General features: G+C 42.4%; 1 protein-coding gene across 3 annotated transcripts; it reads left to right on the forward strand.

Moving 5' to 3' along the window:
* The first annotated feature begins 12,700 nt into the window (after positions 1–12,700).
* KDR (kinase insert domain receptor) lies at positions 12,701–55,133 on the forward strand. 3 transcript variants are annotated; one of them, XM_073342013.2, is made up of 30 exons: positions 12,701–12,936; positions 16,209–16,299; positions 16,928–17,124; positions 19,185–19,309; positions 19,624–19,792; positions 21,463–21,602; positions 22,439–22,610; positions 24,497–24,608; positions 24,704–24,867; positions 26,132–26,288; positions 27,882–28,005; positions 28,509–28,617; positions 30,404–30,748; positions 31,670–31,816; positions 32,262–32,393; positions 35,103–35,209; positions 35,605–35,740; positions 36,133–36,237; positions 37,604–37,717; positions 39,272–39,360; positions 44,010–44,166; positions 45,108–45,205; positions 46,725–46,847; positions 46,984–47,095; positions 47,333–47,432; positions 47,534–47,639; positions 49,631–49,782; positions 51,969–52,065; positions 52,172–52,260; positions 53,189–55,133. In XM_073342013.2, the coding sequence occupies exons 1-30, from the start codon at positions 12,879–12,881 to the stop codon at positions 53,406–53,408; spliced, it is 4,047 nt and encodes a 1,348-aa protein (XP_073198114.1). In that variant the 5' UTR covers positions 12,701–12,878; the 3' UTR covers positions 53,409–55,133. The 3 variants fall into 3 exon arrangements, with proteins under 3 accessions (XP_073198114.1, XP_073198113.1, XP_073198115.1); XM_073342012.2 differs by having other exon boundaries at positions 45,105–45,205; positions 53,189–55,132; XM_073342014.2 differs by lacking the exon at positions 52,172–52,260 and having other exon boundaries at positions 45,105–45,205; positions 53,189–53,302.
* The last annotated feature ends 16,956 nt before the right edge of the window (positions 55,134–72,089 follow it).

The following is a 72,089-nucleotide window of genomic DNA, read 5'->3' on the forward strand; positions in this document are numbered from 1 at the left end:
AACATGCCTTGTAATGATAGACTCAAAGATCTCAATCTAGTTAGTTTAACAAAGAGAAGGTTAAGGGGTGACTTGATTACAGTCTATAAGTACCAATATTTAATAATGGGCTCTTCAATCTAGCAGGGAAAGGTATAACATGATCCAATGTCTGGAAGTTGAAGCTAGACAAATTCAGACTGAAAATAAGGCATTTTTAACGGTGAGAGTAATTAACCATTGAAATTTACCAAGGGTCATAGTGAATTTTCCATCATTGACAATTTTTAAATCAAGATCCGATGTTTTTCTAAAATATATTCTCTAGGAATTATTTTGGGGGAGTTCTATAGCCTGTTTTATAAAGGAGTTCAGACTAGATGATCGCAATGGTCCTTTCTGGCCTTGGAATCTATGAATCTATGAAGAGAGCAATTCTTACTTCCTAAGAGAAGTCCATCCACCCATCTGTCCATTTGTCTGTCCTTCTATTCGTTGTTTGCAGAATGCCAGTCACCATAGTATCTAGGCTCTGAATGAGCAGATATTATGAATCCTAGAACTGGAGCACAGAATATTACTTTTTTAAACCATACTTTTTGCAGCTATATTTTCTGGATAAAAAATATGTTGTGGTCATCAACAGACTTAATACTTAGTAAGTGCAGTGTCTTGTTACTACGCTTTCACTCCTCTCCCCTCAAAATCAGTCTTCCTGCAATACAGTATGGCTTGTTGGCAGGTACAATGACCATGAACTCAGTGTCTTCTTTCCTTGAATGGTTCACGTGTCTTTTTGGCACATAAGAGTCAACAGATTTCAAAGTGGAAGGAGGCCTGTGATGCCAGTGCCTCAGTGCTGGCATAATACTTTCTGCAGTAAAGATGCAAACTTTCGGTTTATGCAGAATATCCAGTGAAAGCTTTTCGTCTATTATTCTGGGAACAAATGGAGGAAATCAGAAAGGATGGCAAACCTGGAGGGTGTACAGCACACATTCCATTTACTCTGTTTGGTGATCAGAAAGAGTGTTGAAGTGTATAAGAATCCTACAATTTGAAAGCAAGATGCTTCTTCACACATCTTGGCTTCCATTGTTTACTTTTATGTGGCTATGGCTGTGGGAGGGTTTCTTTCCAACCCATTTACACCCACTTGTTTGGTGTTCCCATCCTCTTTTGTACCTATGTAGTTTACACACTACATGTTTCCATATTCAGTATTGGTCTTCCCTTCAGATATGGATATGAAATCATTATTTCACCGGTTTCCCGCCTCCCCCCACCCCACAAGCTACTTTGCAAATGTGAACTGAAAATAGCATCACTGAAGCACAATTATTGCAGAAAAACAGCACCCCAATGGTTAATCTGGCAATACTCGATCAGGTAGCCTCCTGGATATCAGTTTTCCCAGTCTGTTGGATTTTGCTTCCAGAATGCCCTGGGGACTTCAGAGTCTGGAAAATTTGAAATACATGATAGAATTGAAAGGTGGCAGCAGGTGCATTCCTAGGCTGCTCCCTAAGATATACAGTAGATTTCCAGGAAACCCTTTGGCCCTCTCTCCTGTGACTGGGGAGTTGCTTCCTTGGCCTGCTGGGTTCCTAGTCGGTCTCTGCTGACTCTGGGTAGGAAGGAGTGTCCATTCTTCTGATGGGCCCTTTCCAGCCCAACAGGGAGGGGTCATCTTGTCTAGTCTCCCACTGAGATCATGGGACTGGTGCATTTCTTGCAAACACTACACCAGGCTACTGTGAAGTGGACACTTTTTGACATGTGTATCTGTAATATCAATAGCATAGTTAATAGGGGCACGTTTCTCAGGAGTTTTGATGTGGTACAAGAAATATTCCTGTGCCTCCAAAAAGTATGCATTTGTGTGTGTGTGTGAGTGAGTGAGTGAGTGTGTGTGTAGGGGGTGGGGAGAGAAGAGGGAATGGTATTTTAAAAAACTATTTTAATACAATGTTAAGATTGCATAGTTATCATTTTGGAGGACCCTAGGATTCCAGTGAAGAATGTTAGCTCTTCAAATATACAGATTATCCAATTTCTCAGTGATTTGCATGTATATCCTGAAAGCAGGATCAAGCCACTAGTAAATATACCATCCCCTCCAATCTTCCCTCCTCTTTTTTTTTTACAGAGTTTCTAGTCAAAAGATTATCACTGGTGTTCCAAATGGAATTCCCCACATGGATTCCCATGCTGTCTATGGCTTATGTTATACAGGAGATCAGACTGATCTAATGGGCCCTTCTGGTCTTAAAAATCTACGAATCTATGACTCTCATGTACTGCTTGCTCTTAGACCTACGTCCCCCTCCAATGAACAAAGTGGAACATATTTTTAACCTTTGAATGGCCTCACAAGCTACAAAAACGCAGTGGGGAATTCAGTAACTGTACTGTCACTTCCTTTCCTGCTGAATCTGCAACCCTGGCAGCACCACTATCTTGTGTCAGTTACTGAGTGTCCAGGGGAGATAATTCAACTCTGGCAATAGCAGGAAGCAGTGAAAGGGTAATATTAGCAATGATGTTCCTGCTTGGCTAGGGGATGGAGAATGGTCACATGTGAAAAAAAGGTGGTCATAAATAGATTGACTAATTGATTTACAAAAGAAAAAATGTGTAGAAAACGCAGTATTTCTTTCTAGTTAGGTTTCTGATTGCACAAGCTCAGTGAGTCCACTTTAATGGACTGAAAAATGACTCCACACACCACAGTAAATCAAGGACTGTCTCTTCAATCTGATAAACTAATTAGATAATCCATCCTTCCTGAAATCCAGCTCTGTTCTTTTCCAAACCTCATCCATTTACCATCCCAAATGGGGTTTGAACAGAAGCAGAACCTGTCTCTAGTGGGACAATTCTTTCTTTAGGAAGAAAAAGTGGTCACCACATGGTTAAGTGAGGGGTGAAGGAAGAGGAAAGAAATTAACAGGCAAATAAGCCATTATTTAAGATAAACTTGTACATTTATTAAGAAAAAGGCTTCTTGTTTTTCAGTAAAGGATATCATTAGCAGTTGACTTCTTGCTCGGCAGATCAATAGCCATAAATCATGCATTTAGGGAATTTTTAACTCCTTGAAATGTATTGCTTCTCAGTGGATTTGAGGTTTGTAAGTTAAAAGAGGTCCATCATATTTACAGTGTTAGCAGTGTAAATGGATTTTGAGTACACTACACTTGTAGCAAGCCTTCAGCTCCCAACCAAGATACATACATTTGCAATAACTGCCAAAGATCATGCAAATCTCAGATTGGACTATTCAGTCACATGAGACATTGCAAACCATCTACATCATAGGTTGCAACTCCCACCGTCTCTTGCAGATGAAAGGATGTCAACAATATTCACCATTGGGATGACCTGTGTCAGGGTTCCCTCCTCACTCTGAACTCTAGGGTACAGATGTGGGGACTCACATGAAAGACCCCCTAAGCTTATTTCTACCAGCTTAGGTTAAAAACTTCCAAAAGCACAAATCCTTCCTTGTCCTTGGAACGGTATTGCTGCAACCACCAAGTGAGTTAGACAAAGATTTAGGAAAAGCACCACTTGGAGTTCCTGTTTCCCCAAAATATCCCCCCAAGCCCTTTTACCCCCTTTCCTGGGGAGTCTTGAGAGTAAACAAGGTGAGCACAGACCAGACCCTTGGGTTTTTAGGACACTAAAAACCCCAATCAGATTCTTAAAAAACAGAACTTTTATTATAAAGAAAAAAAGTTAAAGAAACACCTCTGTAAAATCAGGATGGAAGATAATTTTACAGGGTAATAAGATTTAAAACACAGAGGATTCCCCTCTAGGCAAAACTTTAAAGTTACAAAAAACAAAACAAAACCAGGAATGAACCTTCCTCTTAGCATAGGGAAAATTCACAAGCTAAAACAAAAGATACTCATTTTCTTGGTATTACTTACTATTTCTGTAATTTTAGATGTACCATTCAGTAGGAGCTGGATTACTTATTTGGTCTCTCTCTTTGTCTCTGGAGAGAACACCAAAAGCACAAACAAAAATATCCCCCGTCCCCAATATTTGAAAGTATCTTCTTTCCCCATTGGTCCTTCTGGTCAGGTGCCAACTATGGAACTGATTAACCCTTTACAGATAAAGGAGGGATTTTATGCTACCCTTAGCTGTATGTTTATGACAACCTGTGACATTCAGTCAGATCTAGTCTAGTATCCAAGAAAATTCAAGAGGTTTCAATCTTTAAAATAATGATTGGTATTTCTGGACCTTAAAGTTCCCCAACTTCTTCTTGCTCTACATATTTTAGGGTCATGTCATATAAGTCTGGTGGTTCAGAAACACTGGACAGGAGTTCTGTCAAGATCTCCTAGCACCACTGATTACTTGGCTGTAAAAATCATTGTAAAGGAAATTGTTTGAACATTTCCCAAAGAGTTATGTAAATAGAATATTTTCCCCTACTGGCAAAGGTTGACTGAAAAGAATACAAGTGCTACTCACAGCCAATCAGCAGGCTGAGTTACTTGCTGACAGAATAGAGTTGTGTTGTTTGCAAATGACATTTTATATAATTTTGAAGTGTAGTACTAACAGGGCGCTTAACACATTTCAAGTCTCTGGAAGCTGTAGGCCTATGGGATGTAGGCAGTTACAGGGCACCCTACTATGCTAGGGGCACCATATATATGTATAGGACTCAGCAGCCACAGTGCTACCCCAGATTCCTCATCCACCTTGCTGTCTGACTCCAGTTCCAGTGAGCCGCAACAGAGACAGTTGCATCCCATGAAGAGAGCTGTAGCTCACGAAAGCTTATGCTCAAATAAATTTGTTAGTCTCTAAGGTGCCACAAGTACTCCTTTTCTTTTTGCAGATACAGACTAACACGGCTGTTCCTCTGAAACAGAGACTGAATTACCTAATTGCCTTCCCTGTGCTTACTGCCCTGAAAGTTGTGCTTCAGCTCCACCTCCTGACTTCCCGTTCCAAACAGGAAGGAGATGACCGGAGGTCACAGCCTCATCAAGTAGTACTAGATAAACAAGTGAGGGCTTTTTGTTGTTGTTGTTTTTTTTGCCACAGGCTGAAAGGGATTGCAGACACATACTGCAGGATGAGTGAAGGGCGTGTTGCTGTTAAAACTGCAGGGTGGAGGGGGGAAGAATGGGACAGGAGCAACAGTCCCAGGAGGGAAGGACACTGGATGGAGCCCTGCATGTGTTGCTTGGCATAGGGCTTTGAAAAACCGAAGCCTAAATGTACTACCAAGACTCACAGCCTCTAGGCAAGTGTTTAGGACATGAAGAGAATGGGCTTAACAGCTCAAGACCAGAAGCCAAACTTTTCAAATTTGGGTGCCTAAAGTTAGAAGCGCCTAAATCCATACTTGGCAACTAAATGAAATTGGCCAAGGCGTTGAGCATTCACACATCCCAGTCAAGTCAATGGGAAGTTTTGATGCTCAGCACCTCTGAAAATCAGACCAGTTTTAATTAGGTAAAATGTGCGTGCCTAACCTTTGGCACCCCAATTTGAAAAGGGGTGGCCTAGGCTCAGATCCTCAAAATCTGGGCTTTAGGTGTCTAAATACCACTGAGGATCTGGGCCCTAGTGCTTAGCCATAGTTGTGTTCATGCACCGTCTGCTTTGTGCTACAGTGCTTTAGCCTTACATTCCCTGCTGAGCAAGGTGCTGAGCAAGGTACTGCTGGATTGAAGTGGCCCATTGGGAAGATATACACAGAGGCCATTTATAAAGCTCCTAGGTTAAAGCAGCAAAGGCTACGAACCTCAGCGCCAGCCCATATCTCCCCCAGGATGTTGTTTGGAATAATTAAGGAAACAAAAGGCTGCCTGTCTGCCCTGCTGCTGCTGGTTGTCCTGGCCAGGCTCCTAAAGCCAGGGTCCTGGCTGCCTGGGAGGTGCTGATGGCAGCTCTGGGGAGAGGAGTCGTGACTGAGTCAGAGGGGAGAGGGAAGGGGGAGAGGCTGGGAGCTGACAGCCTCTTGCCCGATCCCTTTCCAAGAGGCTTTGCTGTTTCTTTGTGTCTTGTATTTAATGAGATTTTGGCCACCAAAGTAGCAGATGTATAAACAAAAGCGTGTTGGCCCCCTGTTTAGCTAAGGGGAGACATTTAGCCCCCCCTTTATACAGATCTTGCCCACTGATTAATTTCATAAAACAGGATTTTCCTAGTTCAGAGGCTGAGGGAGCGAGAAGTAGTTTTATTAGATAAACTACTGCAGAGAAACAAGATGATTCTCCCGGGAATAAAAACAAAACAGAGATGATTTGTTGGGAGTCTCCAGTGCTTCCCATCAAGGTGTGGACAATGAGTTTAAAGCTCAGATCTCATCTGTGCCATTCTCTAAAGAGCCTTCTAGCTCCTCTGCTCAGGGGAAACTGAATCAGGAATCAGGCAATCTGCGTCTATAGGATCCCTCAGTTATGAACTCTCACATGAAGGGCCAGATCCTCTGCTGTGGCCAAGATCCATTCAGTGTAGCAGTGGGGAGGGCACTCAGGGAGCCAGTTATAGCCCCGGATTCTCTGGCAGTTTTGCCTGAGACAAAGCCATGGCAGGCTGTTCTGGTCCATGCTAAGAATTGAGTCCCTGAGGGACTGTCCACCAGTTGAGCACAGTTGGGGATGCAGGAAGAAGGCTTTAGGAGTTATCTATGCTGGCTCTGTGATTGCTAGGACTCTTCTCATGTTGAAATAATATTCCCCAACTGGGGGAAATCCCACTCCCTTTGTATCACTTGAGTGGCTTCATTAGGGGTTAGAGCAATATGCACAGTATAATTTTATGCAAGTGAATCCAAAATGTGTCCTGGCCATATAAACCAAATCTATGCAAATTTAGATTTGGGATTTTATTCTGCATGTTGTTTTAATTTCATTTTAACTCCCCCCTCCCCTCTCTTCCCCATATGTCAGGCTGCTGTCAAATCTCAGTTCTTCCTTTACAACATCTTTAAAATTATTCTTTTCCTCTCCATTCTTCCTGCTAAGACCATATCCAGGCCTTCATCATCCTTGGCCATGACTACTGCAACTTCCTCCTCACTTCTCATAAGAACATAAGAATGGCCATACTGGGTCAGACCAAAGGCCCATCTAGCCTAGTGTCCTGTCTTCTGACAGTGGCCGGTGCCAGATGCTTCAGAGGGAATGAACAGGGCAATTTATTCAGTGATCCATCCCCTGTGATCCAGTCCCAGCTTCTGTCAGTCAGAGGTTTAGGGACACCCAGAGCACGGGGTTGTGTCCCTGACCATGTTGGGTAATAGCCATTGAGGGACCTATCCTCCATGAACGTATCTAATTCTTTTTTGAACCCCGTTATACTTTTGGCATTCACAACATCCCCTGGCAACAAGTTTCACAGGTTGACTGTGCGCTGTGTGAAGAAGTATTTCCTTATGTTTGTTTTAAATTTACTGCCTATTAATTTCATTAAGTAACCCCCTAGTTCTTGTGTTGTATGAAGGGATAAATAATACTTCCTTAATTTGTTCCCTTCCAGGACATCTGAAAAGCTGTGGCAAAAGTCACCTTCCTTTCGTGCTATTCAGGCCACATCACTACCCTGCTTGGATCCCTTCACTGGCTTCTACATTCTTATCATTGGCTTATTGTTATTATTTGCTTCTGGTGATGGCCACCGTGTGCTAGACTCTGTACAAACATAAAGGAAGGCACAGCTACTGCCCTCACTACAAAGATTTTACAATCTAAAAAGAGAGCCAGACAGACAAAGGCTAAGGGAAAGTGGCACGACACACAAGCAAAGTGCCCAAGGTGATGATTGGCCTTGTCTTGAGTTGCTTGGCTTTTTTTGTTTCACAAACATGTACTCTGTCTCCAATTGCCTCTCAGCCTTGTCCGGCAAGAAGGAGCCTGTGAGAAGGTGAGAAGGAACCATATGCAGAACCACGTGTGGAACAGGCTGTGACTGCCAGACATTACAGGTCTATGTGGGACTTGTGGGGGAGCAGCAGTGGCTGGGCAGGGAGTCAGTGCAGAGGGGCCCAATGGGAGACACTAACTGAATCTGGCCTGGAAACCCACAAAATCCTATGTGCTTTGAATAGAAACTGGACTGGAGAGAGCACCCCAGAGGCTAGGTCTGAAGAGCCCTGACTCTTGACTGGACTGCCTCCAGGGTCCAAACACTTAACATTATTGCTCACTTAGAATTGTAACTTTTTAAGCCTAGACTTGTACCTAGGATATTTGCAAGCTTTCCGTTTCCTTCCAGCCCAAGTAAAATACCCTTTCCATTAGCTGTGTGTCTGAGTGGTTTTGGGGACCCACGAGGGCTAGTGCATACAAAGCCTTGCTGCTGAGACCCCTACAGTGCTTGCCTCCGAGTCCTGGTACATCTGGCATGCTACTGGCACTCTAGAGATTTGGTGTATTCGGGCAAAAGGAGCAGCAATAATTTAACAGTGATAGCCCACCAAGTAAAGACATGCTAAACTAAAGAAAAGTGTAAAATGAGAAAAGCTAGCTAGCAGGAAATATTTGAAACAGCAAAACTGATACAATCTGCTCTGTGAGAAAAAATTACACGTCTCACATTATTTTGAGTTGTCACCACACATACACTCATAAGAACATAAGAACAGCCATATTGGGTCAGATCAAAGGTCCACCTAGTCCAGTATCCTGTCTTCCAACAGTGATCAATGCCAGGTGCTTCAGAAGGAATGAACAGAACAGGTAATCATCAAGTGATCCATCCCCTGTCGTCCACTCCCAGCTCCTGGCAAACAGAAGCTAGGGCCACTTCAGAGCATGAATTTATATCCCTGCTCATCCTGGCTAATAGCCATCGAGGGACCTATTTTCTAGGAACTTATCTAGCTCTTTTTTGAACCCTGTTATAGTCTTGACCTTCACAACATCCTCTGGCAAAGAGTTCCACAGGTTGACTGTGCATTGTGTGAAGAAATACTTCCTTTTGTTTGTTTTAAACCTTCTGCCTATTAATTTCATTTCATGACCCCTGGTTCTTGTGTTATGAGGAGTAAATAACACTTATTTACTTTCTCCACACCCCTCATGATTTTATAGACCTCGATTATATCCCCCCTTAGTCGTCTCTTTTCCAAACTGAAAAGTCTCAGTCTTATTAATCTCTCCTCATACGGAAGCTGTTCCATAGCCCTAATAATTTTTGTTGCCCTTTCCTGTACCTTTTCACCAAACCAATGACTGGTTTCAGAGTAACAGCTGTGTTAGTCTGTATTCGCAAAAAGAAAAGGAGTACTTGTGGCACCTTAGAGACTAACCAATTTATTTGAGCATAAGCTTTCGTGAGCTACAGCTCACTTAGCTCACGAAAGCTTATGCTCAAATAAATTGGTTAGTCTCTAAGGTGCCACAAGTACTCCTTTTCTTGAAACCAGTGACTGTGGTCCATTGAGTAAAAAACAATACAAGAAAAATGACAGCCTCACTAAGGGCTCAATCCTGCAAACATTTATGCACATAAATAGCCCTATCGAATGAAACTACCAACGTGAGTAAAGTTACTCATCTACATAAATATTTGCACAATTGGGGCCTTGTATTCTAAACTCCATAGTAGGGAGTTTTTCTTATTTACCTTTTAGTGCTATGAACATCCCTGGAGCACTGTAGCAATAATAATAAACAATATGATGATTTGTCAGTTCCTATTGAATAATTCTGTTTAACAAGGTTATATCAACATCACTGATTGTTGCTTAGTTGCCTGAGTAAGGACTGCATGATTGGGCCTCTGGTAAATACATTTGTGGTAGACCCGAGGCTAGATTCCTCTAGCCTTTTACCTTAAGAAACCAAAAGCCAAACCATTACTCACAGTGAGATGTCAATGGGACTATTTAAGGAGTAAGATACTACTCCATGTAAGGATGGCAGGATCTGGCCCATGGTCTAGAGCAACTTTTTGAGTCTCCTCCTGGTCCCCATTTGTGCACTTTATAAAAGCAGCACACAATCTGCGGTCTTTGCTTAAGAGATGCCAATACTGAAATAATAGATGTATTGTAGGGCAGAGTTGAGATGCTTGGGCATGGCAGTGTAGAGCAGCTTACAAGAATGCTTTCTCAGACACGCTTAGGCCGAAACAGTGGTATTTGGTCCCCACCATTCTCAAGCACCAAAATCACTGAAAAACCAACCAACCAAACAAACCTAAACCCACAACCTTGACATAATACCAATATTATGGTTCAAAAGTCATATTCTGCATAGACTGACAGTCACAAACAATTATAACTGCACATCATCTCATTAAATTAAATAATTCAGTGTAGTGGTATTTTTTGTACAAACAATATTTTAGGAAGCTTGTTCTAATGTATTTGCATGCATATAGGAGCAGTAAAGTGAGTTACAAGTGATTACAATAAAATACAATAATTGGATCTTGTAATATTTTCATGTTAGTGATTCTCATTTTCTCCCTTTATTTTGATTTGCTTTGTTAACTGGCTAAGCTGTTTTTAGGACAAATGCTTTTTATGGGTTATCATCTCCAATCAAAATCTAAGCAATCTTGTTTTAGGTGTCACTTCAGTAACAGAAACAAGAAAGAAAATGCAACATTTACTTACAGCATTGGTTAGTTCTAATTAAAATTAATTTTCACTTTCAGAATTATCATTTGGCTGAAGCTCAATTAGCAATGTGCCATGGCTGATCTATTTACAATTTCCTTGAGAACTTAAATGGAATTGAAAGCTCATGAGACATGTGCTCTCAAGTCACTTAAGCATTTAAGCATCACCACTGTATCATTGGTCTATTATTTATGCAGAAAATATTATTTCGGATAAATATGAACTGCTACACGTGACTTGTGTCAGAATTCAAATATTTAAAGGCTAGACTGCACCTGAAGGGGCAGCCCTGAGCAAGGGGTGGTATGTGAGTTGCAGCATTCCAGGGGTAGACATGGAAGTCATTGTGCTTTTAGAGACAACTCTGAGGCACGATTTTTTGCTTCCCTTTGCTCCAGGGAGAGATTGGTAGGAATTGTCACTGATCTGTAGCAAATTATGTCCCCCCCTCCTTATGTGGGTTCAGCTGTGCAGCTCAGAAGAAGACATGGCTGTTCCCTTCCCCATCCATCTTCTCTGACTAAGGATGTGCCTTTTTACTCCTTTATGCCTGGCCTCAATGTCCATGTCTTAGCCCAGGTAGGAGTTAAGGGTTGGGTGGTTTTTTTACTCCTCCTTTGTCTTCTGTGTATGTGTGTAGTACAAGTCACAATCTAGCCCAAAGTCACCACAGCTGAATCTTCATTAGACAGATATCTATGGTTCCCTCGAGGTATTTATTCATCACTAATATGTAAATATACATCTCATTTGACAACCAACCACAGCAGTGGCCCGATATTTAGCAGTCACACCCAGAGCTCTCACAGTCACTTTTGGAAGTGCCTCTAACCCCACCTATGGGATAATGAAGACGTCTTTAAAAAGGCTGCAGATTTCCTGGCCTAACATAATAAAGTGCTGTCAGGAGAATAACAACAGTACATTTTGTTTGTGTGTTGCTCACTTCACTCTTTTTGATTCATATGTTTCTTCTTTTACTTGTAATGTGTTTCATTGGACCTGTGTGCAGAAATCAATATAGAAATTTAGCTGCTCTCACTCTGTCTTTCAGTGAGCTGCAGGGGAGCAATCTCAATGGAAATTGTATTGAACTCCAACTACAGTAAAACAGCTAGAATTGCGCAGCGCTCAAAGTAAAATTAGTGGCTTATTCACTAATTCATTTGCTCTGAGTATTACATTCAGATTTGTTGGTAAATAGACTAATGCAAAAGGTATATGGCTAAAAATTTTTCATAAACATGCATTTGTTTCCCCAAAAGAGGACCTTTCATAAAAGAATTGCCAACACTTACTATATTTAACGCAAGTGTACCAATAATCTCTTAAAAATGCTTTTGCTAACACTCCCATTTTATATTTTATTTATGCAGAAAAACATATTTTAACAGCTTGGAGATGCTTTTCATCACCTGAATATCACTATATCGATAGTCAAGAGTGGACCAAAACCTGCAAGGCTTATTAAAGACAACCATCCCATTCCTGTCAATGGTATGGTTGTCTGAGTAAAAAGAACTTGATTTGGTCAATAGTGAGAATGGGAAATAGTTTCATCTGGCTGGAAATATCACAGTCCTGGTACAGTTAATTAAAACATCAGGGATGTACTAGACACACCAAGGAAATACTGAAATTATACCAGATCCAAGAGCATACATACTGCCATGTACAGTCAGTAGTGAAATAGCGGGACACCTGAACCATAAGAATACACATACATCTAACTATACATATATTGGGGCCACCCGCTAAATGTGCTGGATCTCCTTTGTGAAGTTTTTGATTTAAAGAATCTGCAGGATCAGCCAAGTGCTTTAAGAGGCCAGTGTATCACTCCCAGTTTGAAGGCAGAGGAGGTGAGACTGGGAGGTGAGGTCACCCATATAAAAGGCCATCTGAGTGTTACAAGCGGGGAGCGAAGGGCAGGACAGGGGTGCTGCCTTGGGCTTGTCACAAGCGGAAAGGACTGCATGGGACTGAGCGGACACGTGGGCCACAGGTCCCCTGCGGAGGCGGAGCCGGGGAACGGGAGGGGTGGCACCGCAGGAGTCTGACTCCTCCCCCGGCACAAAGTAGAGGCGCTGCGGGCGGGCGGCTGCGATGCTTGGCAAAGCCCCCAGGTCGCACGGAGCGCTCGTTCCCGCACCCAGGGCGCAGCGGAGGCTCGTCCCAGCCGCAGCCCCGCCTGCGGGGCCAGGATTACCGCCCGCCCGCCGCTTGGCGGAGAAGGCAGCAGCCGGAGCCCGTGTGCGGGCGTGGGGACCCCCCTCCCAGAGCTGCGATGGAGCGCAGGGTGGTGTTGGCGCTGCTGCTGTGGCTGGGGACCCGGCCGGCTCCAGGTAAGGGGCGCTGGGCTGCAGCAGCCGGGGCGCACGGGGAGCTCCCGTGGCGGCTCGGGGCACCTCCCCCTGGGGCTAGTGGAGCGCAGATGCTGGGACACGAGGCTGAGCAGCCGCGCCTGGAACTACCTGAGCCCCGGGGCAGCTGCTCTGATGGGGGCAGGGCGAGGGCCATCCCCGGAGCCCCCCAGGGTGCGATGGGAGGTTTGTCCCTGCCCCCAAAGCGAGCAGGCTGGGACGAGCCATACGCCTTACTGTCCGGACATAGGGGCCGGGGCAGAGGAGAATAAACCCACGGCGAAATCCTGCCCCTCTTGAAGTCAATGGGAGTTTTGCCCTTGACTTCAGTAAGGCAAAGATTTCACCGTGTGTCCATGGACTGTGTTTGCCGGTGGCCTGGGGACGATCCTCAGCTGGGGTGAATTGTGATAGGCAAGTCAAGGAAGCTATCACCATTTACAGCTCCAGGTGAGGATCTGCCCCAGAGCTATTTTTGTTGTTAAAGGTGTTAGCCTTGGCCATGCCCTCCTCCTTCCCCTGAGGTCTCCAGAGGAAGGCTGTTCCTTATCACAGTTCAGGTGCTGCAAAGGCCAGGACATCCTGACTGGTCCCTCCTCGCACCAGAGAGTAGGCAGGTGCACAGGCTGTTGCTTTACAAGGAGAATTTGGAGAGACCACGGAGTCTGATTAGCATGTCCTGCGTGGGAGCCATAATATGACCCCTGAATCTTTTCCAGAAGATACACGAAGGGAGGGACAGTTCTGCCAAACTTTCCCATGCCCAAAGCAAATCTTAATGAAAGGAAAGAAACAAGAGAGAAAAAAAGGAGTTTCCTTCTATCTGCAGAGAGTTAACAATAATCTGTGCAAGACACAATGCAACCTACCCCTGCCTCTACAGCCTCAACAAGGCTAACTCCAGTGGCTGGAAACATCACCTGTTCACTGTACCACTGGATGGGGAATAAGTGATACTAAATCCTTTAAATTCAGCATGATACGCTAGTGCTATTCTCTGTCCTGTTAGTGAGGTTACAGAAACTGAGAATAAGCCAAATAAAAACAATCATACTGAGGTTAATATATTAGCAGAAATTGCATCTTAAATATATAGGGATGACTTTAACAGTTATTATAATAATGCCTATGTTTGGAGCAAAAATAAATATTTTGACTATTATAGTATGGATATGAATTTCATATTAGACACTTGGATGTTTAGACAATAAATAATGCTATTTTATTGATCCTAGTGTTTGTACATCATGGGTTTTTAAAATGCATTCATAAGTTATCAATGCATTTTCTTTTGGAATAGCCTCCTTAGAGATATGCATAAGAGCAATTGTATTCAATAGCATAATGTTACACATGGAAGAAAATAATCTAGCCAGAGGTTGGTCACAGTTTGATTGAAGCGGAACATTCTTGACTAAAAGGAACTTATCTTTGGCTTAGTTTTTAGGTCTAACTAAGAAACACTTAATGAGGAAAAAACATCTCAATTGTAGTGCAGACCATATTCTGCTCATTTAATTGTACCCAAGTCTCGTTGAAGGCACTGGGAGCTATAGGCATGCAGATGGGAGCAGGATTTGGTCCAGGGATAATTTAATTCTGTTTACTTGATAGTTAGATTAGATAAATCATGATTTGCAATGCCTATGATCGAGGGTAAGCTGTATAGTAGACGTTGATTTGATTTTCCGTCCTAATTCAAGTTTTTACATTAGTGATGGCTTTCTAGAGTAAAGTGCAACAGAAATCAATTATCGGATTTCTAACCTACTTTTTTTAACCTACTGCCAATAAAGAATCTCCCTAGGAAGGGTTTGATAAAAATATAATGAAATCCTGACAAAATATTGAAGCCCCTAGCTCTAGGGTGACTTTACTGTCATTGATAACAGCTCTATTACCATTCATCTGAGCTGTCTCTCAAGATAATTCACTTGGGTCCTTCCCATACCTGGCGTCATGCTGCTTTATAATCATGGACTTGAATGGTATCAGAAGCGTTGAAATGAGGAAAGAAGGGTATAGAAGAAATTCCTGTTTGTAATGAAGAAATAATTCTTGCATTTTAAAACATGTTCCTCTTGTTAGATGGGCCTGTCTGCTAGGTATAGAAACATTTGTTTAATTTTAGCACTGAGAGATTGCACTATTCATAGCTGTTGTGATGGCTGGCAAACGTAAAGGGGCCTAATTCTTTACTGCATTACACTTATGTAACTTCACTAAAGATATTGCACTTACACTGGCATAAAACTGGTGTAACACAATGGAGAATCAGACTCAGTATCACATCCTCAGACTTTACAATTACTGTATTAGCTACATTTAGTTATGAAGACTAGTCAGTTTCTTCCAGACAGTTAAAAGATTAAAGAGATGTGTCCGGTATGCTCGTACCATCGCTGTTCATTTTCTTGTGTAAGTTCACTCACTGACTCCTTGTACATACGTATTTGCATCAGTTCTTCTGTTGTACAAGTGCTCCGCATTGTCTGGCCAAGGTAATGTTTCAGAACTTACTCAGATCTCTGTACTCATCCTTTACTGATGCAGAACTCCCAAAGGGGGTGAGTATAGTAAGAAATGCTGAAAACATCTCTGTGTTCTTTGAAAGATTGTGCAGACTGCCTTACTGGACAGTTACGTCAGAACAAATATTGGAAACGATCTTGCAAGCTTTAACTGACATGAGTATTCTCACTGAATGCAATGGAACCAATCACACAAGTAAGGTTTGATAGGAACAGGTTTTCTTAGGGTTTCAGGCAACGAAGGAACCACATTAGAAAATATGATAAAGGAAAATAAGATTGGGTCAGATGACCTTGAGTTTATGATGCAAAATATGCAAAATAACTCTTAGCAGAATTCGTTAATCAGCAGCCTTGGCAAATTTATTATTCAATTTATTATAAGACCTTTCCCAAGGGAGTGAGATCATCAGATGAAGGTTCACTTTATTTCAATGTCCCATATCCTCTTGTTAGACCTTGAAGTTGGTAATGCAAAACAACAGGAACTCCACCCGAGCTTTATGAATTGCAGAACTATTCTGCTAGCTCATGACCATCTGCCCATTCTTCCTGTTATGACAGAGCTCTTGAACTTCTGGGATGTGTGGAAAGCAGTAGAACAGCTTAAACATGAAGCAAATAGGTCAACTTAAAAGATGCTATATATACATTTAGACAGTGCTTTTCTGATTGAATCTGATATGTTTTTGGCACATTAATTTATTGATTTTATTTTTGCAGGCTTGTTTATTTCTCTGGATCAACCAAGTCTTAGCATCCAAAAAGATATCCTAACAATAACTGCAAATGATACTCTAAATATTACTTGCAGGTAAGGGCAACTTTGGCCTGCATTATGACGATGACAATGATTTATTAGTTTAATTTTGATATAGAGGTGGACCCTTCCTTCTACTTCCTCTTTTCTTGTCCCCCTATCCCCTTCTCCACTGCAGGCCTTGGGCTGAGTATTAGAGGGTTACATCATGAGGAGATTAAAGAACAAAACAAAAGCTATTGGCTAATCAGGGGATGTTCTCAAGAGTCAAGTGTGTTAAGTTAGCCCCTGGGTAGCCCTAGCCACTCCCTTCTGTGGGAAAGATGGCGTGCAAGCAGCAGGGATTGGGGAGAGTACTCTGGACCACAGTGGAGTTTGCTGGGGGCAAAGCAGAGCCCTTGTCACCTCGATTGCCCCCTTTTTGGAGTCTTTATGTGGCTTAGATTCATCACCTCTTAATACTCAAATGAAGAAACTTTCTCGTAGCCGTGCGGAATTGAGCATCTCACACTCATTTATCAGATTTTGCATGTTTCTTAATGTTAAATAATTAAGTTTGTCTAATAGCTATTTGTCCTGAAGTTAAAATGGACCATTTGAGAACAAGTAGGACTGAGTTTTCCTGACATGGCAATAGCAAGCCCCATTTGCTCTAATACCTCTCCCTCCTTTGTTTTGCTAGTGGTCAAAGAGCATTGGAGTGGCTGTTGCCTAACAATCAGAGCAGTTCTGAGAAACATGTTGCAGTGACGGACTGCAGGCATGGCCCCTATTGTAAGATGCTCACTCTTACAAAAGTAATAGGGAATGACACTGGGGACTACAAGTGCTTTTACAGAGACACCCAGGCAACTACAAGCATTTATGTCTATGTTCAAGGTAGGTGGTTACAAGATTCATATGCGATTCATACCTATCAATAAGATTAAAAAGAAACAATGGTGTAACAGGCATTTCAAAAAGCTTTGTTCTGAAGTAATGTTCATTGGATTGCCCACAGAAAAACCTATTTGACAAAGCATAAGCCTCAAGATCAACAGTTGTAAACTGGAGACTGTCAGCTTAAGAGGAAAGCAGTTACCAGTCCACTTTTCCCCAAGGTTTTAAGGAAAACAAGAAGATAAATATACATCCATTCTATAGGTGCTAGATACTGCAGTCTCTCCTTTCATTGAACTCCAACTGAAGTTTATGGCCATTCCATGTTAGTAAAAAACTGGGGAAATTGTCCCTTTAAGTACTGATAAGTGGTTAAAGTAGATTGAAACGAGAGGGAACGTTCCTCTCATCATAACAGTCAAGGAAGTGGGGGAGATCAGACTTCTTTCATGAGACTTCTAGCATTTCCCATTTGATCAAGCTACAAATTTTACATAGCATAATGGCATCTCATGGTTTTTCAATCCTTCCATTTCCAGCCAAAATGTGGAAACACAATGTGTGTGCAAAAATATATACAAAAAGCCAGCCAAACGTATTTGACTCTCAAAAAACGTATTTGACTCTTTTGGTTTTGAGTGAAGGTGCAGCTCCGTTTGTACTTTACATTATCCTTATTAGTTCTATGCAGGTCATATCACACAGATACATCTGCCTACACCATATAAATTTGTGTGGGTGGAGCAGTAAACAGAACAATGCAGCAGCAGAAACTTAGCATATATTTTAGCTGTGATGGTAGGAACATTTTTCGAAAGTAAACTATGAGATCTTTGATCACAGCTTTTCTTCTCAGTGGCAGCTTTTGGAGATATTTTTCAGGTACAGTACAGATGATCACCTTAAGTTGTAAGTGAGGCATTTGCACCACATAAAAGATTACTTCATGCTGAGCTTGGCCTCCTGTCTTTTAGCTTCCAAAGGTTTACATGCCTGCAGCACTTCCTCCTGTCCTGCTGACCAGGCTGGCTTTACAATTAAAATTGGGACCAATTTCCTGATATTGGAATTCTTGGCCTTGTGAAATTGACATTCTGAATGCAAATTTTTGTGTGGAATTACTACATGTCAATATGCTAGTTACCATAAATAGAAAAGTCTCTGTTCCCATAATTAAAAAAATCTATATGTGCAGCAATTATCCTAATTTACTTCCCCAGATCCTAGCCCACACATCAGTACTGGGATCTGATCTGTTTGAATGGAGAACTACTGTAGACTTCAGTAGGAGTTTCACACATGGGAGGATTACAGGGTATCTTTACATAGCACTCACATTTGTATTATCTAACAGGACAATGTTCAGATCAAGTCTGAAATTTGGTCTACCTTACAGCTGTTGAACTCTGATGGGGAAATCCAGATAGACTTCAAGAACTAAGTTTTCAGAACTCATTCTTTGAGTTGCACCCATTTAGATAGCTGCACACACAGAACGGCATTAGACTAAGCCCCTGACTATTTTCACTGTTGATTATCTGGCATCAATTATCTGTGCACGCTTGCATGCACAGGTTTGTTACTACAATTTATGGTCAGATTTCTGAAAAGTTGGTTGTGAATATATAGGTTTGTTTATAAAGCCATTTATTTATTGTTGAGAATTTTAAAAAGAATAGCTATTATTTTAGGGGTTATGAAGCACTTAGCTACTTATAACTAATATTGGGATCCGTTTCTATAGTCCTTACGCAGGCATTAGTCACCTTGACTTAAATTGGAGTTTTGACTGAGTAAAGATGTCAGGGTCAGGCTCCCAGAATGGTGTTGACACCATTAATGTGTATTTGGGCATGATGGTACTGTAAAAAGAGGAGGAGTTAAACTTAATAGTGATGTCAATTTCATCTCCATTCACAAACAAGAAAAGTACAAATGTTTGCCAACTAGAAAAGGACACCATAGATAGGAAATGAAAGAAAAATAAGAGGGAAAAAATAGCATGTTGTGTCCTTTCAAACAAAGAGATTATAACAAATGCAAATCAAATATTCTTTTAGATTACAGATCTCCATTTGTGACTTCAGTTAGTGACCAACTTGATGTTATATACATTACTGGGAACAAAACAGTGGTGATTCCATGTCTTGGATCCATATCAAATCTCAATGTATCACTTTATGCGGTAAGAAAAAAGCCAAATATTTCATTTCTTATCTCTAGAATTAGCAAAATGTCATAAATACAGTGGATTAAAATAAATATCTTAAAAAGAGCTTCTTATCTTTGGAAATTACAAAACTTACAAACAGAATGGGAATGCTACAACTATACTAACAAATTATACTTCTTGTGTAAAGATCAGTTGATTGCAGTGAGAATGTGGCCTGAGTCAGGATGCCAAGTCTGGATCCATAATGTTGTAGTAAATATTAGACTTACAATATGAATTTGTTTAGTTTTGGAATTTTACTGCATGTTTTATTGATCTTTTAACAGAGGTATCCAGAAAAGTTATTTGTTCCTGATGGTAAATCAATCTCATGGGATAATAAAAAAGGCTTCACTATTCCCAGTAACCTGATCAGCTATGCAGGCATGGTCTTCTGCGAAGCTAAAATAGATGATGAAAGTTACCAGTCTGTGATGTACATAGTTGTGGTTGTAGGTAAGCCAAAGATTACTCTCCATGGTCATTGTTTTAGGCAGTGCTATTTTGCTTAGTGTAACATATTGAGCAATTACATTTGATTGGACTGTAGATCAGGAATACTGAAAATGCAATTAACACAAAATGCGTGTTTTAATATGTATTGCTTTGAAAAAAAACACCACCTGAATTTAAAGGGAAAATGTTATTGTATTCTGTTTTGGGTAGATCACCAACATCTGTGGGGAAGGGGGGATAGTCCAGAGGTTTGAGCATTGGCCTGCTAAACCCAAAGTTGTGTGTTCACTCCTTGAGGGGGCCATTTAGGGATCTGGGGCAAAAATTGGGAATGGTCCTGCTTTAAGCAGGGGGTTGGACTAGGTGACCTCTTGAGGTCCTTTCGAACCCTGATATTCTATGTGCTTGGGATTTTATCTGCCCCGCCTTGATGCTACTTTTTTCAGCCATGCAGGGTTTTATTTTTCCTAAACTCCCTCTCTTTTGTAATGAATGTCAGCATAGAGTGAAGGACCTTGAAAACAGGCACCCCAAAGTATCATTAGCAGCTCAGGGAAGAAGAGAGGGTTCCAGCTTGCTGTGAGGAGAAACAGGGAACCACGTCACACTAGAAATGCAAAACCTGGCCTGCCCCCAAGAAATTCTTGTTTCCCTGCACGCTAATGCCCTGGGCTTACCTGGGATGAATACAGCTCTGACACATTGAAGTTACCTGCTCCTCCAAGGGCAACATGAGGACTCCTCGTAGGCCCCCACCCATGACCTCCTCTTGGACTGTTGAGCACACTCCTACCTCCAGGGTTGGAAGAGGCCAATCCCACACCTCCTGAGCCTCATTGTGACACTGTGGCCTTGGCGAGGTAGGATCAGCACATTCTCATCTAGACTCAGAGATTCCCAAAGAGAGGAAGAGGAAAAATAGGGATAATTCACCACCCCATCTCACCACCCCAGCAGTTTCCCCACAATTCATCATCCTCTGCCTGGTTTTGAGTCATTTGGGATTTTTGGATATGTTTTGCCATATTTTACATTTTTTATTACAGGCTTTATGCCTTGGACAGTTTTGCTAATGTCAAATTGTTGGTGGTAAAGTTCCAAGCACATCACCAGACGCCCACTTTTGGTCTATCATAATATTTGGGGAGTGGGGTTTGTTTCCATGCTGTTGTGAATTTTGTGGTTCACCATTGAGATTCTCCTCTGTGTGCTCTCTAACATTGTAAGGGACCAAGAAACCCTTTCATAAGAGTTGAGGATGCTTAGCAGGTCCCAGGATCTGGTCCAACATCTCTCTCTGAGTCCATCTTAGAAGTATTGATGTCTCACCCTGTCAGCTTCTTTTATCTTACTGTGTCTGACCATAAGGAAGCTTCTGGCAAATGGCCTCACAGTAGCCCGCTCACTCTGCATGTGCTAAAATCTGAAAGTAGACTGTACGTGCCTGAGCCCCATTGTTTGTCAGTACAACTTTTGGACATCCTCACCCTTTTCATTTCCACTTTTTGAATTTGGGTGTATGCCCATCTTCCCAGTGCACTTAAGCTTCTGGGATTTCTGCTGTGTGGGTGTAACTCCTAAGGGAGTCAGTAAATGCCATTGGGAAAGCGGCATCCTTACGTCACTCCACAGAATGTTTTTTCAAACTCTGTTCCTTTTGCTTCTTCCAGGATACAGAATTTATGACTTAACTATGAACCCTCATCACCAAATAGAGCTGGCAGCAGGGGAGAAACTGGTTCTAAACTGTACTGTGAGGACGGAGCCGAATGTTGGAATTGATTTCAAATGGGACTACCCTTCTGTTAAGGTAAAACAATCATTTCCTAATACTGTGCCCTAGAGCCCTGAAAGAAGCAGCCTCTTGCTAGAAACACAAAAGGATGCGTCTGTGTTTTAGCTTCCATGGTTATTTTAGCTTCCAAAGACACAATAAAAGTTTGGCTTAACCACTTACCCACTCCTCTGTAAATATTAACAAACCAGCTGATGATATATGCTCTGGTGGGTGGCACCGAGTGGCACGGCTGCAGCCTGCCAGCCCCAGAGCTGCAGCTGCTTCGGAGGCTGGGGGGGGAAGCAGCGTGGCCAGAAGCGGAGAGACTCTGGCCCCGCCTCTTCCCTTCTGGCTCTGCTGGCTGTGCTGCCTCTCCTTGCCCCCTCTGTTGCGGGGAGGGGCTGTGTCCCACCTCTCCCCCTCTCTATACCCGTTCATAAGCCGACCCCCTTCTCTGATACTTCCCTTCTTTACTAAAAAAATTCAGCTTATGAACGAGTATATATGGTATATAGCATGGATTACAGTTCTGGGGGGCCCTGGGCCAGAGCAAGTAGGGGACCCTCCCCACCCCTTCCACCTGCACCCCAACCCTCACTGCTCCTGTAAGGGAGCAGGGTTGGGGCACAGGGGCTTCCCCGCTCTGCCTGAGGAGTGGGATTGAGCTGTGGGGGCTTCTCCCACTCCCCAGAAGGCATGCCAGGCGGAGCGGGTTGGGGTATAGGGGTGTCCATTTTTCCGGGGCCCCCCAGTTGGCCAGGGCCCTTGGGCATGGACCCCATTGGCCCAGTGACTTATCTGGCACTGGTGTGGAGGGTCGGGGGAAGAGCTGGAATGAACTGCTTCTGAGAGCTTTTACTCTGTTACAGGGAAAACGTGCTTCAGTCAGAGACTTAAAAACATCATCAGGGAATGAGCCGAAGAAGTTCGTAAGCACTCTTACCATAGACCATGTGTCCTTAAATGATAGAGGCCGATACAACTGCACAGCATTCAGTGGCCTTATGACTAAGAAAAACAGCACGTATGTCATTGTCCATGGTATGGAATTCTCTGATTTAATTCTGGATATTTATAGGCGGGGATTGTTGGGATGCAAAATGCATAAGTTGAAAGCAATTAGCTGCACAGTATGTCAATCAAAACGTTTGCCATATAAACACTCTGCTCTGAACTGTCAGCCCCAGTGTTTCCATTGCTTCTAGTTGTTTTCAGTAGCATTGTTATAGCTCAGAGTTTTTCTATTTTCATGTTAAAGGGTTTCTCTTAGGACCTGATATGTGAGTGTCACTGAAAGCTGTTACGTAGTCTAGAAAAAACTCAGAATGGCTGGCGGTCCCTCTATTTAGTCTCTTCCTATGTGGTACTGTGACGTTGAAACTGTATATTTCAGGTCAGATTCTGCCACTCTTCCTCATACTGAATAGCACCTGACTCCACAGGTAGTTCCACTGAGTCCATTGTGGCTACCTGCAGAGAAAGGTGTTACTTGCATGAGTAAGGGTGACAAAATCCAGCCCTGGGCTTTTTGCATTCCGAAAATTGGATTCAGCTTTACTTTTGGTCATAAGGAAATGACTCAGAGGAAATGACTCTGGCCAAATCCTATCCTTCCTCAGTCCTCAATCAGGCAAAACTCCATTGACTGCAAAAAGCTGAGTTTGTGGAATGAGTGAGAAAGAACTGCAGGATTTGGTCCAATATTAACTCGTGCAGTAGCACGGCTAGTTACGGATGTACTATATGTCTTACACTGGAGCAGTAAGGCTGACTTGAAGTTGTGATTAAGTCTGATTCTCACCTTCAGCATTTTGATTTTTTCAATTCAAACTGACCATAGTCCATTCTTCTGCCAGGACAAGAAACAGTCCTCCTTTCTCTATCACAGCTGTATCAGATATTAAACAGATTCTCTCTTTGATCTTAGCCAAAAGGCCAATTATGCTGTTGGGCTGATTACAGTTTTGCTTTCTGTGGTTGCAGAAAAGTAGTGTAAATCCTTTCAGAGTTGTGGGATTTTTTGGGTTGCAGATAGCTAGCTTCAATCTCTGCCCCATTATGTAACTGTATCATGTGCCGTTTTGAATACGGTTGTGTGCTGAAATGGAAAAATTGAGCCCTTTTTGTCTGATTGTGTAAGTGGAAACCTTGGAGAGGTTTAAATGCGATATTGTGTTACCCAACACATACATTACAGGGCTTAGTTTGCATTGCTTGTTTTGTTCCACAGCAACAGCGGCTAGGGAGGGCAGAGCATTGGGACTGAGAGTTGCTGTGTGGGTCTGAGAGCAGACTCTTGCCTCTATTGCTGTCGAGAGTCCCCTGGTAGCTGAATTATTCCACTTTTCTGTGCAAAGGGTGAAGAAGAAGGCATGGCCTAGGGAGAGGGGCTGCATACCCCTGTGTGGCACACAGGCAGGTTGGGGCTGGAGGATCCACTGCTATGTACGTTGTCCTGTCCTGCCCTTCCCACACAGGAGTGCTCTATTGCTTCACTGCCTCAGAACCCCTCTGAAGCCTTGGGAGGATTCCCTCCTCCCCTTTGCCCTGAAGGATCTCCCTAGTGCTCAACCCCAGTAGTTATGCTGGGCCCTGGGCAGAGGATTTACCTCATGGATTGTAATACTGCAAGAGCCTGTGCTGGTATATGTTTCAGAGTAGCAGCCGTGTTAGTCTGTATTCACAATTTATTTGAGCATAAGCTTTCGTAAGTTACAGCTCACTTCATCAGATGCAAATAAATTGGTTAGTCTCTAAGGTGCCACAAGTACTCCTTTTCTTTTTGCTGGTACATGGACCACTTTGTCATTTACATCTGCTGTCTTTCATCTCCAATTAAACACTAAACCAAATGGGAGACAGTTTACATTTCTGGCAATATGGAAAGGAAATGTGTTGTTTCAAGCCCATCAATTAATTTCTTGCAGAAAAACCTTTTATCCTTTTGGACAGAATGGGGTCTGTGGTGGAGACAAGGGTAGGAGACCAAGTCAAAATCCCTGTGAGATTTACAGGCTATCCTCCACCAGAAGCAAAATGGTAAGAGTCAGAATATGATGCCTTTAAAACAGATTGTGGCATTATATGTCAAGCTGACTCGCTGAAGTATTCAAGTTACCATGTATTTTCTTTAGGTATAAAAATGGAAAAGCCATCAGCACAAATCATACCATTAAACTTGGTTACACATTAACAATTACTGAGGCAAGTGAAAAGGATGCTGGGAATTATACCATTGTACTTACAAACCCCATTAACAAGGAGCAACAGAGACACACATTTGACCTGGTTGTGAATGGTAAGTGAGGTATAAACAGTGCCTTTTCCTTTTTTGGTGTATATGTGTGTGTATAGAGTACTAACCCTTCCTGAATTAAAATTCCCTGACAGAAAGAGCTGTTAGGTGTCCTGTCTCTTAGAGCCCTATGTTTCCCTTGATCTGTGTACTATCCAGATTTAAATTGGCAAAAAAATACTAAGGAGGTGATACAAAACCACCAAGTAAGGGCATGCAGAAAAGAAGTTCCACCTCAAACCTTGCCCAGATGTTGCTTCAACAGGATAGGGATAGCTCAGTGATTTGAGCATTGGCCTGCTAAACCCAGGGTTGAGAGCTCAATCCTCGAGGGGGCCATTTAGGGATCTGGGGCAAAAATTGGGGATTGGTCCTGCTTTGAGCAGTGGGTTGGACTAGATGACCTCCTGAGGTGCCTTCCAACCCTGATATTCTATGATTCACTGAATCTGTCTCCAGCTGGATCCTCATGCTGTATTTTACAATTCAGGAGGTTTCAGGTTTTCCTTGTTATTGGATAAAAGGATTTTTGTTTTTTATTTTCTGTGTATTCTTTCTTTGCCTCTGTGTCTTGCTCTTTTCCTGTCCTCTGTGCTCTCTCCTGCTGCTTTTGTATCATGAGTCTTCCCCATCATCCTCATCTGCCTCGCCCATCCTTCCTGCTACTGTCAGCTCTGTTCTGGCCTCCCCTTCCTGCCCCCCACCACCATTCCCCTCTCCCCGGCACCCCTCCTCCACACTGCTCCGCAGGAAACATACTTGTCTAGATGCTTCCAAAATAGTAGGTCTTCAAAAGAGCAGCTCTTCTAAGTACAGTGGGGTTGAGATGGGGGCACAGTGGGAAATGGAGGCCAGACACCTAATGCTGGAAGTAATATAAATTTCTTGGCTGGGGTGGTGATGGAAGGGAAGGGCTGTCTGAAGGGTAATTTGTAAGGGGTAGCTGTAAGTAAGCAACGGAAGGATTGCTTAACATTCGGTTTGTATTGAAGCTACTCTGGTGCACTTCTTCCTTGATTCTTTTGCTCCCTGCTGAGGTCAGTGGGAGTTGTGGGCCCTCAGCACCGTGCGGGAGGCTCTCAGAATCACACAGGCTCAGACCCTGGAAGGCATATGGGAGTCATGGTGAGAGAGAAGCCCCTGTGAAAGAGACTTTGTACGTTTCAGAACAAACTGTGTTCTTGTTAACAAGAGACAATGGCACAAGGCAAAGACTGTCGCTCCTTTATCATGGTCTGTGCATGTAACATGCTGGTTTTTCCTACAGTTCCACCTCAGATTGGGGAGAATGCTTTGTTGGCTCCTGTTGATTCCTACAAGTATGCGACTACTCAAGTCCTAACCTGCACAGTCTACGCCATTCCGGCCCCAGTCAATATCCAGTGGTACTGGCAGTTAGAGGAACAGTGTACTTTCCGCCCTAAGTAAGTAAAACATGATTTGCCAGTTAATCTGCACCACTTCATTTCTGTAACTATTCAGATTTTTTTAAAGTGGTATAGGCTCTTTCCAAAAAATAAAAATGCACAAAATCAAACACTAAGCAGCCAACCCGTTGGTTAGCACTTTGATAGTGCAAAAGGGTTATAAATCCAATTTAACTTGGAGATTCCTCAATGTAAGGGGACTCCCTGGGTGGTGTCGAGTCAGGTTAGTGGCTTTATATCACCCCTCTTGCAGCCCTGCATAGATGGTGTGATCAAGGGAAAGGAAGAATGGCTGGAGCCATTTCAGTGCTTTGATTATCTCCCCTGCTCCCGCTGCACTGAAACAGCCCCTTTGGGCCATTGGCAGCTGGACATGGGTAACTTCTGCTCTAACATCTCTGGGATTGGCAAGCCACAGATGAGGTGTAAAGCCACCTTTCCTTGCACTGATGCAGCTCAACCAGACTGGCGAATGAGTGGCATTTTTTACCCTGATTTTTGTCAGGTGTAAATGACTAAATGAGGTGTCAGGCACTTGAGAACCACACTCAGTAACTGTTGTTGCTGGACAGTGTTTGCAGACAAAATTCCCATTTTCCTTCCATTTAAGTCAAGCTTCTACTTATTACAGCAAATAGGCCCAAACTGCCCTCAGGTTGTCAAAAATAGTCAAAATGAGCTAGATGTAGAGACTGCCAGACTTGGGGTCTGGTGGTCTGTTGCACGGAGTGAATTCTACAGGCCAGGGCTACCCACTGGTGAAACTCTACCACTGTTGTTTCTTGTGTTTGATGCTTTTTTGGCTGGTATCTTGCCTCCTTGCTGGATTCCAAACAAGTCTGTGGGCCCCATCAGTCAAACCTTGTTGGGCAGCAGCAAGTACAAAAACACAATACAACACACAGGAAATTTGCTGCTTACCCGACTTGCAGTTCTTTGTGTTTTTTCTTACACCAATCAGCTGCTGAATACGATGCTGCTTGTTATCTATGTAAAAGCGTATCTCAAAGGAACTACACTGATTGATGGTAGCCAATGATAGAGAGAGCTCCTGACCAAGATACATGCAGCTTCCCTTATCTGGGCTGAGCACAAGGCCAGACTTCCTTTAAAAAAAAAAAAAAAAAGCATTCTGCTTTCCTGTTGTTTATAAAATGACTTCCACTAGCTTCTTTTGGTGCCTGGTCACTTCCTACACAAGGGCCACTGTCTAAAGAAATTCTTTTAAGGAGTCCAGTGATTTCTATGTCTCTCTGTCTTCTTCTGAATGAAATCAACTTGAATTGTCAATTTATGACTGGAGGTTTGTTCCCAAAATAGCTGCTTCCCTCCACATATCCTGATTGGGCTGACCTACGCAGATTAATTAGGCTATTTACCTCTAGGCCTGGGAATTCCTATTTTTATGAAGGACAAAGGTCTTGGAAAGCTGTAGAGTACAATTACATAGAAAAGTTTTCAGGAACATTCCCCAGTTTTATAAGATGGCCATTGTTCCATCTCTGATATTTTTTCTAAACTGAACAAAAATGGTCTCTTGAAGGTCGAGATTTTCCTTACCTAAAATGTATCTCTCTGTCTATCTCTCAGTCAAGTTGGTTTGGGAATCAATCCTTATGCATGTAAGAAATGGAAAGACATCACAGACAGAAAGGGCGGAAATCGGATTGAAAGAATTAAAAATCAGTTTGTTGCTATTGCTGGGAAAATGAAGGTGAGCTAATGTTCGTTTGTCTTAGTTAGGAATGGCCAGCTTTGAGAGTTCTGTTCAGCATTTCATGTATTTGTGAACTTTATATCAACTGTGTTTAACTGTAACAGAGAAAGGCCTGGAGATTAAGCAGCAGAAAAATCTGGGAACATATTGCTAATTTTAGTATAACACAGTTTAAAAATACATATATAGAAATCTACATATAGATGGTTGTTAAAAGGGGGAGGGGGAAATTGTTCTCCTTAACCTCTGAGGATTGGACAAAAAGCAATGAGCTTAAATTGCAGCAAGGGAGGTTTAGGTTGGACATTAGGAAAAACTTTAATATCACATAAACCTCCAGTATGACCTGGGTACCAGAAACACCATTGATTTGTATTGTAAAGGAATGTACAGTTGTATGGATAGCTACATGGCAATGCACCCAGCTCTTTTATGGTTTGACTCATTTAAGCCCTTTGGCACTAATGTGGTATGAAATTGCTTGGTTTGTTCTCTTGTAGACCGTAAGCACCCTTGTGATTCAAGCAGCAAATGTGTCAGCTTTATACAGATGCGTGGCTACTAACAAAGCTGGAGTGGGTGAGAGGGTTATCTCCTTTCATGTTACCAGTAAGTATAGCTTGTTGATTGCATAGCTGCGTTAAATTAGTCTCATTCCCCCTGCTTCATTGGTGATACCAGCTTCAACACATCATTTGTCTGATTCAAACCCCTCATGATGACCCATCTCTGTTGTGATGCCTACGAAATATGGTCCTTACTCAACATTGAAATGAATATCTAACTTTAAGCATGACAAGGTGGGTGAGGTAATATCTTTTATTGGCTCAACTTCTGTTGGTAAGAGAGACAAGCTTTCGAGTTTACACAGAGCTCAAAAGCATGTCTCTTTCACCAACAGAAGTTGATCCAATAAAATATATTACCTCACCGAACTCATCTCTCTAATATCCTGGGACCAATATGGCTACAACAACACTGCAAATAATTGTAAGTATGTGAGCAGTTCCATTAAAGTCAATGGAGTTACAGTAGCATGAAACTGGTATAAAGTGAGATGCAAATCAGGATCTTTGATTGCAATGTTGGTTAGGCATTTACAGCTATAAAGACCTATAAACAAGAGAAAAATTAAATAGTGTTATGAAATGAACAGAATCCATACAGTCAGTTGCACACATACAAAATGGGAAATGACTGCCTAGGAAGGAGTGCTGCGGAAAGGGATCTGGAGGTCATAGTGGATCACAAGCTAAATATGAGTCAACAGTGTAACACTGTTGCAAAAAAAGCGAACATCATTCTGGGATGTATTAGCAGGAGTATTGTAAGCAAGACAGAAGAAGTAATTCTTCCTCTCTACTCCACGCTGACTAGGCCTCAACTGGAGTACTGTGTCCAATTCTAGGTGTCACATTTCAGGAAAGATGTGGTCAAATTGGAGAAAGTCCAGAAAAGAGAAACAAAAATGATTAAAGGTCTAGAAAACATGACCTATGAGGGAAGATTGAAAAAATTGGGTTTGTGTAGTCTGGTAAAGAGACAACTGAGAGGGGACATGATAACAGTTTTCAAGTACATAAAAGGTTGTTACAGGGAGGAGGGAGAAAAATTGTTCTTCTTAACCCCTGAGGATAAGACAAGAAGCAACGGGCTTAAATTGCAGCAAGGGAGGTTTAGGTTGGACATTAGGAAAAACTTCCTAACTGTCAGAATGGTTAAGCACTGGAGTAAGTTGCCTAGGGAGGTTGTGGAATCTCCATCATTGGGGATTTTTAAGAGCAGGTTGGACAAACACCTGTCAGGGGTGGTCTAGATAATACTTAGTCCTGCCTTGAGTTCAGGGGACTGGACTAGATGACCTCTCAAGGTCCCTTCCAGTTCTATGATTCTATAAAAACTAAGATCAAAATTTTCAAAATTGGGTGACTTCCATGAGAGCATCTAGCTTCTCAGGACCTTGGAAAATCAGACGACATATTTATGTGCCTAAATATGGATTTAAGAGCCTAGCTTTAGGCATTCATTTTTGAAAATCTTGGTCTAAATGATATTTTTAATCCAGTCACAAAAATTGACAGTTAATGCTGAGGATAGTGCAAGGTTGCATAGGATAATTCTAATAATTACATAGACCTTCCTTGGACTTTGCTTGTTTGTGATTTTTGTTTGTTTGTTTGTTAACGTGAATGATGGGCCTGATTCTCTAGTGCCTTGTGAAGTCATTTATGCCTGGGCAAAGTGAGTGTAAAACAAGGTGCAAAGAACTGGAGAGTCAAGCCCAATAAGTCTGTGAATGCAGATTTTCAAAATGGCTTTTTCTAATCAATATAAAGGAAAAGAACTTTATAAATATAACAAATGCATTATTTAATGAGCTTTTTTTAATTTGCAGGGGGTCTTGAAATTAACCTTCAACCTAGAAACCAACCCACCGAAAAGGATAACATGTCCTTGCAGTGCACTGCGGACAAATTCACCTTTGAAAACCTGACCTGGTATAAACTGAGTCCTCGCACCTCGCCAAGGCCCCTTGGGGGGTTGCCAATGCCTGTGTGCAAGAACCCAGATGACCTTTTGAAGCTGAATGCCACAGTTTCTAATAGCAATGGTGAAAATGTTACCTTAGAGCTCATCCTCCGTAACATTTCTCTTCGAGATCGAGGGGATTATGTTTGCATAGCCCAGGACAAAAAGACTAAAACGCAACACTGTCTTGTCAAGCACCTCACTGTTCAAGGTATGAACCCACTTACATATACCAAAGTAGATGGTTATATGCACAGGCTGTGTATAGCCAGAAATGAAGATACTGCAGTTGTAGAAATCCTCAAGTGCTGTAGGACCTAGTGCGTTACCAATTTAAAGGTGTGCTCACTTGTAGAAGGGATTTAAGCAGTTGCTAATAATGAGACTGCCTTTAACGTGTCAAGTGCATGAGGTCAAGTCCAGGCAGAAGGTATCTGCTGTGCTGATGAACTCGCCAGGCACACTTAGTATTCCGTTATTATGGAACAGCAATGGAAGGATGGAAAAGCAGGGAATTGTGCTGTGCAAGCAAATGAAGTCTCTTTATTGATGCGCACAAACAGTGGCACAAATTGATAACTGTGTGGTTTTGCCTTGCAAAACACCGACATCTATGATCTGTTTATACTTGTGACTTAAGGTGTGACTGAACCTTTGGGTTTGCAACTGTGGTCATGCTTTAAAATTGTTATAAAAGCGAGGCGGCATTTCAGCAAAAACAATGCCGGTGGCTGGCTTTGGATGCATAGAGGTCTTGCAGTCCTGGCTTGGCAACTTAGGCCTTGATACAGGAAAGTACTTAAACACATGCTTATGGGCAGTCCTGAATACAGATGCTTTCCTGAATCTGAGCCTCAAGCACCATCAATATCACCCTTCTTGTAGATGGAGACCAGACTCATGTAAAAGACAAAGGACTTCTCCTTATAATGTTTTCTTAGTTATTGTCCTTGTCTTGTGTATCAGGGAAGATTAAATACGATCTCTCCATGAACACCATGATTGGTGCCACTACAGTAAGGCCATGGGACTACATTAGTGACTCAAACTTGTAAAGTAGCAGCGAGTGCTAAGGCATCACAAAAATGATTGTACTTGGAAACTCTCAATAACTTTATTTTCATGCAAACAGAGCCTGTGGCCCCCACATTGGTAGAGAGCCTTGAGAATCAAACAGCAAACCTTGGTGAAACCATAGAAGTATCATGCCCAGCAAATGGAATTCCTCCTCCACACATCACATGGTTTAAAAGCAATGAAACCCTTGTTGAAGACTCAGGTGAGGAACTGCTCCTTCAGTATGACTTATTTCACCTGTCGTGTGTTTTACAAAGGACTCCCCATTGATTTTAATGCAGAGTTCAAGTGCGGAGTGGGGGCAGAATGTGGCCCTGTTTATTTTATACACTGTGTGAGGGTTTCAGAGTAGCAGCCATGTCAGTCTGTATTCACAAAAAGAAAAGGAGGACTTGTGGCACCTTAGAGACTAACAAATTTATTTGAGCATGAGCTTTCGTGAGCTACAGCATCCGATGAAGTGAGCTGTAGCTCGCGAAAGCTTATGCTCAAATAAATTTGTTAGTCTCTAAGGTGCCACAAGTCCTCCTTTTCTTTGTGTGAGGGTTGTGTACGCAAAAAAAAAAAAAAAAATTGCAACTATTGAATTCTTAACAACAGCCAAAGCCAACGCAAATAGCAGTATTAAGAAAAAATCCTTTTTTCAGGTATTGTTTTGAAAGATGGGAACAGAACTCTAACCATACGCAGGGTAAGGAAAGAAGATGGAGGTCTCTACACTTGCCTTGCCTGCAATGTCCTCGGATGCAAAAAAGCTGTAACTTTCTTTGCAGTAGAAGGTCAGTACAGATTTGCTTCTCTTATTTATTTGTGCTTGAAATGATAACTGCTAAAAAGGAAGCCTATGCATCATGTCTTGGTCACAGTTTTGAAAACGTACTAGCAGTGCTTTTGCTGAAAGTTTCCTTATGCCAAAGTGGATCAGATTTATTTATTGATAAGGCTCCTAATCAAGCTCGAAGTGGGTGAGGGCACACCACGCTGGCAACCCAGTGATTTTGGTTTTTGAGGCAGATATCTTGGTCTCCAGAATCACACCTTTCATTATGAAATCACAGCTGGCCATTATGGTGGCAGAAAAAAACCTGAAAACATAGAGTGAGTGCAAATCAATACAATAATACCTGCATCTGAGTCTGCAGAGAGCCTGGCACACCTCAGTGGGTATTAATGAGGATACTTAACAATGCTGATAACAATGCTCAACAATCACTGCTGTCAAGACATCTAAGAAAGGGGAGGAAAGGAGGAAGGATCACGCACAATCTCCAGTGAATGGTGTCCCATTTTGGTGGCATGAGTGGATGGCACTTGCTGGTACCCTCTCACATCCCCTCCCTCATGGGTGACCAGATGTCCCGATTTTATAGGGACAGTCCCGATATTTGGGGCTTTTTCTTATATAGGTGCCATATTTTACTCCCATCCCGATTTTTCACACTTACTATCTGGTCACTCTACCTCCCCCTACCTGTCCTGTGGAGATAAAAGGCCAAAAGGAAAGAGAATAGCTTTGAGGGCCTCCAAGCCTCACCAATGGGATTTCAATGTATAGAGTTCAGAGGCCATCCAAGTTTCACATCCATCCAGCATTCACTACTTTGATGGTGGGTATGTGGCCAGGCAGCTTCCTCCCTGACTCTAGTGGCTGCTGTTCCTCCCTCTACCAGAGGTTGTCTGCAGACTCATTGTAGCGGTTACACTTGGGTCATGTTTTCAAACTCATCTATGCAACCATTAGGGCTGAAAACACCCATGAGGCAAGCATGTGGAGGGAGCTTGGGAGAGAACCACTGTTTCTCTCCTCCCCAGTCTAGAACCCTGGTTCATAATCTTTGGCTCAGCAAAGCCCTTAATCATGTGCTTACCTTTAGGCATTTACATAAGTTGCAATGAAGTCAACGGGACATAACCATATGCTTAAAGTTACGTACATGTTTACATGCTTTGCCAAATAGGTATGGACTAAAATGTGCTTAAAACGTAAGCATGCATGTGAGTTCTTTGCTGAATCAGGGCCTAACTGTTGGGCTTAGTGCCTAGATTGAAGCTACTTCTCATGGTAAGCACTACACTCTGGCAGTTAGTGTTTGTTCCATTACCATCAGGCCAAATCTGACTACATGGTGTGAAAATTAAACCCTAACAAGTGGTCAAACTATTTTGCGACAAAACCAAACTGCTCTTCGCCTTCCACCAACAGTAAGGACGCTGCCAATTAAAAGCATTGATCAGGAGCTCCTTGCTTTAGTTATTAGTATGTTACCTTTATATGTTTAAGAAAATAGTCACTAAATACTTCAGGAATCTCTGTCTCATAAATCAGGGCGATCAGCCACTCTGTTATCCTGAGCTAGTGAAAGTTATCGCCTGTTGTTTTTGAGTTCTCATTAGGTTATGGAGTTGATCTATTTGGGCAACATATTTTTGTTGGGTGCAAATTATCTGTAAATAACCCTAATGTAAATACTTGCTCTCAGCTGGTCCAATAAATGTGATTGTTCAGGGTATGATCAGGCAAGTCTGTGAAAACTGGAAACACATTTATGACATTGTTTCATGTGAAGAAAGTCATGATGCAGCTCATCATGGGCAACATAATGGAAAAACCCCAGTGTGCTATTGTGTGGGAGAACCTATATGATGCCAGGGCTGAAATGTACAGGAACACACTTTGAGAAATGGGGGTGGGACAGAAAGTAATTCCTCTGATGCTTGTTATCAAATGTTCAAGTGGTACCATGCTTAAACCTGGAATAAGGATTCTGATTCATGGATATATTGTCTCAGGACCACAAGAATGGCAAACAGTCCATATTTTCATATCCCAGTTTAAGAAGTTAAAGAAATGATAGAGATGTTGTTTCATAATACAGAGGATCATTCTTGCAACATCTTATTTCCTACATAGCATAATCACTTTTTTCTGTGCATGAGAAAAACTTATTCATTTTTGGGTGCTCAACATTCATCTAGCTTTTGTGTTTTCAAAAATAGCAATTTCCTTTAAAATCTAAGATTTCACCTTTTATTTCTTAATTGCTAAGGGCCAAACGCTTCCCTCGATTATGCACATTCAGCCTCACCAAAACAAGGCTGTCTTCAACCATGCAAGGGTGTAACTAAGGGCAAAATTTGGCCATAAGAGTCTTACTAATCCTTGCTGCCATTTCATTGTGCACTAATTTGTAGGAATCAGAAAGCTTATGAGAAAACAATGCATCAAATCCTGTGCTGACCTATCTCATGCAAAATTCCATTCCTCATTGTCTTGAGTGGGGTTTCACAATGTGTAATTCAGTGTGGAACTTGGCCCAATATTCCAACCTATAAGAAACAAGCGTTGCCTTAGTTGGCTTGCTACATGTGGCACTTTTAAAATGAACCTTTGGAACAAGGAACTCTATGCAGTCCTTTAACTGATGACCTAAACCAATAAGCTTTCAGCTATCAATGCTTTCAGCTATCGTTCATTTGTTTCTCCCCAGGCGCCGAAGAGAAAATGAACCTGGAGCTCATTATCCTGGTTGGGACTGCAGTGATTGCCATGTTCTTCTGGTTGCTTCTTGTAATCATTCTCCGGACCGTTAAACGGGTAACGAAACCATTCTTTTACTGTCCCACCAGCATTGGTCTTGCATGACAAATGAAAACTGACTACGGCTCTTTTGTGTTGTTCCTTTCCATTGTTCTTAAACCAACAGGCGCATTATTTCTCTCAGTACCATAACATTCCTGCCTGGAATTGAGGGCGCAGAAATTTGGTTTTAATTGACCAGGCATTCGGAGGAAAAAATGCTTGAACTGCTTTTGATTATTAAAAGTGCAAGGATCTGTGTTCATATTCATAATGATGTAGTTGGAGGAAACTACGGACTTGCATTTCTGTGAAATTTTAAAACCCAGAGGAGGGAGAAGTTAGTACATGTGACTGCCTCATTCCAGCCAGCACGTACCATTTTTGTGACTAGAACTGATATTGTTTTCTAGGCCAGTGGAGGGGAACTAAAGACTGGCTACTTGTCAATCATCATGGATCCTGATGAAGTCCCTATGGATGAGCAGTGTGAACGTCTCCCCTATGATGCCAGCAAGTGGGAGTTTCCCAGAGACAGGCTAAAGCTAGGTGTGCTTTCACTATTTTGGATGGGGGCTGAGGAAAGAATACACTGCACAGGGAGCCTGCGGAGGAATTCTGGCTGGCACACACAGAATTGCCCCTGGAACTACATCACACTCTGATAGGATGCAGTGGGTGTTCCCTTTGTGATGGCTCAGTCCTTTGGGCCAGTGCAGGAGATGGCTGGACCATGGCTTCTCCTAACCGCATCCTGAAGGAAAAGCTAGCTTGGTCTAGTTATTGTGTTTCCTGACCCCACTTTCACACCTATATAGGCGCAGCCCACCGTGTGCCAAACCATCATTTCCAACATGGGGGTTGATTTGGTTAATGATTGGCCTAGCTTTTGTCCACTGCTTTGACAATAAGTCTAAATCTGTTCATCTTCTCATTACCAGGTAAACCCCTTGGGCGTGGAGCATTTGGCCAAGTCATAGAAGCAGATGCATTTGGAATTGACAAAACTGCTACCTGCAAAACTGTTGCAGTAAAAATGCTGAAAGGTAAAAATGAAGACTAAAAGCATCCTAAAAAGACATCATGTCCTAGGAGGGTTTAGTTAACAATTGCTGTGAGAATAATGTAACTTATGTCTAACTGTAAGGAGGTTGCTCGTTAGAGCTTCTTTACTATCACTTTATAGATCTACTCAGGTGCAGAAGTTAAATGTGCTCCTACAAGTAATCCTACACAAGTGTGATTTCTGCAGTGTTTACCTCCATACTGTACCTACAGTGTGAGCTTTCTTTCAAACCCTAAACAATGACTTAGCTGTTATCTGGGGCGGAGAAACTATTCAGCTAGCTTACTCCTTGGCTGATTTTAAAGAGCTCTTCAATATTATTGTCAGTGATGTGGATGTTTTGACATTAAATACAAAGCTGAGCTCCCAGAATCATTCCTCCTTCCCAGGACTCTGGAACCCAGAGAAGCCATTCCAGGTTTCACACTGAGACCAGTGAATAATGGGAGAGGACTTTGGGAGTTTTGTCAGTGCTGCGTGAGTAGTCACACAATACAGGCACTGCGAATAAAGCTAATTGTTTATGTGCCATGCTGTCAAGTCTCCTGGTATAAGGACATAACATTAATGAGATAGGTCCCCCAGCAAATTAAGAGAGGACCCCCCCCACCCACCTACATAAGTTCCTGGCGTTCACCAAATCTGCCGAATGCTGCTCTGTGCCCCTCCCACTAATATATTGGCTGCTGCTGCCTCCTCTGCATGTTCAAAATGCTGGCAAATCATCCAGTGGTTGTTCTCTTTGATTGGGTGAGAGGCTGTGCAGCCCCCTACCCTGCCCCGCCTCCTCCCTTTCACGGGCCAACCTAGTGCCACAGGACAAGTGGTAGTCCCTGGCACTCAGACACCAATGGGGTAATGGTTATACCTCTGGTAACTGAAAACTCAACAGACTCTGCTTAAAATGTTGCATAGAGCAAAGAAGATTCCATGCAGTAATACACTGATTGTCTCTCCAGTCTGACATTTTACCTTTTAGGGTGACCAGATGTCCCGATTTTTTAGGGACAGTCCCGATTTTTGGGTCTTTTCCTTATATAGGCTCCTATTACTCTCCACCCTCATCCCGATTTTTCACACTTGTTGTCTGGTCACCCTGTTACCTTTTGGCAGCATTCGGGAACTGTTCCAAAATAAAGCAAAACCAACCTGTAACTCTACAGCTCACGAGGGCCAGAGCATAGTTACGAGGAATGTATGTTTTGACCCTCACATGAGAACCATAGCCTAGGTTAACCTACAAGACCATTTACTCAATATGCCAAAATACTAATGGATGTGGCTAGCAAAGGGAAAACCCTTTATTTCTGTTATGCTGATCAGTTGTATAATTTTTATCCTTACAGAGGGTGCTACACACAGTGAACACCGAGCACTTATGTCAGAGCTCAAAATCCTCATTCATATTGGTCATCATCTAAATGTTGTCAATTTACTTGGTGCCTGCACAAAGCCAGGAGGTGAGTGACCGACTGAGAGTCCTCAGTGCTCTCTGGGTATAGGATGTCTCTTCTGTGGTTGGGGGCACTATCTCAAATTCAGTAAGACCATTTCTGATTAGTGGAGAATTGAGTTTCCATCATTAGCAAGACCCTGATTTTCCAGTATAGTTATTCCAGGGCTGTTCATTATAAGAGTCAGCATGATCCAGTGGTTAGATCAGGGGATGGAAAGGCTGGAGTTCAATCTGTCAGCTCTGTCGTTGATGTGCTGTGTCACCTTGGGGAAGTCACTTTACCTTTTGTACCTCAGTTCAGCTCCCCCATCTGTAAAATGGGGTAATAATGCTTGCATATCATTAGCAAAGCCTTTTCGATCCTTGGATAAAAGGCATGCTACGTGCAGATACAATATTATTTTTCTTTATGGTGTGGACCATTCATATTCCTCACACGAAAAACTCAAATGCTATGTAGTTGTCCAAAGGAGGAGTAAACATAGTTTATAATTAGAGAGAGGCCAGAAACAGAATTCTGAAAGCAAACACATTTGTTGGTTTGGGATCAGAATCTAGATCCAAAAATGCCACAGGTAGCCCCTATGTCTTTATTGGGCTAAAGCAAAACCACAAATTGTACCACTCTTCTCAGCTCGGGGATAAAAGGTGATTATGAGTCTGGATCCTAATTTGGATGGTTAAATCTATTTTACTTACAATTGTAACAGTTTTGGTGTAACAAGGCCAGCATCGTTCACTAGTTTGGAAGATATTTAGAACAAGCAACTTTGTAATAACTTGCCAAAGAAGCTGACTCAGTCGTAATTTTAATATTAATACAGTTAGGCTAAGAATTTCCTTCACGCAGTTCCATAACTATAGTACATTACTGGGAAGAAGAAGAATCCCATAAATCTTTCTAAAGGTAGACATAGCGACCAATTATTACTTGTAGATGCCAAAATAAGAAGCCTATATTCAATAGTTGGATTTTAGATCAGCATTTCCAAATGTCAAATGTCCAAGTAACCCAATCTGAGCATCGGCGTACAACATTTGGGCAGCTCATTAAGGTACCTGTGTGTGTTTGCAAATTGGGCTTTAAGGACCAAATATTTTAAAACATGGAGACTCAGCTCCATGCACAAAGATGCATGAACAGTTATGAGTACATGAAAGTAGTTTACTGCAATTGGGTGGTTAATTGCATGACTGTGCATGCAAGTATCAGTGTATATGGATATTTGCATGCACAGTGAGCCAATTTGCATGTATTGTCATAGCTGCTTGCACGTGTAAATATAAGCACACAATTCATACACATTTTCACATGCAAAATGAGGCCTCTGCTTTTTGAAAAATTTGGCGTGAAATGTTATTTCCCCCATCCCACATGTTAATCAGAAAAAGTGTCACTTTCCTTCTTTGAACAGAGTTTTGCTGTCTATATTGTGGATATTTTCTTTAAAAGTATTTGGAAAGATGGTGGAATGATTTTTAGAAGAATACATATTTTTAGCTGGGCTGAACTGGGAAATAAATAGCTTTCTAATTAATTGGTTTATGTTTTATGCAGGCCCACTTATGGTGATTGTGGAATACTGCAAGTTTGGAAACTTGTCAACTTACTTAAGGAGCAAGAGAAATGAATTTGTGCCATACAAGGTACAGTCTGCTGTCATCGTCAAAATTAAAAATAGAGGCTAAGGAGTGATGAAACTTTATTTTTAAAACTCTTTTTATATTCTAAGTGGAAAGCTTGAGGATTATTGGGGATGTATCTTTGTATTAATATTAATTATGATAATCTTTAGCATTTACCAGAGAAGTTCAATATAGAAAAGGCATTACAGGTTGTCTAGTTAATCCCCATGCCCATACAATATAGATAGTTTCTTATTCTAAGCTTTAAATGTGCAAAGAGGAGGCATCTACCATTTTTCTTGGCAGACTATTCTACAGTCTGCTGTATCTGCCAGGGAATTTTTCCTGATTATCAGCCCAATTTTTTCCTTAATTTCAGCTCATTACTCTTAGTCAAACTAGCTTGTACCACCTTAAATCACTTCACTCCCTGCTTGTGTTTATACCCTTCTGTAAACAGCTATCATGTCCCCCTTGTTCATTGTTTAGCCAGGCTATCCATATAGAGCGCTTTTAATCTTTCCTCGTAAATCAATTTCTCCAGCCAATTTATCGTTTCATCTTCAAAGCTTTCTCCAAAGATCTAACTAATCCTCTCTGCGCCTTTTTGAGATCCCTGTTTTAAGGATGGGAAAATGGAGCAGAGAAATGAAGGCCAGTGTCTAAATCTGGACCCCTCTGTCAGTGGCCTGATTTTTCAGAAGGAGTTGGTGGTGTTCATCACCTTTGAGAACCACTTCTGGGGTACATGAATATATATAGCTTTAGATTTTCCACATAGAACATTTTTGCCTAGGAGACTTACCCAGAGCCCCAGAGGGAGCCAGTGTTAAGGGGATTAGAAACTCTGGAGAGGTGCCCTGCAGTTTGCAGGTCATATGTCTTTCTTCCTACATGAGAGCCTTCTTTAACTGTATCACTTTCCTGAGGGTTTTTTTCCTGTATCCTTGGGGGCAGGGAAAGGAGAGTTTTACTGTTTTATATTGGTGAGTGCAATCTACTGCTCCCTCTCTTGGGAGTTAGCAGGGTAAAGGGGATCAACAGGAATCTGTTATGTCTGGTTACAGAGCAGGGACAGAGGAGGATGAAGTAAGGGGATGGGTTTTAAGAGGACGTTGAATGTCATAGATTCATAGATATTAAGGTCAGAAGGGACCCTTACGATCATCTAGTCTGACCTCCTGCACAATGCAGGCCACAGAATCCCACCCACCCACTCCTGCAATAAACCTCTCACCTATGTCTGAGCTATTGAAGTCCTCAAATCATGGTTTAAAGACTTCAAGAAGCAGAGAATCCTCCAGCAAGTGACCAGTGCTCCATTCTACAGAAGAAGGTGAAAAACCTCCAGGGTCTCTTCCAATCTGCCCTGGAGGAAAATTCCTTCCCGACCCCAAATATGGCGATCAGCTAAGCCCTGAACATATTGGCAAGATTCACCAGCCAGATACCCAGGAAAGAATTCTCTGTAGTAACTCAGATCCCACCCCATCTAACATCCCGTCACAGGCCATTGGGCCTATTTACCATGAATATTTAAACATCAATTAATTGCCAAAATCATGTTATCCCATCACACCATCTCCTCCATAAACTTATTGAGTTTAATCTTGAAGACAGATAGGTCTTTTGCCCCCACTGTTTCCCTTGGAAGGCTATTCCAAAACTTCACTCCTCTGATGGTTAGAAACCTTCATCTAATTTCAAGTCTAAACTTCCCAATGACCAGTTTATATCCATTTGTTCTTGTGTCCACATTGGTACTGAGCTTAAATAATTCCTCTCCCTCTCCGGTATTTATCCCTCTGATATATTTATAGAGAGCAATCATATCTCCCCTCAGCCTTCTTTTGGTTAGGCTAAACAAGCCAAGCTCCTTGAGTCTCCTTTCATAAGACAGGTTTTCCATTCCTCGGATCATCCGAGTAGCCCTTCTCTTTACCTGTTCCAGTTTGAATTCATCCTTCTTAAACATGGGAGACCAGAACTGCACACAGTATTCCAGGTGAGGTCTCACCAGTGCCTTGTATAACGGTACTAAAACCTCCTTATCTCTACTGGAAATACCTTGCCTGATGCATCCCAAGACTGCATTAGCTTTTTTCATGACCATATCACATTGGCGGCTCATAGTCATCCTATTATCAACCAATACTCCAAGGTCCTTCTCCTCCTCAGTTACTTCTAATTGATGCGTCCCCAGCTTATAACTAAAATTCTTACATTTCTCACTATTAAATTTCATCCTATTACTATTACTCCAGTTTACAAGGTCATCCAAACCTTCCTGTATGATATCCCAGTCTCTCTCTAAATTTGCAATACCTCCCAGCTTTGTATAATCCGCAAACTTTATTAGCACACTCCCACTTTTTGTGCCGAGGTCAGTAATAAAAAGATTAAATAAGATTGGTCCCAAAACTGAGGATCCCTGATCCCTGAGGAACTCCACTAGTAACCTCCCTCCAGCCTGACAGTTCACCTTTCAGTAGGACCTGCTGTAGTCTCCCTGTTAACCAATTCTTTATCCACCTTTCAATTTTCATATTGATCCCCATCTTTTCCAATTTAACTAATAATTCCCCATGTGGCACAGTATCAAACGCCTTACTGAAATCTAGGTAAATTAGATCCACTGCGTTTCCTTTGTCTAAAAAATCTGTTACTTTCTCAAAAGAAGGAAATCAGGTTGGTTTGGCACGATCTACCTTTTGTAAAACCATGTTGTATTTTGTCCCATTTACCAGTGACCTCAATGTCCTTAACTACTTTCTCCTTCAAAATTTTTTCCAAGATCTTGCATACTACATGTGTCAAACTAACAGGCCTGTAGTTACCTGGATCACTTTTTTCCCCTTTCTTAAAAATAGAAACTATGTTAGCAATTCTCCAATCATATGGTACAACCCCTGAGTTTACAGATTCATTAAAAATTCTTGCTAATGGGCTTGTAATTTCATGTGCCAATTTCTTTAATATTCTTGGATGAAGATTATCTGGGCCCTCCGCTTTAGTCCCATTAAGCTGTTCGAGTTTCGCTTCTACTTCAGATATGGTAATATCTACCTCCATATCCTCGTTCCCATTTGTCATGCTACCATTATCCCTAAGATCCTCTTTAGCCTTATTAAAGACTGAGGCAAAATATTTGTTTAGATATTGGGCCATGCCTAGATTATCCTTGACCTCCACTCCATCCTCAGTGTTTAGCAGTCTCACTTCTTATTTCTTTGTTTTCTTCTTATTTATATGGTTATAGAACCTTTTACTATTGGTTTTAATTCCCTTTGCAAGGTCCAACTGTACTTGACTTTTAGCCTGTCTCACTTTATCCTTGCATGTTCTGACCTCAATAAGATAGCTTTCCTTGCTGATCCCTCCCATCTTCCACTTCCTGTACGCTTTCTGCTTTTTCTTAATCACCTCTCTGAGATGCTTGCTCATACAGCTTGGTCTACAACTCCTGCCTATGAATTTTTTCCCCTTTCTTGGGATGCAGGCTTCCAATAGCTTCTGCAGCTTTGACTTAAAGTAATCCCAGGCCTCCTCTGCCTTTAGATCCACACATTCTTCAGTCCAATCCACTTCCCTAACTAATTTCCTTAATTTTTGAAAGTCAGCCCTTTTGAAATCAAAAACCCCTAGTTGCAGATTTATTTTTGTTAATCCTTCCATTCAGTTTGAACTGAATTAGCTCATGATCACTTGAACCAAGATTGTCCCCTACAACCATTTCTTCTATGAGGTCCTCACTACTCACCAAAACCAAATCTAAAATGGCATCCCCTCTATTCGGTTCAGAAACCACTTGATGAAGGAATCCATCAGCTATCGCATCTAGGAAAATCTGAGCCCTATTATTACTAGCACTCTTCCTCCAGTCTATATCTGGGAAGTTAAAGTCTCCCATGATCACGCAGTTTCCATTAGTATTTACTTAATTAAAAACATTAACGAGAGCTCTATCCATATCCAAATGAGATCCCGGCGGTCTATAGCAAACCCCAAGCACTATCCCAGGGGAGGCTCTAGTAGTTTTCTTCCTCAATGTAATTTTTGCCCAGACGGACTCTGTCTTATCCATTCCATCGCTTCTTATTTCTTTTCATTCTACCTCATCATTGATATACAATGCTACTCCAGATAAGCAATGGGGATTATGGGGATGGGAATCCGTGAGGATGGAAAGCAGTGTTGTTTGGCAAGAATAGAGCAAAAGTGAAGCAGGAGAGACTGGATTTGTAGAGGCGGGAGTCTGCATGGGGTTAGGCCTATCTCCAGAGGCATTTGGTGGCATAAGAGCAGAAGCAGGTAAATGAGATGGGTGGGTTTGTGGAGGTGGGATGGACTTTGCAGTGAGAGAAGAAGCAAAGGAATGAATAGTGGCATGAGTGGTAGAGTGGAGGGATCCAGTAACAGAGTGAAGGGGAAGTCACCTGACAACATGCTAGTTCAGCAAGCGACAGGATGTAGTAGCACCTGCTTATAAGTGCTGCTGACTGACATAGGAAGGTGGAGGGCTGCTGCACCCCCATGGAGGGGGCCACAAGCAGGTTAAGTGCCTCCTCCACGCCTTCTCTCCCCCTCTGATGCTCAGTGACTTCCCTGATTTATACACTGTACAATATCACGTCTGCCTCAGAAACACTCTGATTATTTTTCCTTTCTAGACTAAAAATGCCAGATTTAGGCAGGGGAAAGAAAACTACGCTGGTGAAATCTCAGCGGACTTGAAGCGACGCTTAGATAGCATCACAAGCAGCCAGAGCTCGACGAGCTCGGGATTTGTGGAGGAGAGATCCCTCAGTGACGTAGAGGAAGAAGAAGGTAGGATTTGTGCTCACTTAGTTTTGGGCCATTTGTCATTGGTAGGGGCTGCCTTAGGGCTCAGCACTTTGATCAGGCTCATCTGGAGGGAGGCCACAGTTCAACTATATGTAGACTCGGCAGAATTCAACTTTATTTGATGTATAATTTCAAAGGAATTAGGGTTTATTTTAAAAGTTTTTAAAAGTTTTGCACAGTCATGGGACATGACATTGCGATTCAAAAAGTTAAGCTGCATAAGCCTTAAAACACGAGTTGTCAAAACATACAAAGTAAATATCTTTAAATCAAACCCTAATAAATTCTCAGGTAGCATTTGCTTACTTTGCCTAGCTGTACATTTCTGTTATCATTGATACAAATATGATTTTTTTGGGTTTTGTGTGTATGGTAAAATCAGTGTTTACTGATCCTCCCAAGCCTAACTATACAGTAGCGGGATTGGAGTTATAATCAGATCATTCTATAGCAGTTCCTACTCAGCAAATATCCTAATGATGTCATGACTGAGCAAGGACTGGACCATTAGCAGGTGTGGTTATGGACCTTACCCCTCCAGTTTGCTAGAGTGTGAGATTAAATGTCTCCCTCCTTCAAGTAACAATTTTTCTATGATCCACAAACCTTTGTACTTTCTTCCCTAATGGGGGCGGAATGAGAACTCCCTTCAGTTCCACTCTTAGCTCATCCACTGGGATTGCTGCAAGACTTTGCTTTCACTAGGTACTACATGAGCTGATTTTTGCAGCTCTCCCAGCTCTTGTAAACTCTGGAAACAAATAATCAAGCCTGAGATTTGAACATGGGTCTCTCGTACAGTAATGTAAAGTGCTGACTACTGGTCACGGGATTTGACAATGTATTTTAAATAAGAAACATCCGTAGGTGAAATCTGAAATAGAGAACATGTTTGATTGTTGTCATCTTGCTCCTTGTAGCAGCTTCTGAAGACCTTTGCAAGAACCCTCTGAGCATGGAGGACCTTATCTGTTATAGCTTCCAGGTGGCCAGGGGGATGGAGTTCTTGGCTTCACGCAAAGTAAGAATCTTTTCAGGGAAATGGCATTTTTCATATGGTTAACCATTGTAGAAAATGATGCTACAGGTTCATAGAAGGAAGCGATAGGTTTGTCATTGGACTGGCAACCATCCACAACATTTTCTGATTGCTCCAAAAAATGTCGGAACCATTAATATGACAAAATGAAACAGCCCATATGAGGTGCTTTGATTGACATGAATGTTAGCAATTTGTATAAGGTTCATTGTTCTCTGATTCATAAAAGAATGATAAAGTGCCTGGAGGGAATGACATCTGAGGAAAGATTAAAAGGAATGAGGGACCAATTCCTGATAAGAAGAGCCACGTTAGAATAAAAAGGCTTTGCTCTGAAGAAATTGCTCTGTAGGGCAGTGGGAAGGATGGAAGCCCCTGTTCATGACACTGCACAGAGACACTGTAGACTAAGAGATGCATGTTTGTGGGCACTGTGAATCTCCCCTTGATGGATCTCCGCCTGACCTGCTAACACAAAAGAAACACCACATTTCCCCTGCATTTCATCCCAGAGCAGATGCCCCATCAGGATTTGATCCTAACTTTGTATAACTGGGCCAAACAATAGCTGATCATTCGCAAATATTCTGAAGGCTGTAAACACCAAAAGGAAAGAGGAATTATTAATGGTGGCACAGGGCATAAAAACAAGGAATACTAGGTAATATGCAAAGGCAAAATTAGGCTGGATATCTGGATATATGACCAATGGTGGTATCTGTTAGAATGTAGAATAGTCTCCCACGGAAAGATTGGAGAGTCCCTTTGTTTTAGTCATTTAGAAGGGCATTTGTCAAGGCCTGAAAAATATATAAGAACAATCCTGCATGTGTAACCTACCGGTCAGGTAGGGTGTGTGTTATGTCCCCCTCTGTGCCTGATCTACAGAGCATGAGCGTTGGTTACAGACCCCAGCTCCAGAGCCTGTAGGTCAAGCTGTAGAGAGGCCTGTGAGTTTAGCTATGGAAGTCCCTGGTGCATTGGCCATGATGGCGGCTATCATACTGGCAGAGATAGAGAGATGTACTTTTCCATCTTTAATTGTTTCCAGCAGAGAATAATTTCAACATTGGGCCTGTCATATGACATTTTTCACCATTTCAAGTATATTAAAAAGGGTGAAGTATCATAGATGCGATGGGGAATGTGGATTTGAATATAACCAAAGTAAATCTGTGGTAATCAGATCCTAACCTGTTTTGCATCAGTTTCCTGGGATAATTAATTGGCTAACCTCAAGGGCCATGGCTGTTTATTGGTTAAACAGATGTGTGTTTGGACTTGGCTCAGAAAGACTTTTGTTTTCAGGTCAGTTACAATCATCAAAAAAGCCACTTAAAAATCAGTAACTCTGTTGACGTTGGGATTTATTTTTCTTAATAGGATTTAAGAAATATCTGGCCTCTGAGAGTGAGGTCAGCACAGATGTGAAATAGATCAACTCTCTGAGCAGAGAGTTCAACAACAGCCAACCTATAAACTTGTTTTCTTCCCTTTGCAGTGCATTCATAGGGACCTGGCTGCTCGTAATATCCTCTTATCACAGAATAACGTGGTCAAAATCTGTGATTTTGGCTTGGCACGAGACATCTACAAAGACCCAGATTATGTCAGGAAAGGAGATGTAAGTTTTGGAGAATAAATGTTGGAGACGTTTAATTCGAATTAACTATTCTATTTTAACATGTTGTTTTTGGAAACAGTGTTCTCTTTTTCCTGTCTCTTACTAAAGTTTAATTATTTTTTTACACTGCTTTCAGGCCAGATTACCCCTAAAATGGATGGCACCAGAAACCATTTTTGACAGAGTATATACCATTCAGAGTGACGTATGGTCCTTCGGCATTCTGCTATGGGAGATATTTTCATTAGGTAAGTCACTTTTATTTGCTACTGAACCTCTAACTTTAACGATAGAGCTGGTTGAAAAAACAGTGAAATTTTTTTTGAAAGTTTTGACTTTACATGCAAATTGGGTAATTGCACATGCAAACATCTCTAATTGCCTGACTTGTTCATATAATAGCAGTTATTGCATGTACAAATCATTTGGTTGAAAATCAGGCCCAGAATTTTAAGTGTCTTCTTAAAAAAAGGTTATCATTTTAGGAGCTTCGCCATATCCTGGTGTAAAAATTGATGAGGAGTTTTGTAGAAGACTGAAAGAAGGAACAAGGATGAGAGCACCAGACTATACAACACCAGAAATGTAGGAACTTGCAAATATGCTTTATGGTAATAGCAAGCATCTGTGTAGGTAGAATATGCCCCCCTCATTGCCCTGATATTGTCATGGTTTTATCCCACTAGATATCAGACGATGCTGGACTGCTGGCATGGAGAACCTAAGCAAAGACCTACTTTTTCTGAATTAGTGGAGCACCTGGGAAACTTACTGCAAGCCAATGTTCGTCAGGTACGTGAATATAGATATTGTACCAATGCTACAATATTCTGCAGTGGTGCCTTGTTGGGCCATTGTTATACCACATCACCTTGGGGAGTTGAGGCAGATGGCTGAAGAGGATGGCCCAGGTCACAGAGATTTGTGATAATAACAAAACCTGGCCCATGTCTACCCCTCCCTCCCAGCAAGGCTTCCCACTGCCCCCTCAGATTGTCCATATGGATAGCTTTGGGGTTAGTCCAGGGAGCCAGCTCTATCCTGTACACCACTTCATTTGTCCCACTTCTCACTGTCTGCTTGATAACTACACAAATGCCAGTGGTAAGGGCATTAGCCCAGAATTCAGGGCACCTGGGTTCAGTGTCCTCCTCTGCTACAGACTTCCTGTGGGACCCTAAGCAAGTCAGTTAGTTTCTCTGTGACTCAGTTCCCCATTTGTAAAATGGGGGTAGTAGCACTTCCCTACCACTCAGAGGTGTTGGGAGGAGAAATATATTAAGACTGTAAGGTGTTCAGATACTGTGATAATGGGACCATATAAGTAACTAATTGATCTTTAAATATTCATGGTAAATAGGCCCAATGGCCTGTGATGGGATGTTAGATGGGGTGGGATCTGAGTTACTACAGAGAATTCTTTCCTGGGTATCTGGCTGGTGAATCTTGCCCATATGCTCAGGGTTCAGCTGATCACCATATTTGTGGTCAGGAAGGAATTTTCCTCCAGGGCAGATTGGAAGAGGCCCTGGAGGTTTTTCGCCTTCCTCCGTAGCATGGGGCACGGGTCACTTGCTGGAGGATTCTCTGCGCCTTGAAGTCTTTAAACCATGATTTGAGGACTTCAATAGCACAGATATAGGTGTGAGGTTTTTCGCAGGAGTGGGTGGGTGAGATTCTGTGGCCTGCATTGTGCAGGAGGTCAGACTAGATGATCATAGTGGTCCCTTCTGACCTTAATATTTACGAGTCTATGAGGTCCAGGATGGAATTTCTGGTCAAAATCAGAGAGAAAGAGGAACCACGACCAGCCTTCCTCAATAACCAATGGCTCAGTGGTTAGGGCATGCACCTGGGAACCTAAGTGTTTTATTGGCTATTCTGGGCAGGTGCTATGAATCTATGAAACTAAAATAGATAGATATCATTTCTGTGGATTTCCTGCCACTTGCCTTGTGTGTGTGTGTATTTATATATTTATAAATTCAACTGAGAAATCACAAAAGAAAAGATCATTATAATCGTCTAGGCCAATTTATTTTAAAGAATATAATCATTTGTAACACACTGCACATAATTGGTTTATCTTCTGTACTTTAATGAATTATACATTCCTTGTCAAAATAATTTGTCACCATACATCAATGAGGAGACTTCAGCAACTAGAAATAATCTGTGACTATATTATTATCTGACGTGTACACTGTCTATAAAATTCATTTTAAAAAATCCTCATTGTTAGTTATATCATTTTAGACTATTTAACACTGAAATAGTTTTATCTTTTTTTTATCTCTGCTTATTGTTCACCTTTTGCTTTTCACTCAGATTGGATAATTCTTATAGACTGGTCGGTTTCACTTTCCAGTTCTCATGCTCTAGAACAGTGGTTCTCAACCAGGGGTCCAAGGCCCCCTGGGGGGCTGTGGGCAGATTTCAGGGGATCCGCCAAGCCTGGCCAGCGTTAGACTTGCTAGGGCCCTGGGCAGAAAGCCAGATCACGATAAGAAGCTTACAGTTGTAACTGAAATAAAAAATTAAAAAGTAAACGTTTTGATTGCTTACTCAGATATGTAAAACCATTAGAAGGTCTACATTTTGGTCTAAAACTCTTTGACAATGTCCCTTTAAGTTCAAATCTTTTGATGTATGCTCCAGCAAATATAATATACTGTTTATAGTCAAATAAAGCAGCCCACCATAGCTTTAACTTTTATTGTAAGTATTCTTATTTACAATGCGTATATATATTTTACTCTGACTTTTTTCACTGTATTCTACAGGATGGTAAAGATTACATTGTCCTTCCTCTAATGGTATCACTGAACATGGATGAGGATTCTGGACTCTCTTTGCCAACCTCACCTGTTTCCTGTATGGCGGAAGAGGAAGCCTGCGATCCTAAATTCCATTATGACAACACAGCAGGAATTAGGTATTTTATATGGTGAACATCCCACTGTGGCCTCTAGGCAGTTGTGTTCAGGTTGGGGGAGGAAAAATGAAAGGAAGAGATTTCAGCTGCTGTGGTCCATATTTAACTCTGTTCATAGGGATAAGAATAAAGCCATAGAGTCTCTGTAGGAGGATCTGCATATCACTAGTTTCTTAGCTTCTGAAACACCTGTATAACCTCAATTTTCCCCTGCCGCCCTTTAAAGAGTTCAGTTTCTCGTCCAAAAGTGCTGTGATAGTATTTTTAGCTAGCCCTTAGAAAATGTCTAGTCATTCTTTTCTGGTCTGTTTATATTCTTGTAACAAACCCTGGTGTGGTAAGGATGATAGACCTAGTGATGGGTTCATTAACAAAAGCCTATCTTTACACAAGTCCCCTGATATTTCTACCCAGAAAATGAGCACATTGTTAGGTGGGTCATGAACTGATGGCTAATGGAAGTTTCGTTAAATGGTACTGTTACTGATTATACTTATTTATTATGTATTACTTGTGTTCTGGTATCACCTAGGGGCCCGAGTCACGGATCAGGGTTCTGTTGTGGTAGGCACTGTAAAAACATGTACCAAATAGATGTTCCCTATTGCAGAGAGCGTGCAATCTTATCCAGCAGTGTACAGTGAAGGCTTACTTAAGACCAAACTCCAGAACCCGCACCTAGCTTGTGCATATGGGCTTAAGAAAGGGCTTATCTGCATAAGTTGTGGGGGAGGAAGGAATTTTCTCACCTAGGCGTATCTGTGGTTCCTACTGCAGCCTCAAGAGTTCAGGATGCCAGGGATGGTTGCCAGTGTCTTTCTGCTGCCTCAGAAGAAGCAGGGGTGACTTGGAGGGGTTTGTTGCAAGAGACAAGAGCAGAGATAGAAGAATTTCATATAAGAACCAGAAAGTCCCTTCAGACCACTCAGCCCCAGTTTAATTATTGCAGGGGCACTGAGCCTGCATCCATGAAAGTCAATGACAAAGCTTCCATTAACTTTGTTGGTGCAGGATCAAGCCCTATCCTCCTTAGGAACAGTGCACTTAGGGCTTCCGTTGAAATCAAGGTACTATAACTAAACACCTAAATACCATGTTTTAATAGTGTGATGGTCGATAATATTTACATTTAAAAGATGAAAACATTTGATATAATTGAAAGCATTGCTCTCATTTTCCATTTGTAACACTTCCTATATGGCTTTCCCCAACCCACTCTTCCTGTTATTCTGTAATGACTAAAAGGAAAAAAAACAACATCGGTAATATATGTTTTAAAGGGGCTTTCTGCAATTTTTAGTCTGTTCTGATGAAACAGCAGTGGGAGTGCTGCCCTAAGAGGCGGAGAGCGGGGAATATGAAATGTGACTTTGGATAGATTTATTTTTATGTTCCTGAAGCTGGAAGCATTTTGCAGCCAACAAAGCAGACTAGGATCTCACTGTAGCATACTGAGATGCCTTTTGTCCCATTGACTCCCACTCTTCCAGAAGTAAAGTTGGTGTGGTCCCTTCTTAGGTCAGAGCCAATATTGCTGCAGCTCTTGCATTAGTTTTAGGTAGGCTAGCTTGGAAACAAGGTACATTTCATTACACTTATGTAGAGAGGGAACTCTGAGGTTGCTGCTGATTTGGGCATCTGTGTCCTCCGTGATAGGCCACTGCTGTTTTCTTTGTCACTGATTTACTGAACTCCCTCCTGCTTGGAGGGCTTCTTTTGGAGAAGAGCCTTCAAGAAAGGGGAGATGTTGAACACATAGCCCCAACTCCCACATTTTAACAGGAGACAGTTTGCTCTGTCTGCTGTAGGTGACTCAGGTCCAGTTTGGAGTGTCAGAAGTACAGCCCAAAGAAAGAGACATACAATTGTGGTCCAAGCTTCTCTGTTCGTTAGACTTTTATATGGAGTTTGCAGGAAATGAAACTTGCAGCATCACTCAGAAAAGGAGTTGGTTGTTTTTTAAAAGGTGTTCCTTAGGATTTGCTTGGGGATCAAGGTTTTAGCAGCCGCAGGTCAGAAACATGCCACTTTCTAGCCAGTTTCCCCTTTTCAGTTGAGGTTTGCATAATATGTTTTGACAAATGATTAACTTTGTTGTTGAAAGATAAAGGAGTCTGATATCATCTGTATATCATCATACACCCAAAAGACGGCTCATGAAAACAAACCCATTCTTCTCTTTACAGTCCGTACCGACAAGGTAGTAAGAGAAAAAGCCGACCTGTGAGTGTGAAAACATTTGAAGATGTGCCCTTAGTACCTGCTGTAAAAGTTGTTCAAGATGTAAGTCTGTCTTTTGTTACATCCCTTCATATTCCTTGTGTTGCTTTTCCATTTTTGTGTGTGTTTCCATCTGATCAATTTCCGGCCTCTCTTTGGCTCTTTAAAGGACAATCAGACAGACAGTGGGATGGTTCTTGCATCTGAAGAGCTGAAGACACTGGAAGACAGAGCTCAGCAAGTGACAGTTCCCTTTAGGTAAGGGTCAGCCAGCAAATATGATGGAATAAGACTATCCAGTTTACAGAAGATGCTTAGGCTATGAGTTGTCTCAAAAGACAGACTCTTCTCTGAATGGCCTTCGTGTGCCATATAAAATATAGAAAATAAACCACTGCACACCTGGTTATCTGTGTCTTGTAACAAGTCCCAGGTCTCCTAGGACATTGTAGCTGTCACTGTGCTGTACACTGCAGCTATTCAGAACTTCAAGCAGCAGCACAGAGAGAACGTGTGCTATTTTCTCCACCTTTACTCTACCAACTAGAGAATACTGGGCCAATGGTACACATTTGAGTGGTTCTGATTCTAGCCTGTTCATAACAGTATTGTGGGTTTCTCTATTTAAAAGCAGACCCATGATTTTCAAAGAGCTGGAAGGACAAAAGGGGTAAATTTCAGCGCATTGTACGGGATTTTAGTTCTGAGACTCAGCTAAAAGTCAGTGGGATTCACACAGCTAAAGCCTCACCTACTCCTGTGAAAACCCCTCTGAGGGTCTTATTTTTCTAGGACAACTTCATTCCAAGCAAAGGTTCACTGTAATTACAATTGCAACCTCACACTGCAATGCACGGACACATTTCCAAGCTTTCATTCCACTTCACTCTCAGAGGCCACAGTTCATATCCCACAGTAAGCCTGTACTGCCATAAGAATGATCCCTGTACAGGATGCATATTACATGTCATAGGGGAGTGAAGAGGAAAACCATCTCTCCTATAATCCGGTGCACGTTTAAAAAAGCTTTTATATCAGCGTACAAGCCACCCTTGCTAACGACAACTCTGCTCTGCTTCATGCTGGTTTTGGAGAAGAGCGGTTTGTACAAATTGATGTGCCTAATGATGGCCTCCAAAGGAAACTCTCAGAAGTTATTTCAACGTTGTTTCTATTTCTCTTGCAGTATGCTGGTGCCCAGTAAAAGTAACGAATCTGTGATGTCTGAAGCCTCAAACCAGACGAGTGGCTACCAGTCAGGATATCATTCTGATGACATGGACACCACAGTTTACTCTAGTGAAGAAACAGAACTATTGAGCACCAGAGAGGACACACCTCAAACCTGCTGCACACAGACACTTACCTATGACACTGCTGTTCCACTCAGCTCGCCTACTGTTTAGAACAAAACAAACAACAGGAAATCATATGGAACGTGCCTGTATTTCTTAGACTGGTTGTATTCAGGGCTTATGCACAGGACACCCGCTTTCACAAGAAGGACACGAGTATCACGTAGCAAATTGTGCAGTGATGAGCCACAAGACGCTTGTTCAAGAGACATCAGTTGCTCATGATAAGTTGCTGTCACTGCCGTGAACATATGTATTTTGTTTCTCTGATTACAAAGTCGGGTTGTGGACTTTGAGACCTAAATGAAACACATGTTGACACTAAGTGTCTGTCCAATGGTGTAAAGACTACAGGCAATGGTTTAGCATTCAGCAGGGCGCTTTGTGCTTCCAGTTGTACGAAATAAAGCTCCATCCATGCCTTTTGTTTCTCCTTGCGGCTGGGCTCCAGGAAGAAAATATCACTGTGTTGGTTTCTTGTTTCAGAATGATTTTTTACTGAGACCCCTACAAAAAAAAAAAAAAAACACCTTCCGATTTAAGCTCTGTGTCTAATTGAAGGTTTCTGACTAAATATAGACTGAATTAAACAAAGACAAGGTTGATGGTTGCTCTCCTTGACGGAAAACACATTTGCCTTGGTAAGACCTGATGAGCTATATTTCTTTGGGTAAGAGTTTCCTAGTGAAGTCAGTGAATTTGGGCCTGATCCAACAACCTCCTAAAGTATATGCAAATAATTCTCATGGACTTTAATAGACAATGGATCAGGCCCTGGAACAAGTAGAAATGAAAGTAGAAGTTACCTAAGGCTCATAGCGATCTATAACTTATTTTTAAACTCTTTTTCCTCCCATAGAAGGCCAAATTCTGTGCTGGTATAAACTGACACAGCTCCAATGTACAGCAGTAGAGAATTTGCCCCATAAACTCTTGAGTATCAATGACTTATTACATGGCAGCTCAAACTTCTAGGAGTGGTGATTTTCAACTTAATTAATTGTTGGACAGGCTTTTAACTGTGTTCTTGTAGCCCAGAGCTGTAACGATAACACTGTATATGTACAAGATTTTTAAAATGTACAGCTATTTCTACTGAGTTTCTTTATGTATTTTATTTTTTTTAAGGGTTTTTGTACTATAAAGTCAAATGCTGGGAACCACGAGTATAAGGCAAATATGGCACATATAATATTTATAGCCTGTTTATGTAGAAATAAATATAATATATTAAAATATAAATATATATTATATATATATACTGAACATTGTACTATTCACATTTTGTATCAGTGTTTTGTAGCGTTACAAGGGTCACAACGTGTTTTATAATACCGGAAGTATCTTACTTTATTAAAAGGGATTGGAAAATATAAAAGACAAGGGGACTTTGAGTAGATCTCTTTTCTCCTTTTCTCCTCATGTTCTTATACTCTGCCCGTCACCACACTCGCTGAATGCTGTTAGTTAGTTCTACTACTGAAGAGCAAGTCATGGGGAAACAAAAACAGGAAGCTTACTTGTGTTTTATTACAAGTAAACATAAAATATACCTTTATCTATGTGTCTAACCATTTATATTGTGCACCACTATTGTGTATAAATGTTTGAGTGCATACTGCGGCTAGTAAAACATTGGCTATGCTAATAACTAGAAAAACAATAGTGTTCAATGGAATTGTCAGTGGAACAGAATATTAGCACCTACGGAGTCTTCTGAGAAAGTGTTTCCTTGCATTTGGGAGGGGAAATAGAAGTCTAAGCATACTAATTAATGTCCTGTATAAATGCTGTTTGTAATAAACGGCATTTTCATGCAAGGCATTTTGCAGCTTGCCACATATTTCTCCCACAAATGGAGTACAGTAGCGTTCTCATATTTTCTTTTGCCTGTGTGCTCACAAAATGGAAGATGCAGGCACAAAGGAAGGACTTAAGGCTATTGCAATCTGGACCTTAGATTGCAAACTCTTTGGGGCAGGGATCATCGTCCTTTTAATCTCAGGAAAGCACCATACATATTTCTGGTGTTCTGTACATGTTTGTTAACAGTAACTACAGCAGAGAGAATAATAGATAAATACAGTTGAAAATAAGCCCCCCTGAGAGCATGTCAGTAGAGCCAAAGTGGTTTGTCACTTAAATCCTATGATGGCTTTCCTTTGAATTATATTGTACTGTATATTTGTTATTTTTTATATAATGGAAGATTTCATTTTTATATAATGTAGCATTTTGTTTGGACTATGTTCCATGCCATATTCTGACATAATGTATATCTATCAACACACAGAACATCACATTCCTGAATGGCAATTTTTACACAGTCAAGTGAAGACAGCAAGTGTTGTGTTATATACACAGTCGTATAATATTGTATCTGTATAATATTGTGCCTGGCATGTACGTTGCTGATCTGTGCATGGAGGAGTCCCTGCAGAAACAAGCCTCTTAATGCCCATGGGGAAATGAGGGTGTACCATCACTGCAGCACCATCTCCTCCAGATTTAAAATGCTCCAGGCCGTGGGAGTTTTGAAATCTGGATCAAAATGTTGCAACCTGGGTTCCTCCCCCATTCTGGTCTAATATATGTGAACCACAGTGGTGTGTCAGTGGTACTCTTCCAGCATCTCAGGTGCACATATAACAAATAGAGCATTAAATGTATCAGAACCCTTTAAAAATGGCAACTTAAATATTTTGGCTAATGACTTTTGACCAGTAATGACACAGCTCCTTGCCAGCCAATCAGATTGTTCCATGGGTCCAAGCCTTTTTATGAATGACTAAGAAACACAGGAATGAGCCCCCACCTGCTTTAGGACAGGAAATCAGCCTCTTTATTTTTACATATATTCAGTTTCAGGAACAAGAAAAGCTGCTATAAATGTATTCACATATTTGGCACTTAGTTCCATAATTCTTTTCTGCGGCCATAGCAATTACATCCTTAAAGACACCTGGGCTTTTTATTATATTCTGAATGCAGCATACTTGGCTAGACACAGTCAGGTCACATCTGCCTTGGCAGATGTTTTACATTCTAAAATACATGTTTTTAAGAGACTTGCATCTCAAACAGCCCTGGCAAAGCTACGATACCTCAGAGACACAACCCCTCCCTTTGCCCATCTGCCCCCAAAGGAGACATGGGATGGAGCCTCAAAATTGGACCTGCATCCAGATACCTGAAGTTCAGGAGTGTTTCCATTATGGAGTTTTGGTTCAGCCCCATTGTAAATACAGGGCCAGTTGCAAGGTTTGGGCTTTGAATGCTCCCAGAAGTCAAGAATGTTCAAACACAGGGTCTGGGTCCAGCTCTAGTCAAAAGATTTCTGATTTTTGGGGACATCTCTATGAAACACAGTCCATGCATAAGTTTTGCCTATGAACTTTTCCTCCCTCAAAAGCAATGGCACTTCATGCAGTGATGGGCAGCTCAGTTGGATAACCAAGGCTGACGCCTGTATCATGCGCTCCGCTCCATTCTTCTGAAGTGTACAGCACCACGTTGAGGCCTACAGGGCTTGGATACTGGAAATAGCAGGCCACTGATTTAGCTAATACCATATAGTCATTTATTTCTTTGTCCACCACTCTCCCCCGCCAAAAAAGGCAAGAAGCTGTACTGCAAGTGATAGTTTTTCCCTGGGTGCTGCTGTTCCAGTGGGAGGCTATCATCAGGGGCTTAAATCCATCTCCATCCTGCTGTAAGACCAGTCTAACAATGGGCAAAACGTCGCTGCTTCATTTCTCAGAATTAATTCATGCATTTGTCAGAATGCTTTATAACGACTAAACCAGCAATAAAGCAGGATAAGCACATTCTCAGTTTTCTTTCTAGGCTCCCAAACAGCCACACCCACACGTGATCTGTCACACTTCAGTGACCTAGCGGTCACCTAAGCAGCTGCACATATGGCACAAAGAAAAGCCCGTGCAAAAATGCTCTGTTCCTGGAGAAAAATCCAGGCAGCTGAGGAATGGCTATGCTACCTGAAAGCAAGGGCCATGCCCACCACCACAGGGCTGGAGGTGGAAAGGGCAGGCATGGCCTGTTGTCTCCTTAGTTTGGGCTTACATCCCAATGGCTTTGTGCAGTACACCGCCATACTGTCAGACTTCCCACAATTCCTCCTCTCTGAGTGCAACTGTACGCTACCACATGCAAGTCTCTCGACTGGTCTGCCTCCCATCCTTCAAAAACATAACATTTCCACGGCATTAGGGCCCTTCTTTGGGTGCATGGGGTTGAGTTTTGTCCCTGGAGGTATCATCCTACAGTACTTACTCAGACAAAGCTCCCAGTGGTGTAAAAGCTCCAATGGGGGCTTCGGCTGAGCAAATCTAGCAAACGTAGGCCCAAAAGCTTTGGCATTCAGATGGATTAAGCTGTGGAAGTCTCCCTATGGAGGTGGCAGAACTCCATCACTTGGGTCATTTAAAACGAGTATGGAGAAAGCATTAGAAATGTACTCTAGGGACAATCCTGCAATGGCAGGGGGATGGATTGGCAAACCTAACAGGTCATTTCCAGGTCTTAGTTAAGTGGTTCTATGTATAGTGTGTTCAGAAAGTGTGGATAACCTGAAGAGAAGAAGATGGACTTGGGCATTTTCCTATGACTGAAACCCAAACCATGATTCATTTGAGGTTCACCCATCACTAATATAAAGGATGCCTACGTGCCCTGTATTACATCACAGTACTGTGTATAGCAATAACAGAGGAAAAAAAAGTTAACAATTTTGAAACTATTTGACAAATTTATTAGGTATAAAAGCTAGATTATAAAGACCTTTTATTTGGATTTCAGACCTGGGTTTAAATTCTGCTTGGCTGAATGATGTGTTGTAAGTCACAAGCTATGTTCTCAACTCCTGCCCTCCTGACATTTCAACCTAATTAAATCCTAGAAGGCTTCCCTGGGGTCATCTGGAAACATAGCAGGAGTTCTTAACATATGGTGCTGATAAGCATCACAACATCTGAGATAAGGAGCTGTTTAATGGAATCTTAGGAAGCTTGGGTTTTGTTACTATAAAACTACAATGTAAACCATAATCCCTACATAGATGTAATTAGCTGTTAAGCATATCAGATTCATGACAAGAGGTGTTCTGGTAGCCCATAAATTATTTACTGACTGCCTCTGGTGGGTTAAAATGTGAAGTATCTCAGACTTGCATCTTGTTAGGATGACATATTATGATGAATGATGAGGTTTGCTTTGGTAGCAGTTTTACTAAGCTTGAAAAATCAAACATATGTACCTGCCACTCTGTCTAAAATGAACAGAAGCTCTGGTGTCATAACAGTGATCACAGAAAAGTGCTAGGCAATAGTGTCCTGCTCTCAGGATCGCCAATGAACCACTGATGATTTCTTTTGATGATATAGTGCTTCTGAATTGTGTTTCATTGGCTGAACATATGCCACTCCATCCTGCAGAGGAATGACGTTGGGATGGAAGGGGATTAGTGCTTTCTAGCTTCCTTGTGTAATTTTCAGTTAACAGCTGGTGAATTAAGCTACCTAATAAACTCAGTGGGTAAAATCCTGGTTTTATTGAGGTCAATGGCAAAACTCTCATAGATTTCACTAGGGCCAGGAAGCCACCCAAAGCTTCCAATTTACATCTAGGTTCTCAAATACATGTTACCACAATCTTCACAAGCCAAATTCACCCTGGGTGAAACAACTCAAAATCTGAGTTTTGAACAATTTGATATGAACTTCAAAAGTCAGTCAGTTGCACCAGAAAATTTACCACATTTCAAGAATGAAAAATGTTTTCAAAATTGAAACTCAAATTTTCACATTTTTGATGCAAAAATAACCGTATTGTCAATTTTCTTTTTAAAATGAAATATAAGCAGCAGGGACACACCCAAAGCAAAATGATGAAAGTTTTCTTGAGACATTTCATGGGCAAGTTTTCAACAATTTTACTTAGCTCTACCCATCTTAAATGCACTAATTTCTATATTAAGTCAGTCATGCCTCTTGACATACTTCTGAGAAATAATCTTGTCTATGAAGATAGTTGACAGACTGTTAAACCATAGTGAAATGCATTGTTTTATTCTTGCTTCACTGCCCTTAGTAATAGTTTGGTATACATTTCATTTCTTTGTTAGATACAACCTAGAATTTTTTGGGAGTTTAGGTCTTCAGTTCTTAGTCATGCGAAATTTGTACTGAAGTTAATGGGAGTTTTGCATATGGTGGATAGCAGGATAAAGTCCTTGTTGCATTTTGTTAGTGCCACAACAGTTGTTTTACAGAGTGTATTCCTGTCATGCCTTTGAGTAGGTTTGATATGACAGAAGCCAGACAACAAAAAAATACGAGAGCGTTAAACAAAGGTTATACGGCTGTCACCGTTCTGCACCAGGAGATCTGAAGCCACCATTCCACAGTCGCTATCCAGCACTACCCTCTGTGATGCAGTTTTTTGGCATTACCAAAGGCTGAAGCTGGGGTCTGTATGGCCCACAAGGAGTCCAGGTCAAACCTGTGCCTGCCTGAAGATGTTCTTTTTTTGTCTTCCAGTCTAAACAGGTGTCTATTAAAAATATGACTAATTAAAAAAAATACCTAAGGTTGCTGGAACCGTGTGCACTTGGCAATAGTATATGCTTCAGGTTGGCACTAATGTTTCTGACTGGCCGGCAGATTTTGCTGTTGATTGACACAAGGCTTACCTTACTCCTCCCCTTAGCGTTAAGAGCCTGCTCCAAAGTCCACTGAAGTTGATGGAAAGGTACCCACTTCTGGGTGACTTCAATGGGGGTTGAGGCTCAGTCAGCACTTCCATTTGGCCACCATGCCAGGATGTATTTGAGCCCTCAGGGCTTGATTGTGTTTCCATTCATGTCAGTGCCAAAACTCCCATTGACTTTGTGGGAGCAGGACTGTGCCATTGGTTGAACAGGTAAAATAACCCACTAGCCAGATATACCCACAAAGTTTGCAAAGACTAGTCAGTGTTAGTGTGGCCTTTGTACTGACTCGCTGGTTTCACCTCAGCACTGATGCTTCTGGTCGAGGCAATATTTCCAGGCTTGAGCTGAGGTTGCCCCCTATGTGTTCATAATAGCCCTGTTCCCTGACATTTTGAGGTGGCTCCTGCCTGGCTGCATGGTGGGATAAGATGCGAAACTACGTTGCTGGAATACAGCACAAACAGCAGCACCATTTACTAGGGCAGACCAGCAGAACTGAGTGAAAACATAGCCTATCTTATCAGTTACTTAGTGAGCTAAGGCTCAGGGGTATAACAAAATCTATTTAAACTCTGGGTATTACTTAAGAACACAGCCCTCAGGAGATAACTTGACAATAGGAACTTTTTGGGTGCACTTATGTGTCATTTTCAATTACAATCACAAAGACATCTTTATATTTTCTGATAAAAGTCTTAAACTGGCAACAACTAGTTAGCATTACAGTTTAGCTAAGTACTAAAGCAGCAGGGAGTGTGTAGATAAAGCAGTACAATTATAAACATACAGATTGGTAATGTTATAAAAACAATTGGTCTAGACATTTCAAACCATGTTATCATACTAATACTGCTATTCGTTTAAGAGGCTAATTCAGTTTTATTATCAATTTGCACCTCAGTATAATTATATTAGAGAAATTTTCATGATGACTATACATTTTGCTGGGTCTGTTATGTGAGGCCAGTTTAAAAGTCGATTTATCCAGAACTGTTCACTATGAAATGGCGACATCATTCAAACCCCTCAGATTTTGAGAGGGATTGTAAAATCTGGCCCTAACATTGCATCCCAATTTCACCATGATAATTTGATGTAAATGATATGATAGGTTGCAGAATAATGTGATGAATTGCATTCATTTTGCACATTTACCCATATCTGTTGTACTAGGCCTTGTACAGACATAAGCTAAGATAGTCTGTCTTGTCTATTAGATGGCAGGCTCTTCAGGACTAAGGATAGGGGATTGAGGTAGAGAAGGACTAGAACATACAAGGAGAGTGAACAATGCAATGCTCTGCAAATGTTATCTCAGTTCCACCATTTTTTGTTGTTTCCGGTTTCTGCTTTAAACTTTTTGTTTCGAGGGAGTGGAATTGTTCTGGGAGAGGATTAGCTAAACATACAGACAAAAGGAGGGAGTGGGGACACTGAAGGGAGGGAGAATAAGAGGAGCAAGTAGGACACATAGAAAGATTGAAGAGCCTGGGAGGTGTGTGGGGGGAAGAGGGAATTGAAGCAAACAGCCTATCGGTAAAAGGTAAAGAAAATACAGAGGGACCATAGTAAAGCATCATTGGGCAATAATGGTATTAGTTATTGTAGGATAGTTTAGCACTTCTATGTATACAGTATCTCCCTTCAAAGCCAGTATAGTTGGACTCATGCGGCTAATACAGCCTGACTTTACAGGCAGAGGTACATAAGAAATAGTATCAATACACATTTTTGAAACCTTCTCTTAAAACATTTCTGAGGCCTGGTCTACACTGCAGAGTTAGGTCCACATAAGGTAGTTTACACTGACCTAATAAGGTCAGCATCTACACTACAAGGCCCCTCCCATTGATGTAACTCACCTGCTACATCAACTTTATAACTCAACCTCAGCAAGAGGCGTAGCGCTTAGGTTGATGTAATTAGGTCGATAGAGTGGCAGTGTAAACACTGTGTTGCTTATTTTGCCTCATGGGAGGCAGGTATAATAAGCCAGGGGAGGCTCTGCCTCCCCTGGTGCTTGTCGCTGCCTCTGGACACCTGGTTGCAGGTTTCGGGGGAAGTTTTTCCTTTATTATATCACATGCAGGTTCCGGGGCCTCTGAGGAGCTGGTATGTGCTATTCAGCTTCCTGAGCTCACCAGTAATCTCCCTGGACTCCAGCAAGATTATTGATGAACCCAGGAAGCTGAGTAACACGTACTGCCTCCTCAGCCACCCCGGAACCAGCAAGGGGTATAGCTAAAGCTCAGGTTCTTCTTCTGAAAGAAATGTTGTCATACTGAGGCTTTTCCCAGGTGGCTTGGGGGCTGGGGAGGGGAGGCATGGCTGTGGCTGGCTTGGGGAACTTCTGGACAGGTGGGGGGGCGGGGGGCTCAGGGCTTTCACTAGCCTGGGGCTCCTCCGGCTGAGGTGGGGGGCACTTGTTGCTCTGGCCGGGGAGGGACCGGGGGTTCGGGGCTCTGGCCCAGGTGGAAGGGACAGAGCTGGGGGCTAGTCTCCCCGAAGTCACCCGCCGCCCATGTGTTGACCTAAGTGCCCTCCAAGAGGTCTCCCACAATGCCCACCATTACCGCTCTGGTCACCATTTTGAGCTCCACTGCCCTGTAGCCAAGTACACAGGTATGCTCCCCTTCCCTCGTAAAGCCCCGGGAAATTTTGAACATGCTTTTCTTGCTTACTGCCCAGCTGACCATGTCCGCTCCATGCCCTAACCATACTCCTGCCTGGAGTACATGGAAGGTGGTGGATCTCCCGGGTCTGTGGGGAGAGGAGGCTGGGCTTTCACAGCTCTGCTCCAGCTGCAGGAACTTTGGCATCTATGGCCAGATCGTTCGGGGCATGGAGAGAAGGGCTACAATAGGGACATGCAGCACTGTTGTGTAAAAATGAAAGAGCTGCAGCAGGCATAAAAGAAGGCAAGAGAGGCAAATAGTCACTCTGGTGCGGAACTACAGACATGCCACTTCTACAAGGAGAGGGCTGGGGTCAGGGTGGTGGTGTATGGGTGGGGGGCTGGCAGAGGGAGCAGTAAGGGTTGGGGTTGCGGTGTTTGCGCTGTAGGAAAAGAGGGCATGGTTTTAGAAAGATAGAATACTAGGGCTGGAAGAGACCTCAGGAGGTCATCTAGTCCAACCCCCTGCTCAAAACAGGACCAACACCAACTAAATCTTTCCTGCCAGGGCTTTGTCAAGCCGGGCCTTAAAAACCTCTAAGTATGGAGATTCCACCACCTCCCTAGGTAACCCATACTAGTGCTTCACCACCCTCCTAGTGAAATAGTTTTTCCTAATATCCAACCTAGACCTATCCCACTGCGATTTGAGACCATTGCTTCTTGTTCTGTCATTTATCACCACTGAGAACAGCCGAGCTCCATCCTCCTTGGAACCCCCCTTCAGGTAATTGAAGGTTGCTATCAAATCCCGCTCACTCTTCTCTTCTGCAGACTAAATAACCCCAATTCCCTCAGCCTTGCCTCGTAAGTCATGTGCCCCAGACCCCTAATCATTTTTGTTGCCCTCCACTGGACTCTCTCCAATTTGTCCACATCCCTTCTGTAGTGGGGGGCCCAAAACTGGATGCAATACTCCAGGTGTGGCCTCTCCAGTGCCAAATAGAGGGAAACAATCACATCCCTTGATCTTCTGGCAATGCTCCTACCAATACAGCCCAATATGCCATTGGCCTTCTTGGCAACAAGGGCACACTGCTGACTCAGATTCAACTTCTCGTCCACTGTAATCCCTAGGTCCTTTTCGGCAGAACTGCCGCTTAGCCAGTCAGCCCCCAGCCTGTAGCGGTGCATGGGATTCTTCCTTCCTAAATGCAGAACTCTGCACTTGTCCTTGTTGAACCTCATCAGATTTCTTTTGGCCCAATCCTCCAATTTGTCTAGGTCACTCTGGACCCTATCCCTACCCTCCAGCGTGTCTACCTCTCCCCCCAGCTTAGTGTCATCTGCGAACTTGCTGAGGGTGCAATCTATCCCATCATCCAGATCATTAATAAAGATGTTGAACAAAACTGACCCCAGGATGGTTTTAAGGAAGAATGAACAGAAAGATAATTAAAACTTTCTCTGAACCAGTAACCAGTAAAAACCAGAGGTGGAAGTAGGGCGGTACAGTCTGGTACGCCAGACCAGTAAGTTATTTATAGCTGTACCGCCCCCAACCCTTCCACGCAGCTGCATGCCCACGTCTCCTGTCTGGGGTCCGTACAGCAGCCCCACTGGAGGACAGGGCTGAGGGCAGGGCTGCTGCACCGGAGGAGCTGCTGGTGTGGGGCTGCTAGGTGGTCCCATGTTCTGCTCCTTTTGCCACTGTGGTTCCCAGGAGAGCCCTGTGGTTCAGTGATCTCCCAGGAACTGGAGCGGCGAAAGGAGCAGAACCCCACGCTGGCTGCTTCTTCAGTGCGGCTATACCGCCCCCAGCCTGTCCTCCAGCGGGGCTGCTGTACAGACCCCAGACATGAGACACAGGCACGCAGCTGCATGGAAGGGCTGGGGATGGGGCTGCGGGTGGTACAGCCGCACCAGAGGAGCTGCCGGATGGGGCTCGGTTGCCAGCATGTCTGAAAAAAGTATTCTCTGCTGTCAGAGGGAGCTGGTTTGAAGCTCTTCTGTTGGCAATTTCCAAAGCAGGTGTGACTGTGAACTGGCTATTGTTCCGGAGAGCAAGCCCTCCTCTTCTCTTGGCAGTCCACACTGCAGCTGTGCCATGTCCGCCCATTGGGAGCGCCCCACCCCCACCCCCGCCGGGTAAAGTGGGATGGATCATAGGGAGAAGAGGGGGAGAGCACAGGGCCCCAGGCTGGGGGCAGGGTGGGGTTACGTGAGGGATCAAGTGAGGAGTCCTGTGGGGAGGTCATGTGTCCCACACACACCCGTTAGCTGGTGCAGCGTACTGGTAAGAAATGAATTCTACTTGTACCACTGGTAAAAACAGATACAACTGGCAGTCACTTTTTCATATTGAAGTAAAATGCATATAGGTAGGTAAACATAGGTGTAGAATAAAAATCTACTGAATTTTTAGACAGGTTTCAGAGGAACAGCCGTGTTAGTCTGTATTCGCAAAAAGAAAAGGAGTACTTGTGGCACCTTAGAGACTAACCAATTTATTTGAGCATGAGCTTTCGTGAGCTACAGCTCACTTCATCAGATGTTTACCGTGGAAACTGCAGCAGACTTAGTTTCCACGGTAAACATCTGATGAAGTGAGCTGTAGCTCACGAAAGCTCATGCTCAAATAAATTGGTTAGTCTCTAAGGTGCCACAAGTACTCCTTTTCTTTTTGTGAATTTTTAGATAAACTGAAAATAAAAGATAAACTAAAAGAAAGATAAACTGAAATTATCTTTATTATTCGCCATCACTTGGTGGCTGTTGCTAACATTCACAGACACTAGCAATAGGTGAATGTGGATTGTTAGAGTCAGGCACGCACAGCAGTCATTACAAGGTTCATAGCATCCTGCCAACAAACAATGCCAGGCTCAGCACACTACAGCAACACACATTCCTGTGGCTCATTATTAAAATGCTCCTTCCAGGCCTCCCTCAGCTGAACAGCTCCTGAAATGCTGCAGGCTCTGGAGCACTGAGTTTATAACAGCACAATACTGAAGACCAGTGCAGGATCCATGCTTTCTAGTAGAGATGGCTGACATGCAGGTTTACCAGGGCAGTTGAAAAGCTGCACAAAACATAATAGATGCCCATGGAATGATGGGATTGAGAAAACTGCGTCATGTGATGGTGAACTTGACCACATGAGCCATTGCAAACCCTTCCCAAAACACCCAGCTGCCAGTGGATGGTGGGATAGCTACCCACAGTGCAGTGCTCTCTGTGTCGACGCAAGAGCTGCTGTTGTGGATGTGCTCTGCTGACATAAGGAGGATAGTGTGGACATGCAGCAGTGGTTTAATTACAGTGGTGGCTGTACGTTGACATAACTTAAGTCGACTTAACGTTGTAGTGTAGACAAGTCCTAACTGTGTTGCTTTAAGATATGTGGACCACAAGGAGTACATGGAATAAAGACTTGACTGGCACGTGTTTGGGATGACCTGAATAACTCACTCATGACTTTGCCACTGTACATGGCTTCTTCTCCTCTCCCGTGACTCCCTGTTAGAGTCTTTCCTCTATAGTGTTTTAGGGATGGGGCTAGAGAGTGAATCCAGATGGATAATAGTGTTGCTTGAACCAGCATTAACTCTGTGACTACTACTGGCGGGGCAACTCAGTTGCAAGAGGACTCAAGCTATGGCAGCACAGTTCATCTGTGCAGATAGATGTGGACAGTACAGCTGCACAGAAGGAAGGCCGTCCATTGCCTTTTCCTGCATAAGCTTGGAAGCTGATTCTAGAAAGGCATTCCCCCTTTCCACTCTGCAACCAGGGAAGGATTTTTTGTAAACTCCAAGCTATACCTTGCAGAAAACCTCAAGAGTGGGGGGGTTCTCCGCAGGAGGGATATCAGGCTTGATTTATTCATTATACTGCATAGTGTTAAGGAAGAAAAATGGTGGAAGAAGTTGGCTAATTCTTCACACAAGCAAAACACTAAGTTAATTTTAACATTATTGTCTAAGCAAAGTAGTTCTTTACTAGCTGAGTCTCAAAGCGTATGTGAAGAATGATAAAAGCCTGGGGGATAGCATTTTAAAACATGTGCTAAAAGTGGAAATAACTTTCACCTGAACTACATCATGAAACTTAATAGTGAGATCTACTAAAATTGCTCCATTTTGGTAAAAGCTTTTTAGAGATCACTGTGCCCCATTCTGGAGAAGGTGCAGATATTGCATAAAACACTATTATGCACTGATGTGAATAGTTCTTCAGCACCATAAATATACTGCATACAAGTCAGTATTTTGACTGCTTGTACAATATTTCAGGTGCTTATTTGAGAGCCACCCAGGAGATCTGATAGGAGAATTTAGGCCTTGATTTTCAGTCTTTTGGCTGCAAATGAACAGCATTCCTAACATTTCAAGCGTACAGTAAGAACATCACCAGTTATACCATGCCTACGACAAGTGATACAAAGGAAATCTTCTACAGTATCAGGAACTGAGGTATTTCCTACACATTCTGAATAGACTGGAGAGTGCTATATATAGATATCCTGCAAATTTCTACTGTCTTGCCAAACAAGACAAGGAAACCTGTTTACTCTTTTTTTTTCTTTTTTTTTTTTACTGAGAGAAAAATAAGAAAATTCCTTTCATGTAAAATGGTTAAAGCGAAAAAATAAACATGCATTTTTTCCATTTTCCATTCTGCATTTGTATTTCCAACTGTTGACTTTAGTAAATACTAAATCAGCGGAAACCAGGCAGTGCCTACTCTGGGAAAACTTACTGATGCCACTAAGAATTTTACACTGGCATGGGCTTTATAAGGGACATTTTCCAAAGGCACAAAAGGGCTGGTCAGTGCCTAACACTCATTGAAAGGCAATGGGAGTTGAGTACCTAATTCACTTTTGTGCCTGTAACAATCTCCCGACCATATTGATATTTGAGAGATGCTCAGATATGATGGTCCTCGAAAAGCCCATATATAAATAAACAAGGAAGGCTAAAGGCTCAATCCTGTGAGTTGCAGAATGTCTCCTCTGCAAAATCTGTGCACCCTCAACTTCCGTGCAAATCAGCCAGTCACTGAATCTGATCCCGAAGAAGGACTTGTTGATTTGACACTCGTAGATAAAAACAGAATGTGGCTCAGTGACCTTAAGTGACATCTATGCAAAATATGTTAACTTTAGTGAAGCTGCAAGAGTGTAACTGGGCAGAATTTGACTCTATGATTTTATAATCCGTGCGCTGTGCACATTTGTGGTAGATTTCCACAGTGTTATATGGCAGCAGGTAGCCATTGTCTGATCTCTTGCATGTTTTTTTAATAGTGTTGAAGGAGCTGACCAGATCTCCTTGTTAAATTTCACTCAATGGAGGACAGTTCTTTGCTTTGATTTAGAGCACTATTTCTGGTCATTCTGCCTGACGGTACCATACTGGACCATACAGGACCCGATTCAGGAAGCTATCCACAAATATCAGTTCAGTAATAGCGGATATAGACCCTTGTCAGGAATGACATCCAATCGATTTAAAAACTGTTTTCCCTGGGTGATGGGCAAATAACAAGTGGTTTGCAAGTTTTCCCAGGAAGCACATAAAACCTTGGATGCATATCGGAACTAACTGATCCTATTTGCTGCACAAATCTCGGCTAGAAATGAGGCAAAAACAATATCTCATGAGGTGTCTGGAACTTTCTGCTTCTGACCCTGGGCACAACTTAAAGAGTGTAGGCAATCAAAATGGAAAAATGATAGGAAGTGGGTTGTCTGAACAGTTTAAAACTTGTCGATAGTCACCTTGTCCTCCACTTCCTCCCTCTCCACCTTCAGTCTGTTTTGTCTACAGACTGTAGCCTAGACTGTAAGCTCATTAGGGCAGAGACTGTCTTTTAAATAAATGTTTTTACTATATGGTGCTTGGAACGATGGGGTCCCAATCCTGATGGCGCCCTTAGGTGTTATTGCAATACAAATAAATTGCTAATTATTATTGTTAGTGTTATTAAAACCATTTGTAAAATGCACTATATAAAGGCTCCCTGGTAGCTCATTCATTTCAAATATGTCTCAAAACCTGTGAGCTCATGTGATGAATGTGGGAATTTTTTGTAATCTTTCTATGAATGGTCTATGTGACTTTGTACTTATCCCCTTGACATCGCTACCGCATGGGGGGAAAGAATTTATTTTCTCCATGGGACCTGGGTGAGTAGGCTAGTTATTTGAGACGTATAGCTACTAGGATTGTCTGGTCTGGAAACCACACATTTGACTGGAAGACCCTACAGAAACAATGGGAACCCCAGGGACCGAAAATTAGCACCCAGCTGAAGAGGCAGCTGAGCATGAGACCACAACATGGCTGTGTCTGGACAACAAGAGTCAGCATTAACAAAAGCAGGGTATACAGATATGGGGGTGTGGGGAGCTCTCTGGGGACTGGGAGATAAAGAGGACAGAGAGAACAGAGATGGAGCTCAGAGAAGCAGGCCATGGCAAACTCCCGGCTTCCACCTAGCTTCTGCCTCTCTCTGCTAACCCAAGGACTTTCAGATTCTGTAGTCCAGGGGACTAATAAATTGTTACTTTGTTTTGGAAAAGGCTGTCTGGTGTTACTGAAGACACTTATTGGAAGCACTGCAGCCTGAAAGGGTAAAAAAAACTCTCCTGCGGGAGTCTGGCATGGCTGGACTCACTACAAGGAGCGACGGACCAAGAAGGGGATTGTTGGTGCCCAAAGACCCAGTTTTGGAGTCATGGAGGCCATGGGTCTGCCCCTGCAGAACCAGTGAGATCCTTGAAGACCAGCACACTAACGGGGTGCTCCCAAGAGTCTAGTTAAAGGCCAGAGCATAGACTAGACCCCATGAATCCATGACTGTTCCTAAATGGTTTCCCATTAAAAATGGCATGCCCTGCTGGCTGGAAAATTGTAATATATTCAGTGAAGAATGGCAACATTTTCAAATGATATTTTCCCCATTTTTCAGTCAGCTCTAAGACAACTGGGCAACAATCCTCTATTTTTGCCACCTGCAACCCAGAGCCTGAGGATAGTTCCTGCCTGCCTCCTGCTGATACTCAACCACTCTCTATGTGGCAGTGGGCCATAGAAGCCACCTGTCCTGCATCCTGCATCCAGCTCCAATCAGCGCTCACTGCTGCTGCAAGTATTATGTTTTCCATACATTTTAATTTTAGATGAAAGAAAATAATAATAAAAAGAACATATATAAAAATCTCCAGGAGAGAGAGACTGAGAGAAGGCGAAGTCCCTGCTCAAAGGAGATTTCAAATTTTCAGTGGAAGCAGGATCATATTCTAGGGCAGTTGTCCCAAAACTGGGGCATGCCCGCTATGAGGGCACAGTGGACCATTCAGGGGGGAATGGTGGGGCCCGGGCCAGCCCCAACAAGGGGTGGGGACGGAGTGCCACCCAGCACTGTTCCGCCCCCAACTGTGCTCCAGCCCTGCCCCCAGTCGGGGCCTCGACTCCTGGCTGAGCGCCCGGCCTCACCCCCCATATCAGCCACAGCTCTATCCTGGCCCCAGCCTCACCCCCCGGCTGCAGCCCACTCCTGTCCCCAGACCTGTCCCCAGTTGTGGCACTGGCCTCAGTCCCCTTACCACTCTCTGCACCGCCCCCAGGAGCCACGGCCCCTGCTGGGGGCAGGGCTGGAGCACAGCTCTAGGGCTTAATCCAAAGCCCATTAAAGTCAGTGGAAAGGCTTCAATTAACTTCAAAAGGCTTTAGATCAGTTTGTTTAACTGATAGCTCATTGAAGCTGGACCCATGTCTATTATCTGTCTGGACAATGCTACTTATCCTTACTGTGCATCATCGTCATTAGCTTCATTAATAAAGATGTGTCAGTGGCCATATCTGCATATTGAATTGCAAGCTCATTGTGCTGTCTTCAGACAAACATCAGGCATACTTCTGAAAATGTAATGCAAGGCAACAAGGTGAAATAAGCTCAGACAAATGGAAAGCAGTCATGGGGATGCATGGGGCAGTAAAATAGTATTGTGCATAAAGCAAACAGCATTTCAATACACAACTTGACAATTTCATACTTCTATATTTTATTATTTTCACTGTTGAATCTTATAACCAATGAAAAGTTTTGTGTTTTCTGTTCAGCACATCAGATTTTTGCAACATCTATGAATGTTATCTCTGCAGAGAATAATGTCTTGTACTGGATGAAATTCTGGCCCTATTTAAGTCAATGGGAGATTTCCTGTTGACTTAAATGGAGCCAGGATTTCATTCGTTGCTTTGATTTCTCTGCAGGATCTCACAAACTCCACAGAAAAAAAATCACCTTTCACTGGTCTCACAGTATTTGAAGCCCATGGGACATTCTCTGTGGAAAAAACAACAATGCAAATTAGACAATTACCCAGGCTTCTCTCTACACTCCTTATCCAACTAAAGGAAGCAACAAGCCATACAAGGAAGGTAAACTTGGAATCCAAAAGGAAAGGATTTCTGGTATTTATAAAAATAAGAGGTTCACACGGAAATTTAATTACAACACTGCTCCTCCCAAGTCTATTTCAGGATGCACAGCATCTTGTTGCCTTGCACATACAGGTTTGTTCCTGTTTAATTTTGAACTGTCTCTTGGTTTCATCACTCCTAATGTTGAAATCCTCACATTGTCATTTAGTAGTACTCAATATTCATAGATAATAAAATTACAGAATCAAAGGGCCAAATCCTGAAAGTCCACTGAATTGAATGGTCATTTTGCCTGGGCTTCATTCAGGCACCTTCCCTGTGGTATTGGCATATTTTATCAAGCAGATATTTGAGTAGTTTTGTTTGCTTTTGTTTTTGTTGATTGTTAGTACCAGCAACCTAGACTTTCTTGGCCATAACAGTGCTAAAAGATTGGCAGATAGGATGCTAGAATTAAAATGAGACTTTGACGGGTCGCCCCTGCCCCCGGAGTGCCACCTGGAACTGGGGTATCACTGAGCCCGCCTGACCCACAAGCCTGAGTTCTCTTTACACCCTGTACTACTGTGCAGCCTGCCAAGCCCTCTCCCAGGCTTCAGACTACACTTTACCAGCACACATATCGGTAGGGGGACACCCAGCCGCAGAAACACACAGATGCTGAAATTAGCTCTGCCTGGGAAGGCTCGGCTGAGGAACTGCCCAGTACTCAAGTGCACACCCCCATCTAGAGAGTAAATCCAAAATTATACTGTCTTTTGCTGCACAGAGATCTGTACAGCAGAAGCTCATGAAATTCACCCCCTCCCTCAATGTGGAGAGGAATATACACAGCTTTCTGCCCCAAGTTATGATTTTCACACACACACACTCTCGTCTTAGACAAAATAAAACAAGTTTATTAACATCAAAGGATAGATTTTAAGTGA

The sequence above is a fragment of the Lepidochelys kempii genome, chromosome 4 (assembly GCF_965140285.1).
Source record: "Lepidochelys kempii isolate rLepKem1 chromosome 4, rLepKem1.hap1, whole genome shotgun sequence".
Lineage (NCBI taxonomy): Eukaryota > Metazoa > Chordata > Testudines > Cheloniidae > Lepidochelys > Lepidochelys kempii.

Excerpts from the sequence above, each read along its gene's own strand:
- KDR (XM_073342012.2), top strand. The coding sequence starts at position 12,879 with ATGGAGCGCAGGGTGGTGTTGGCGCTGCTGCTGTGGCTGGGGACCCGG. Across the intron at positions 24,868-26,131 it reads ATTTGACCTGGTTGTGAATG|TTCCACCTCAGATTGGGGAG; the intron begins GTAAGTGAGGTA and ends TTTTTCCTACAG. Across the intron at positions 28,618-30,403 it reads TATCTCCTTTCATGTTACCA|GGGGTCTTGAAATTAACCTT; the intron begins GTAAGTATAGCT and ends TTTAATTTGCAG.